The sequence below is a fragment of the Medicago sativa genome, chromosome 6, assembly GCF_051527215.1.
Source record: "Medicago sativa cultivar Bolivia chromosome 6, Bolivia_mono, whole genome shotgun sequence".
NCBI classification, from domain to species: domain Eukaryota; kingdom Viridiplantae; phylum Streptophyta; class Magnoliopsida; order Fabales; family Fabaceae; genus Medicago; species Medicago sativa.
Window position 1 is genome coordinate 3,589,862 of NC_140754.1, and position 72,089 is coordinate 3,661,950.

Here is a 72,089-nt window from a genome sequence, read left to right on the forward strand (position 1 = left end):
TGGTAAGTATTAAGAATTTCTTGAATGGTCTGAGAATCTTGAAAAGAATCCCTACAGAAAATGAGGCTATCATCTGCAAAAAATAAATGATTAATTTTTGGGGCTCCTCTAGCAATTTGAATTCCATGAAGGCCCTTTTCTGCTTGTGCCTTATTTAGAAGCCCGGAAAAAACCTCAGCACATAAGATAAATAGGTAAGGAGATAAAGGGTCCCCTTGACGGAGGCCTCGTTGAGGATAAAACTTCTGACAAAGACTTCCATTCAACAAAACAGAGAAAGAAACAGTGGAAATACAATTGAAAATCAAGTTCTGCCATTTCTGAGAAAAACCCATAGACTGAAGCACCTCAATCAAAAAATTCCACTCAATACGGTCATATGCTTTTGACATATCTAGCTTTAACGCCACACATCCCTTCTTACCTCTTCTTTTTTTCCTCATATAATGAAAAGATTCAAAAGCTAGTAAGGCATTATCAGTAATTAAACGTCCCGGCACAAAAGCACTTTGGAATTTTCCAATGATATCCGGAAGAATCAATTTCAACCTATTTGCAATTGTTTTCGTAATTATTTTAAAAATAACATTGCAAAGAGAAATAGGTCGAAAATCACCTGGCACCTTCGGCTTCTTCTTTTTTGGAATAAGACAAATGTATGTATAATTAATGTTGCTCGGATTTCCCCCACCATTGAGAATCTTCAAAGCAAAAGAAGTCACATCCTTGCCAACTATACTCCAAAATTGTTGATAAAATAATGCAGGCATTCCATCCGGTCCCGGAGCAGCATGAGGCTTTAAATTTTTAGCGGCTAAGGAAACCTCATTTTCTGTGAACTCAGCTTCTAATATGTTACGCATAGCATCCGACAATCTATCTTTGACCACTTCCACAGCTTTAGTAATTCTTTCTGGATGACTTGTAGAGAAAAGATCTTGAAAGAAATTATTAAAAACTCTGGCAATGTCTTCCTCATCATAAAATTTATCCCCATGATCGTCGCATATAGATTCCACCCAATTTCTAGATTTTCTCTGAGAAGCTTTTTGATGAAAAAAATTTGTATTTTTATCTCCATGCTTTAACCACAAAGCACGAGACCTCTGAGCCCACCAAATTTCTTCACTCTCAACCAAGTCATTCAATCTAGCCTCAACTCGTCTAATTTCTGACATCACCCCCTCATGTTGTGTTTGCTTATTAAGATCATCCAATTTCTTTTGAACATTTTTTATCTGATTGGGAACATCACCAAAGCGATCCTTACTCCAGTTAGAAAGATCATTCACACATAGATTAATTTTGTCAGACATAGAATCCCCTGCCACCTCCCAAGAACCTTTCACTACTTCCAAAATTCCACTATCACGTAGCCAACATTCTTCAAAACGTTGTAATTTAAGAACATTTTGTTTTTTCTTCGGCTTCCTAGTAGCAAGCCGCAACCACAAAGGTAGATGATCTGAAGCATATCTCGTTAAATGCACCACTGAAGCTGAAGGATAGAATGAGGACCAGGCTGGCGTCGCTACCATCCTATCAAGGCGTGCCTTGATATTAGACACACCATCTTGTCTATTATGCCAAGTAAATTTATCACCCTCGAATCCTAAGTCAGAAAGGTTGTAATTTTGAAGAGTGTCCCGAAACATTGAAATCATATGAGAGTTGCCGAAATTCCCACCTTCCTTCTCATCCTGTGAAAGAATCAGATTGAAATCCCCCATGAGGAGCCACTTATCTGTACTTTCCACCAATGCTAACTGATCAATTAACTCGCAGGTTTTATGCTTCATATGAGACTCCGGAAAACCATATACACCAGTAAGTCTCCATTTTTCATCTCCGTTCTCAATAGCAATCAAGACATCAATATGGTTAGAGGAAAGAGATAATACCTCTACTTCAACTCCTTCCTTCCAAAACATTGCAAGACCGCCAGCACGTCTATTACCTTCCCCTGAACAACTAACAGCAACAACACCAGATAAACCTTGAACATTTCGAAACTTATTCATCTCAAAATCTTTTTTCTTTGTTTCTGAGAGGAATACACATGTGGGATTTTTATCTCTTAAGAGCTTTTTGAACGCGCTAATTGCCCGTAGATTACCAAGGCCACGACAATTCCAAGCTATGAAACTCATTTTCTCCGATAAAACACAAAAACTCCTTATTGAAAGGGAATTCAATACTCCTTATTAAAAGGGAAAATCAATACTCCTTATTAAAAGGGAAAGCCAACATACTCCTTATTAAAAGGGAAAACCAACAATTCTTCATAAGCAATTCATCAAACACGTTAAAGGTATTCTTACTTGATATGAAGAGGGGACATGTTGAAACAATAGCAGCGTCGAAAGACAGATTAGATCGTATACGGAAACTGTAGAAGAGCAGCACCGTCTTATTATGGCATCACAAATTTCTTTAGAGCCTCGTAATCATGATTGAAAAAACTACCTTAAAGGCTAGTTGGTGTTGAAAGATTCAAAACCAATCGGTGCTTTGAAAGGCTTTTAATTTTGAATCGTAATCCTGCAACCGCTAATCGCTAATCGCCGCTCTCCCGATTGAATTCTGTGCAATCGCTAATCGCCGCTCTCAATCGCTAATCGCTCAAATTAATTATGTAAACTGATAATCGTGATTCGTCTTGATAAATGGTATGTACGTGTAATGTGATCAACGTCGGCTTTTATACTTTGGAAAAAAAAAGTCGGCTTTTATAGTTTTTTCAACAATATGATTTTATATTATATTTTCTTTATAATAATCGTGATTCGTCTTGATAAATGGTATGTAAGTGTAATGTGATCAACGTCGGCTTTTATACTTTGGAAAAAAAAAGTCGGCTTTTATAGTTTTTTCAAACCTTATGGCTTTAAAATAGTACTTTGACATATCCATAAGTTCTTGTTTTTTAATTTGTGGCTACACTTTTAAAGAAACAATATCAAGCATGGATAAAGTAGCATTTAAAAAATAAAAGAATGTAAAAATAATAAAAGAACAATATGTTTGGTGTACAATAGGACACATGAGATTTTACTTAGTACTGCTGCTATTTTTCTTTGTTTTTTCCAGCCATTAAACATCTGGTTTACATTTCACTTCCCACCTTTCAAACATTAAGAATTTAATCTAACACCTTTTAATCTCACATTACCATCTTCTCATCCTTCTAATCTCAATTATTTTATCCATCATCATAACTAGTAACAAATTTGCAATGTCTACTAGTAACAACCAAAAGAACAAACCTTTCCTATTCCCACAAACTAATTCCACTGTCTTCTCTGATCCTTTCCTAACTTCAACGCCTCTTTCCATCACCACTGTCCATGCCATTTACTAGTTTCTTCGAATAATTCTCTCAAAACGCAAACTTTTCAGTTTAACAATGGTCAAACTTGAATTTTGTATGCTTCATCAACTATTATGTTGAGTTACCTTCGTTCTGAGATCACTTCCAAAACATTTCCTGCCATACTTCGGATAGCTTTGCTGCTGGATTCCAGACCGAAAAATGAAGCTGTTCTTGACAGGTTTAGTTCTTGCTACCCTGCGTCAGCTATTGTCTAAGAATGATTGTAATGTAACCGTTTTGAGTGATTTTAGGTATAAAAGCATTGATGGAGTGCTTGTCGGTGTTGTTGGTGATTTCATGAAATTGAATCCTGAAACTCAATGTTGTTTTGCTTATTTAAATACAAAATGACTATGAGTTTCGAGTTTATTTAAAATATTTGTTTTTATTTCAATTTCAATAATAATCTAGTTGTTTTTAGGAATTTGTCCCTATTATTATATAAAGGACACAATAAAATTATGAACTTTTGAGGTCCCAAATTATTATTTTTTTGTTGAGGGAAGGTCGCAAAATATTGCGAAGCTTACTTTCCATTGCAACCAGTGATATTTTGACTTCCTTAAATTTGGGTCAAGATATAGACAACAAATTTAACAAGTGATATTTTTAGTTAGAACAATGACAACACGAGTACATGTAAATTAGAGTTATTATAAAATGAAGACAATTACTTATTTTAAAAGAGCCTCTCAAAAATAAATTACTTATTTAAAAGAGTTTGAGGATACTTATAAAATTAATTAATTTAATTTTTTAATGGTCATAAATACTTCTAAGGTGAATAATTGATGAATATATAATGCAATACCAACTGAGTTATGTTTACGTGATAAATTAATTTTATTAATATATACAATACACATAATAATTCATAGTTAATGTTCATAAAAAAAAAAAACCAAACTTAACATATACTATATTATTATAAATGTACTTGCAGGTGAGTACAATAGTATAATCTAGGGTTTAGACTGTTTATGAGATGCCTTGAGAATGATCCCAAGAGTGGTATTTATAGTCCCTTGTGGGCTTGTTTTAGTGTGACTTAAGCTCCAAGCAAGCTGAGCTTTAAGTCTTTTTATGCGGTTCTAGATACTTCTAGAAGCTGACTAAGACGGCGCCTTTGGAAGGGCATGCCTAGGCTTCAAGAGCCCTTTTGGAGGGCGCCTAAGTCTTTCCAAAGGGTTTTTAGGCCCTTAGGAATATGTTGACGATCCACAGCCTCCCAAGCACGAGCTTTGGGACAATGCGAAGTGGTGAATTTCTGAGGTTGATTAATCACATGAGTTTATTGTGTTTTCAGATGCTTGGCAGGGCGGGTGTCTCTTGGAGGGAAACACCCGAGCTTCAGGGGACATTTCTTGAGGGCACTTGTGTCTTTAGGAATGTAGATGATCCACAACCCCCCACGCACGAGTCTTGAGACAAGGCGAAGTGGTGATATCGTCTGGGCAAGCTGGGTTATACCGAAGATTGCTTAGGGCAAGTCGTTTGGTCTGGATATGATCGGATGACGTTTTAGTACTTCTAGGAAACTTGACCTTTGGTGAATGGCGCTTGTGGCGTTTCTTGTTTTTGGCCATATGGGCGTTCAAACATTTGTCGTATTTTTGACAGGCATCTTTAATGTTTTGTAATGTGGCGGGCTTTGTGAGGCGCCATTGTACTCTACTAATGCTTTGTCCTTTATATCTTTCAAGTTTCCTGATGTTGTTTATATGTTGGTGTTCATTTTGATTTCTATCGGTTGCTTTAGCCTTATCATGTTAAATTGTTTAAGGCTCATGGTGTCTAATCACTTCTTTTCTGGTGTAGAGTAGCTGAGTTGAAACCTTTTGTAGATTGATTTATACTTTTCTGTTGTTCTATTTTGCTAGACATTTCAAAGTCTCTTATTTTCTTGGTGTCAATTTGTTGATGATGCTTCATCGTTAGAGCCACACAAAGTGGTTGACGGCCTTTTCATTAATTTTGGCCACGTCAGAGCCACACGAAGTGGTTGACGGAGGGCGTTCATCGTCAGAGCCACATGAAGTGGTTGAATAGAAGATAATAATAAGTCCCAGATCGACAGCTTATAAAGCATTGAGAGGACACCTTAGCTATAAATAAGTAGTGGACTACACATTTCAAAACACAACCAAACATAGATGCAATGCTGTTAAATTGGAAAAATCATATATGTCAAATTTTTTTCCAAACTTAAAGTCATTTAGCTTTGTAAAAATGAGTTGACTGTAAGGTTGGAAATTATTTGAAATATTTGTTTTCATTTCAATCAGTTCTAGTTGATTTGAGTAATTTGTCTCTATTGTATTATGGGACACAATAAAGTTATGAAGTGTTAGGCCTCTAATAAAAGTTTTTCTGTTGTTGAAGGAAAGCCCCTAATAAAAGTTGTTTTGAGGAATTTGTCTTTAATAATTTGGAAACGGGTAGCCCTGATTTCTTGTAAAGAATAATAGCATAGCTAGCTTATATATTAGACACCATCCATGTGATATAATGTGTGAGCAATTGATATCACAATTTGGTGCTCTTTATGTCTCTTAAATTAGGTAATCAAACAACGACTAATAATTGTTTCACTAGACTTTAATTTAGACCCGTGCGACGCACGGTTTCTTTCAACTGTAATAGATATCAATAAGTTATATTATAATTATATATTTTCAATGATGTTAAATAAGTTACAGGAAAAAATAATAACAACAACAATAGTAATGATAATATAAAGGACCGTATACATTTTTCCAATAAACAAGTAGTGTAATGCATAAATAACAAAATACTTCTCTATAAAGTAAATAATAAAAATAGCATTCAGCTTACAAACCTAGATCATTCATATAAAACATACGAAATACTCCTATATAGACCACATTTGAAGTTACATTAGTATCTTCACAATTTTTAATCATAAATTAGAAAATATTTCTTTTTACTACACAATAAATAATCAAGATAGCATCCAGCTGCAAACCTACACTACTCTTCTTTGAATTTTGAATTATACATTTTGTTCAACCTTATAAGCAAGCAAATATCCTCTAACCCTTATAACACAACTTGTTACAACATCGATCAATAGATCTTCAACCTGCAAGAGATAATGGCCTGCACAATTTCTGATCACTGTAATTTTTATGCACTCGAAAATGATGACCAAATCCCTGTTACAACATGTTGTCAATCTTGACTTTCATACCTTCCTAACTTGCAGGAGGAAAGATTGAACATAAACCCACAATTGAACAAACAAAAATAAAAGCTACTTCTTATAGTACACCATAACCCCTTTAAATATAATCATAAAGGAATTAAAACAATAGAAAAATATTGTAAAACAAAGCTAAAGATCAGAAGAATCATACCAAGCTATAGTGAGATAAAGCAAAGAAATATTATGTAGTGAACTAAACACATATATGCAACACCAGTGTCCTGTTTTGGGGCAGTCTCTTGTTTGGCAGTGGTTATTTTATTAGTTTTGGTGCTGGCTTTTTGTGGGGCTTGCACGCCTTTTTTAGAGGGTGAGAGTTTTCTCCCTGCTAGTGTATTTATCTCGTATCCATCACAACTCGTGTCAATGTTGTTTAATAAATTTTGTTAAAGAAAAAAACAATATGGCAACAAAACAACTTAGGTCTTGACTCTAAATCAATTTCATAAAAGATCTGCAAAAAAAAATCAAGTCATCAATAGAATTTTTGATTAAGTGACTTAATAACTATACAACCGCAAGAATGTGATCATTAAAATTCAATGGTACCATGTTACAGCAAAAGAAACATACCTCCAAATAGTGGAGATTAAAATGAATTAGAGATGAAAAAAAAGGAAAAAAATTCAATGCTTAATGTAATGATACATAATGAATAATGGTTGAAACATAATTTTGAGTAAATAAAACCCAAAAATCACCCAACTCTTGTTGGCATCCACATATACGTAAGAACACATAAAATACATTATGTATCTTTAGGGTAAATCATGCGAACCTCTCAATGCATAGACTTCACCAAGCACTCCAGCTCGTTAATGATCTCAGTAGTGTCTTGGACAATAATAAGCTTTCCCTCAGGCCGATAATCCTATCAACCTCAACCACTACAACTTCATACTTGCACCTTTTCTTAAGCTTTGAAAACAGATGATCAGCAAAGTAAAATAAGAATACAGGTGTCTTTCACTATGCATCATGCTTTCTACAACACCTTTAGAGAAACTCCGCTACGCTGCAGCTGCAGTATCGAAACACTTTTTCTCGCAACAGCAGTCGACAGGCTGGAAACATGCCTCACTCTATACATGTATAATTTGAACGGGTATAATTTGTAGTTCCACGATCTGCAAGTATACAACAAAGTAAGTAAAGAGCTGAACTTATTAATTAGAGAAGTAATGACATAGAAAAAATTATTTGATCAGAGGAATCACTTTTTACAAAATAATGAAAAGAAATAGAAAGTCTTGGGGGAACATATTTTCTGAATTGGATCAATACTATAAAGTCATGATCACAATAGAGATCACATTTATCTATAGTTAGATGCGTAGTAGTCATCTTTAATATGTCAACTTATAAAAAATAAAGAATTGAATACAAAATGCATAAAAACTCGTATGGCCTCCCATTATGGATGTCACGGTAAAGAAACTTCTCATGCTTACAAACCAATATGCAAAATATATTATGAATATCAAATATTGAGTAGTAAACTTATAAAACAGAGTAACTTAAAGATTGAAAAATAAAATTGAATACATACATGAATAACCTAAAGATTGAAAAATAAAAAGAAAATTTGTTTTAAAATTGAGCAAATGATTTAATCTACATGACTATGTCTAGTGTAAATCTGGCTATGCAAAAAGAAGTAGCTTGATAGTTATGCACAGTAAGGTAAATTGTGATTCCTGAAATATGGTCAAAAAAACAATCAAAATCAAAATAAGTGATATTTGTGAAGTAACCCACATGCACAATCTCAGATACACAAATCAGTGACATTCAATTTTTGCATCAACACAAATGAATATGCAATCAAAGTCACAAATTATTTAGTGAAAGTAAGAAACAATAAAAAAAGTGAAATTTGAGAAATAAACCAACTCAGAGATAAACAATAAAAAAAGTGAAATTTGAGAAATAAACCAACTCAGAGATAAACAACAACAGAGAGGTATACCAATGTGAAACATACCATTATTGCAAGCTAATATAGGTGTAATCACCACTGCAAGAACTGTCCCCACCAGCTACCGCAACATTGAGCCAATTCAGAAAATAACTTTTGTGTAAGCTATCACAGCAAGCTTTCTGCCAACAAAATGGATATTTTAGAAACTTCATTTATAAAGGAAATAATGAAAACAAAAATAGATGGAACAAACAAAAAGGAAAGAGGAAAGAGTGAAATGATGGGAAAGAAACTTGTCAAAGGGTCACCTTCTCATCAAAGCCTCACTCTCCATCATCTTCAACATTTAAACCCAAACCTAGAAGCACCACCAACCATAAAATGCAGACAAAAAAATTAACAAAATTCATAAATGTAAAAGAGAAAACAAAAAGGATGAAAGAAATGACACATGATATTTTGGAGGAAAATGAGTAGAAGGAGGAGGAGGAAGAGGATAATAAAGAGAGAAAAAGGAGGAACAAAATTTAGATACTCCCTCCGGTCACATTTATAAGCAAAAAACACATTTTTAGGTACATTGAATAACTAATGTATCTAACATATAAATGTGACCGGATACATTAATTATTCAATGAACTTAAAAAGGTGTTTTTTGCTTATAAATGTGACCGGAGGGAGTATATGTTTGGTGCCGTGAGAGAGAGAGCAGGAAAGGATAAAATTTAAAATTCAAATTTTTTTTTAGCATCATGGAGCGAGAGAGTTAGATGAGGGAAAGAGGCTGAATTTAATTTCTATTGAATAGGGTGCATGCAGTATGATAAGTTCAACGCACATTGGTAAAAGACTAGACGGCCGACCCGTGCGATGCACGGGTCTTTTAGTAGTTTGAATATATTGATCGGGTTTAAACATAGAATCTCACAATTATGTGTAAGTTTTAAGTGGTGTTTGCATTTTTCGTCTATATATCTAACAAAAATGTTTAAAAATTCAAAAAAGAATAAATTTGCAATCATTGTCATAAGTACAAATGTCTTCCTCCTGGACTTGTACAATGCACTATATTTTTTTTTAATGAAAATAAGACATTAAAAAAAATTGGATAGGAATATTAAGAAAATTGAAAAAATGTATATCTCAAACTTCAAATAAAAGCATGCACGATTTTACCCATTAGAGAACTACAGATCTCTATCTTCGATTCATAAGTCATTCTCCGTTGATTTTAGAGATACTATATTTCATGTCTATTTCTAAAAGCTTGTTGGATTGAAGGCAAAAATAGAAATGTGAATAAAGTGTGACCGTTGAGGACAACCTTGAATTTAAGCAAGCTATCTTTAATGTTGCAACAAACTAATTATGATTTTTTTTTTCATAAAAAGGTGTAATAAGCCTCCTATGCTGAAACACAAACATCCTCTACATGAATATCAAAATCCTTGACCGAGATTTTTTTTTTGTTTGAACGAATAGGAACATGTTTTTAGCTCAATAAGGAAATAATTATTCACATCAGTTTCATAAATTTGCAACACATTGATTAAATAATCAAAACTATTAAATTTCAACGCGGAACAATACATCATATCTCAAGCAATATTGCCAAAACGAAGTTGGCTATAGGAAAAAGGGTATACAAAGTTTTGAAGTAAATAATTTTATCTTCTTTGTTCTCAGCAGTGTTGAAGTACCTAAGGTCATAGATATCTTAATCTTTGTCCGACGCAATTAGTCGGAGCCAGTTTCTTATGTAGTGTTTCATCAAGTACTTACCTGGCAAACATTTCAAATATCGTTTGGAAAAGTTAGTGTCACATGTAACAATGATCTTGGATATTTCTCTGTCACAGGTGACGATAACAAAATCACGAAGAGCACCCACCTTACCACATACCTTAATCATCTCCTGAAGAAACTTCTCAACAGAAATAATGTTACCATCAAATTGTATGGAATTGGAAATATAGTTTGTGAGATCTTGTAACCATCAAAAGTGTTGGATTTGTCACTGGTTTCACCTTCCATGGATATGATTTATCAAACAAATGATCTTTTGGAATCTTGAATGAAACTTTACTAACCAGCTATACACAAAGTTTTTCTTTATTTTTGATTCACAAAGATAGATAAAAGAAACCATTAGCCATATTTATGGAGTGAACAAATTTTTAACTCTATCAGAATACAACACCAAATAATACATCTTTGTATAGTCAGATAATTTTTGTTTTTAAATTATTCAAATCAGTATACTACAACCTATAGGTGTACTCAACAACACTTGATTTTTTCTCATGATTGCTCCCTCATATTACGGCCTCTATACTTGCATGACAGCTCCAATTATTTGTTTACCTTGGCTCATGCACAACGGTTCCTTCAAATTATTTATTTGTCATGACTTACTCATAATCGTTCCTTCAATTTATAGCCTCATACTTACCATAACAACCCCCCTCATTCTTACCTTGCAAAGCATGTACAGCTATAAAACCATGTACTCTTGATTCCAAAAGAAAAATAATATACATAAGCCTTTGTTTTCTATACAACCTAAAGAATATTATAATTTCTCCACTATAAGAAATAAACTAACCAAATGCAGTAAATACAAATCTGAACATATAATAGCTTCAAAATTAAAAAAGATAAATCAGTTACCTAAACATGATAAAATGAAATATTGAAGCATTTCATGAAGCACATTTATTGCATCAGCCTCTAACGTAGCTTTCATAATTTAAATCCTAAAAAATACAAATCAAAATGAAGTACCAATCTTCAAAATGAAGTACCACTCATATATTATGGTGGGTTCAAATAAATCTGAACAAAGACAATCAGTTTGAAGACAAAGTCATATATTTAATTAATGATCTTGCTTGTTTATCTGAACTTTAGTTATTACCTCAAAGACCTTCACTTATCTGAACTTCCTCTGCTGCATAATTTGTAGCCTTTTGTTTAATCCAGAGATTAGGATATAGTGCGGAAAAAAGAACGTAAAAGAACTGGCTACAATCTTTTTTGTTGTTATGCCACATCTTGTTTGTAATTTTACGGTAGTATCAGGAAAATATGAACCTTATAGCATTTGTCTAAGGAGGAAGGGGATCAATAATGTGTCTAATCACAAAATCTGCTATTAATCAAATTCAAATAAGGGGGATCAACAATAAAATAAATCTGCAAACAACGGGGGATAGACAATATAGAAATCCACAATAATTTTCTTCATCAACGTGAACAACAACAAAATTGCAATGAATATGAGAAGGCATTAATATAAAACTCAAACTCAAAATAAGTGATATTTGAGAAGTAATCCGCATACACAATCTCTGAGACGCAAATCAACAACATTCATTTTTTGCATCAACGAAAATGAACATGTAATCAGAGTCACAAATTAAATTCAGTGAAAGTAAGAAACAATTAGAAAAGTGAAATTTGAGAATTAAACCAACTTAGATAAAGAACGACAAAGAAAGAACTAAACCCAAAATTAAATAAAAAAATATTGGAAACAAATTGTAAGTTGTTGCTGCAAATCAAATTCTCTGGCGGATAGCACCTTCTTGCATGCCGTCTCTAGTTTCGTCGTTGTGTCTCTCTCGTTCAAAAAGGCCCCTAAATGAACTGCTAGAACTTTCCTTTTAGTTTTCATTTAATACATGAATGGTTGAATGTTTCTCTGGATGCTTCACCTTGGTCCTTGAGCAGTGTGTAACAAACAAATTTTTAGTTAGTTGTGATTTGGTTATTACCGAGATAGCATTGTAATTGGATGGTTTATTTTTTTTTGTTTTTTGGATGAGTGTTTTTTGGTAGATAGGTATTGGGATTGCATTGGTAAACCGCAAGATAATTAATGACTCATCTTTACAAACCAATTTTTCTTATGTATGGTATTAGGCGTAATTAGCATGCAAAGCGTGTACCTAGGTGGTTGGAAAACATAACGAAATAAATTATGAGTGAGAAGGCTAATAGTTTTGCCATTCCAAGGTACGTCGTTCAAAAAATAGAGGAGGGAAATTTCCATTTGAATTAAGAAAATTTTTTGGAGCCAAATTTTAGGATTAGGGTTTAGCAATTAGGGTAAACATGTTTGCTAGGATTAGATATAAAGGATTATCGATTTTAATATGCAATTAGAATAGCAAAAATATCACACTGTTATGTTTTAGTGTCTCGGTGAACAGTTAGAATTCCAATGACAATATCAGAATTCAAAGCTGTTAAATTTTTCTTTGAAAAATATCACATTAACAACATCCATTAGTAAATGCCAACAAAATTAGTAGTAGGTTTATTCCAATATAATAATTTGTAATTCAAACAGCCAAATACTTTGAAATTCAAACAGTGGAATTTTGAAGGGATTTTTTAGGGTTAGCACTAACAGCAATTAATGGCATGGATTTAGAGGGATAAAATTAGGTTAACTAATAGCATGACCTAATAAGCTTGAAGAGTAAGTGATGTTGCTTTATGTTTTTGTGGTTCTATTTTTTTTCCCATTGGTGGTGGCCGGGGTTTGAACCCCGGACCTTGCAGTGGTTCTATTTTTTTTCCCATTGGTGGTGGCCGGGGTTTGAACCCCGGACCTTGCATATATTATGCACTGTCGCTACCAACTGAGTTAAGATTACGAGGACCATTCTATTTGTTTATACTGATACAATGAAATTGGATTTTATACAACGTCAGATACAGTGTCCGATTTTTGTGTGTATACATAACACACCTCCTTAACAATATTTGAAATCTAACCATTATCGAGAAGGGTGACATATAAGAAAAAAATAGAACGTGAAGATCACAAAAATTAGGAGATTTTTCACTTTGCTGCATTTGACGGAGGATATGCATTGTGTACATTTTTACACTATCATGAGGAATACAATGTACACAAGCAACTGCAACATCTAGATTAGGACCAGTGAAGTATTTATGACCTTACCAAAATTAGAGAAACATAGTTAAATTAACAAATATGCAGCCGCAAAACAGTTAGAAAATGCTGCAGTTGCTTGTGAAATTGTTTCCAAGCACCATCATCAGGAAAAACAATTCATATCAAAGACAAGAAATCCATATTTTCATTGAATATGATATAATGTGAAAGCAATCATTCACATTAACTTTTTTCAATCAAAATCTATAAAATATAACCCTGTTACAGTTTAAGTTGAAACTCGAAACCATAGAAGAATCATCAAGAGAGTGGAGTGCCGACTAACCAGGAGGCTTGGTTTTGTTGATTAACTTAGATTTTGACTCCAAATCTCGGTTTGATTAGCAATGATAGAACATAGTTTTTGCGTTAGGATGAAAAATTTACAATAAGTTCTAAATCAATTTTACGAACACTATTTCATTCAAAATCACAGATGAAATGCAATTCTACAAATAGTACACTTGCAAGGCATGAATGTCGAATGTGACCAAATTTGTTGGTCCTCCTCTAGAAATTGGTATGTTTGACAAAAGCCACATGCTGGAGAACTGATTGGGAAAAACGAAAGCACGAGAGTAAATGAGGCATTGGTCTAACAAAAGAGACGGTAGTGGTCTATGGTTTGGTCCGGCTGAGTGGAAAGAATGATAGCTCGGCATTTAGCTCTTACCATTGCTTCCTATTTTTGAAGGTTTTGTTTTCTGATGTTAAGTATGTGAAGGGACTTATGGAGTGGACATTACCTCCTATATAAAGTGATAGTGTTGGAGAGCTAAATGGTTAAACGGTTTTAATCTATTTGGTGACTGATTTCACTAAGTGAGTGGTTTTTACAAAGGAATTGAGAACAATGAATCAATGATTTCAAGCATTTTCTATGAAAATAATGAAATTTACAACTGAAGTTTAGTCCAGCAACCTGATCTAATAATATCCAATAATCAGAAGTGGACCGAGGCGGATCTGGACTTTCAATACTAGTGTGACAATTTTTTTTTTCAAATAATTAAATAATATTAAATTTAATAAGAAGTTATATTAAAAATAGTTGTAGCAATTCTTAAAAAAAGAGTTGTAGCAACCAAAATTTTAAAGAAAATAATATATTTTTCATTTGTTGAAAATGAACTAAAATTATATCATTACTAATTGTCCTAAAATATCTCTTTCTATATAGGTTACAAGAGTTTTCAAATGCTCTAGCAGAATACCCGTGCATACGGACGGGTGAGCGCGTTGCGCTCTTTTTTCGAAAGAAAGTCGCAATTGCATATATATTATACAAAAAAAACTTTGTATTGATATATGAATAAAAATATAGACATATGTACAAATTGTAGAAAAAATTATTTCCGCATTAACTATGAGTAAAAATATAGACGCGTGTATATATTATAAAAAAAATATATCCTCATATTAATATGTAGAAAAAATTATTTCCGCATTAACTATGAGTAAAAATATAGACGCGTGTATATATTATAAAAAAAATATATCCTCATATTAATATATGAGTAAAAATATCGACGAATGTAAAAATATAAAAAAAATTAAATATTTGTATTAATATATGAGTAAAAATATACAGTAAATAAAAAAAAATATATAAAAAGAAAATCGGACCTGAACTTATGTGACACTTGCCACAGCATGCCTTGTTCAGGTCCGTCCCTGAGTGGATTGCATATGTTTTGAAGGGAACGTGTTTTGCAAGTCCAATTTACTTATCTATAAAAAAATATACAAAGTTGGATAGGGAGATAATAATAAGTCCCACATCGGCAACTTATAAAGCATTGAGAGGAAACCTTAGTTTATAAATAAGTGATGGACTGCACAACGATCAAATACAACCTTTGGAAAATCAAATGTTTGAAATAAGCCCTCCCTTCAAATTTTGTTTTGTTATATCATAAATGAAACGATGTTGAGGGGGGGATTGATTTCAAATATTTGTTCATTCCATTTGTCTCCTATGGGACATAATAAAACTGTGAATTTTTAGGTCCAATGTTACTTTCTATTGGAAGTTGGAACGCTTTACGAATGACTATATAATAGTTGTAGGACTCACTATATTTTTTTTCATATTTATCTCTCATCAAATGACATTATTCATTTACTTTTAGAAAATGGAGAAGATCTTAACTCATAAATTAGAGTTATTATAGCATGATAAAAATTACTTATTTGAAAAGAGCCTCTAAAAAATAAATTACTTATTTAAAAAGAGTTTGAGGCTAATTATAAAATTAAACAAACCTTTTTTTTAAGTAATTTAGTAATTAGAATTTCACTTTTAAGGTGAATAAGTAGAGAATTCAGAGTTCGAATGGCTTGAACCATGCTTCTATATATATATATATATATATATATATATATATATATATATATATATATATATATATAAAGTTATTTATATCTCTAAAAATTGAGATAGGTTCATGGAGACAAATTAATTAAGAAAAATGCTATTTGTCCCTACCAATTATTGCCCGAGATATAAAGTTATTTATATCTCTAAAAATTGAGATAGGTTCATGGAGACAAATTAATTAAGAAAAATGCTATTTGTCCCGACCAATTACTGCCTGAGAGTTTCTCGAATACCTGTATTTTTTTTTTTACAAAAATTTCCTGTTGAATTATTATAAAGCGGTTCCGTGTATTGTGGAAATTGAGATGGAACTTCCCACTACACACTACTAGCTTCCTTGAATTGTGGAAAGGCATGAGTTTTAATTGGTTAAACTCTCTCGGGATGATTTCGGGAAAGTATTTCTCGGGACAAATAGCATAACTGTTCAAACAAACACACACCTAGAAACAATTGTACAATGCAATTCTACCAAGTTGCAAGGCATGAATGTCGAATGCGACAAAACTTGTTGTTCCTCCAAAATTGTAGAAATTGGTATGTTTGACACGAGCCTGGCCAAAGTAGAAGCAGTGGCAATATCCCCTTTTTTCCAGCACAAGAGTATAATAATGTTTTGAAGTCCCACATCGGCAGCTTATATAGCATGGAGAGGACACCTTAGTTATAAACACGTAGTGGACTGCGAGTGTCTTAAATACAGCCAAATGCAAATTCAATTTCTCTAATTCAAACTGTGTTTCACTCTTTCATAAGTGAAACGATTTTGAATTGGAAGATTGTTTCAAATATTGATTTCATTCCATGACGGCTTCTTCCATGGACCACTATGGCCATATGTTCCACCATGGACCATGATGGAGTAGAAATTTTAGATGGTGATAGATCTATGTCTTACGGTAATATGGTAGACTATCTGTATCTAATTATTTCTCATCCCACTTTATCAAAAATTTTTACAATATTGTCAAACTTCAATTATTTAAAAATGTTTTGTATCTTATATAATTTAAAAATGTTTTGTATCTTATATAAATATGCTTAGCTTTTATCTCAAAAACAAAAAACGTTAACCTCAATCTAATTAAATTCAAAAAGAAAATTTTAATGTTCATCATGTTCATCAATCTTGTTCATTTTCATCTTCATATTCAACAAATCCAGTAGGAACCCACCATCTTGTCACGTAGGCTTATTTTGTAACTGACTTTTAAAAATGACTACCTTATACTCTATTTTTATTGGACATCGGTGTAAAACTAGTTTACAATGATGGTGCGTATCCCTTTTCCCATCATGTTATAATTCAACTTCGACACACCGTCAGTGTAAAACTCTTTACACTGTCAATCAATAATAAACTATCATTTATATGATTTTAAGGTAGAAACACAAATATAACTAGTAAATAACATGAGTTTGATTTATATGCAACGTCAGTGTAAAGAGTTTTACACCGTCAGTCCATCATAACCGATATATGCGTGACTTTAGCAGTAGTTAAGTAAAAGTCAAATGTTTCCATCATGACGGTTATGGTTAACTGACATTGTAAAATATTTTTACACTGTCAGTGCATATAAATATAATCCAAGTAACATATGCAACAAGAAATGCACAAAGCAATGATTAATGAGTAGTTACAATAGCACAGTTCTATAATTTATCGAAGCAAAATAACCTATGTAAGAAACAATTTAATTCATACTTAATCAATTCTTGCAATAAGCAACTGCATTCGTCAATTTAATTCATACTTAATCGAGTCTTGCAACAAGCAACTACTTCATCATCAATTCCATTCATATTTAATCCATTATTGCAATAAGCAGTTTATGTAAGACCATTGCAAAGCATCATAAGGAAAAAACTATGAATGACACTTGGAAAACTCAAAAACAGTAATAAAAAGCATGTCCCTCTTGGTTGGTTAGTGCAACTCACCTCTGCTGCATCAAAAACATAAAGCTTCTCCCCTGTTGGAATGTGCACAGTCTTGGGGCCAACTTCGCCGTTCAATAGCTTGTTTACAATTCTTATGTTGGCAAAAGTTCCCCTAGACATAACTTCATCATTGCCACGACGGCTTCCACAAGAGTTGAAGACCTTCTTTTCCACCCCACGCTGCATAAGAATTTTTTAACAAGGATGAATTAAATATGAATTTTTATGTTTCTGGCGCTTGGAAATTCATATTTAATTCATGTTTTGTTAAAAAAAATCTAAAATTCTTGGAAGATATTCTTATAGTATTCTAAACATTCCTAGAAGGAAAAAAAAATCATTAAAAAATATGAAGGATACACAGGAGCAAAAGTGGTGATAGGAAATATTTAGAGCAAAATTTGAAGAAAAAATTTAGAGGACTTAAAAGCGAAATTTGGAAATATTATAGGAACCAGACAGTTATTTAACGCGTAGAGAGCATTGGATTCAGCTCGAGTCCGATACATTGCATAGAATATGGAGCTGAACACATATAAAAGAAAAGGGTGGACATGAAATAACTAGCAGACAGTATCAATAAATGGTCATGACTCGGACATGCCCATGGATGTCCCTGTTTAGTTGTTACCTTAGTTTGGGAGATATAAGGTGGTTGAGGTAGTTGGAGTGGGGATGTTAAGAAGTGGAGTGATAAGGCTGTTGTGGGTTCAACCCCTACCCACAACAAAAAACTAACATAACATTTGCTATTAAAAAAAAAAAAAAAGACTATCAATTCTTGTGATTAGCCTCCAATAATTTCAACACTTGTCAGTTTTGTTTTGTCTGACCAAGTCCTTTACTCCTTGGCATTAATAATCTTTGAAGCATTAATAAAAATAAGACAACAAGAGAATTAAGCATTAATAATACACATTGTAAATGAATTAGGCATACATACCGTGCCAGCAAGAGCATAAGCAACAACCAAACCAAGGGAGGCAAGGCAAGATAGTTAGCGCATGTCAAGGGATGCACTCGGCCCTCAAAATTACGGTTCCCTGACAGCACAGCAGATGCTACTATGTCTGCACCAAACCATACAGGACTAAACTAAATCAACACAACATTTTAACGGAATATGATATACAACTTACAAACAAGAAAGAAAAGAAAAAAAAAGCAACAATGCATAAAAATCAGCTTTGGATATAGACATTGTATTTCATATGATCTTTCGGATGTCATTTCATATGATATTTCATATTATCGATTTCAATCTAATAAACAGTTTTCCAAATAAACTCCAGGCAGTAGGCATATTTCAAAAGTACCACTCAACAAAGAAAAGGGAAACTCAAAAGTAACTACAACTAGAGTGCCTAAATTATGCTTTTATTTTAAAATTGGATTAACAGGACTTGCAAGCTAAGAAACATGAAGCGAAGAGCCCAACAAAGCAAGTATAAATATCGCTTCTTTAGTGGTTTGAAGTTTACTTTGCTTTACATTTTTGACTGACAGTTCTTCTCGTCAGGGTCAGTTCATTGACTAAGCAAATCACCAAAGACTGATATAGCAAATCGCATAGCAAATCCAAAATCTACTATAAAGAATAATATATGTTAGTTTGGATAAACTCTTCAAGAAAATCACTGATATTATGAAGAAGCGTTTGTCAATCTCCATCTAGTAAAATGTTTTCCAAAGTGACTCTGGGCAGTAAGCATATTTCAAAAGTACCAATCAACTAAAACAAAGGAAAGTCAAAATTAACTACAATGAAAATGTCTAAACTGTGTAGCACAACTTGCAATAAACTAAAAGAATAATGTATGTTAGATTGGAATAACTACCTGCTCAAGCTTAAGAGCACCCGGATACTTTGTTGTGATGTCAACTTTTGCGGATGGTGAGTTTTGAAGCAAGAATTTAACTATTCCGTCCGGTATGGGAGGTGGTTCAGAACCTGCTTCAAATTCTATTTGTAACCCGTCAGCTTCTTCACGTGACTTTGGCAGCAGCTTTCTTTAACATGCGATTTTTCGCTATTTAGGGTAATAACCCTTGTGCTTGAGGTGGTGCCAATTTTATTTCCATCGACTTCAAGTAACACAAAGAACGGAGCTTAACCTCTAGTAAATCAGGAACTAAGGAAAGAATCTAAACAACGAAGGATGAAAGTGAAATAAGATCAGTTATGCATGTCAATTGATTTTAATTAAACAAATACATGAAATAACATACAAAATCTTAACAAGAAAGTAAAATTAAAGTCCCGGAACATGCCAATTTACCTGAAGAGTAGTTGAAGAGAATGTCAATGACTTTACTTTGGCAAGGCCTAGCAGCCAACTCAATAGAACCATTGGAGGCTCGTCCCAATGTAAATGAATGTCTGCAGCAATATTTACATGTTTCACAGAAGAAGAAAGACTGCTTCCACATATTTTCTGATCAGGAATACCGGTAAAAGTAATGGAACAAAAACTCGGACCAGATAACTCAATTTTGGCAAAGTCGGATGAATCATTATGCATAGCTAAAATGACAAGTGTCTCGCTTGATATGTTTAGGATCTATGTATCCTTAACCGTACAATTACGAATTGCCAAAACTATTCAACCTGCCAAAGGCCTAAAAGGGCTCTGCATAATCATTTCCATCACTGCTAAAGGCGAAACTCGTCAGATCCAAATTGGTCGTCGATACGGACAAATTCAATGATTTTGGAAATACCGTTTTTTCATCGTTTTAATAGGATGAAGTTCATATTAGATAAATGACTCTACATTTATAGAGCTATCGAGGGAGTCACATCGTCAGTTACAACCTTAGTTACATAGGAAATCACAAAATTATCCTTACAAAGATATGTATTTCAAGAATTTAAGTATGGTCTTTAAAAAAAGAGAGAATTTAAGTACGAGGTATATAAGAACTACAGTTATACAGTTATGGAGGGCGTCGTCCTTTTGAAGGACATTTTAAAGAATGGGCATCATCAACATGGGATACGATCAATGTCTAGGTATACCAAATACAAAGAACTTCAATGAAATTACATCAATTAAGGTATGCATTTTGATGAACAATAATGACCATCCAAAAGGGGCCAATAGCATTGTAAAGATTTTTCATCATGTAGTTAGTGGAAACACTTTCAGCATGTAGTTAACTAACACATATTGGTAAATTAGAGCTATCTGAAACAATAAACAGTACCTTATTATAATTTAGTTGAAACATTAACTCATGCTATCATAATTTGTAAATTAGAGTTAGCTGAAAGATCGATAATTATTACACAGAGTAGTAAAGTGTTCACACATAGAAACAAGTTGCAAAGACAAGGAGCATTAAAATCAAAGACTAGTCCAAAATAAAGTAATAAAAACCAAAATGAAAAGAAACTAAGTAGTACTATAGTCTTTAAGCAAGGCAACAAGTATAGTTGATCATGAATCAATAACTGCTGACATAATCCCAGCCTCTGACTGAAATCTGTGCATCTCAGTCAGTAGTTTCCTCCTTGTGCCTTGGGGCAAACCCCACTCAGTACCAATAATGACCATCCAAAAGGAGCCAATAGCATTGTAAAGATTTTTCATCACCTCTGGGGTGCAACAAGGCACGATCGGCATTGGGGTGTGATATCTTGGATGTTGAATTTTGTCACGTCGTCCCGACTTTATGATGCTAGCTATTAGTTCGTTCATAATTTTACCGTAGGATGGTGAATCCACATCTTCGGATATGTTGAAAGAGACTGGTGCACCTCCCTGAGTCACATACTGATCAAGCAAACTATGAAATTGTTCGTAGGATGAAACATCCACGGAAATCTGGCATAGGTCCCTACAAAAGTTATGAAAACAAGGGTTTGAGGAGTTGCAAAGACTTCTACAGTTTGAAAAGAAGAAGGCAATAATGGATGAATAGAGACACAAAATAAGGAAGGAAGGAAGTAAGAGAGGACTTACATTCTCTTCTTCTTCTTCTTCATCTTCTTGTTCATGTTAACAGGAAGAGAAGAAAGACCAGCGAACATGGTTCTATGAACTACCAATAATCAAAGGAAAAAATAAAATAAAAAATAAACAATGTTCTAAAACCCCAATCACTTGAAAAATGTATGTAAATATAGATAGATAGATGTACCTATTTTGGAGACTTTGCCTTTTTTGCTGGACAACAGAGAGAGAGAGAGAGAGAGAGAGAGAGAGAGAGAGAGAGAGAGAGAGAGAGAGAGAGAGAGCAAACAATTAACATTCAGAACAGAATAACACACCAACACAATACGAAATAATAAAGAAAGAATTTAAGGAATTACCTTCTGATCCTGGACGATTGAGCCAGAGCATTAACTGGAAAAAAATAGAGAAAGAAAACATATATGGTCACAACTACCACCAATAATCAAACGAAAAAAAATTAAAAACCAATCTTTTTGAACCCTAATATAGCTTTAAAATATACCTGGAGACGAGTCTGAGATGAGGTTTTGGTCCATTTGGAGGAGAAATTGAACGGAAGAATGAAGAAAAAAAAGGGGAAAAACTAGGGTTCGGTGAGAGAGACAGACAGAGGTATATATGTATAGCGTAACGTAATGCTTAATATCGCGAATAGATTTTTCGTGAAAATCTGCGAACGTGTATTTTGGTGAACAACAATTTCTAGTGTGAGCAATGCTATTTATCAAGAAAGATTTTATTAAGAAATTGTCCCGAAATTAATGTTAGTCAATCAAATCTCAGCCTGGCCGAAAATCATGGGGTGGTGGGTGTTATATATATTTTTTTTATGAAACTTTAATAAATAAGATTAAAATCTAAGGGTGATTATTCTGCCATGTCATTCTTGAATTCATCAAGAAAATTCATTTTTGATATCTAGCATTTTCCTTCTAGTGTCCAACACCTAAGGACATATTAGTTGGCGGTAATTATACAAGGATACTCTTTCTTTAACAAACTACTAGATTTTTGACCCGTGCTCCGTTCGGGTTTATTGTAAAGGGATTGACATACGAATAATAAAATGCAATATATAATAGGTAACGGTGAAAAAATAACACGTGATAATCCATAGCAGACAAAATAAAACACTTCATAAAATGTATGAAATCTGAAAATATTATGAAAGAAAATTCTGTAATCATGTCAATAATTCAGGTATATATAACCAAGTTTACATGAAAATATGCTCATAGTTTTTAGAACAAACGTGCAACATCAAATAAGTATAGAAAATATTTTCTTCACAAAAAAATAAGTATAGAAAATATTTTCTTCACAAAAAAAAAAGCCAAAAGGATAGGAATGAAATTGGTACGATGCATTTTTTTAGATGGAATTTGTTAGGTTAAATAATTGCAAACGTAACAAATTATTATTATAAGGATAATTTGTTAGGTTAAGTTGTTGCAGACGTAACAAAATTAATAAATAAGGAAAAATCCTTATTTATTAATTTTGTTACGTCTCCAGCAACTTAACCTAATTTTTTCCCGCTCATTTGCTTTATTTGGTTTGCAATTATTTAACCTAACAAATAACAAATTCCTTATTTATTAATTTTGTTACGTCTGCAGCAACTTAACCTAATTTTTTTCCCGCTCATTTGCTTTATTTGGTTTGCAATTATTTAACCTAACAAATTCCATCTAGAAAAATGCATTGCACACAAATTTCATTCCTATCCGCTTGCCTTTTTTTTTTTTGCAGAAAATATTTTCTACCATATCAATGATCACGATCCTTCTATTTTATACTCTTTTTTTTTTGTCAAGAATTTTACACTTTTTTTTTGGGATTTTTTTTTTAATTTCATGCCTTTTTTTTACATCCTTATCCTTATTTATTAATTTTCTTACGTCTGCAGCAACTTAACCTAATTTTTCCCGCTCATTTGCTTTATTAAGTTTGCAATTATTTAACCTAACAAATTCCATCTAAAAAATGCATTGCACACCAATTTCATTCCTATCTGCTTGCCTTTTTTTTTAAGAAAATATTTTCTATCATATCAATGATCTTACGGGTTAAAAATTATTTATTGGTCTCTATTATAGTCGAGAAAACCCGTGCGACGCACGGGTCAAAAGTCTAGTCCTTATTTATTAATTTTGTTACGTCTGCAGCAACTTAACCTAATTTTTTTCCCGCTCATTTGCTTTATTTGGTTTGCAATTATTTAACCTAACAAATTTCGTCTAAAAAAATGCATTGCACACCAATTTCATTCCTATCCGCTTGCCTTTTTTTTTTGAAGAAAATATTTTCTACCATATCAATGATCACGATCCTTCTATTTAATACTCTTTTTTTTTGTCAAGACTTTTAAACTTTTTTTTTTGGGATTTTTTTTTAATTTCATGCCTTTTTTTTTACATCCTTATTTATTAATTTTGTTACGTCTGCAGCAACTTAACCTAATTTTTCCCGCTCATTTGCTTTATTAGGTTTGCAATTATTTAACCTAACAAATTCCATCTAAAAAATGCATTGCACACCAATTTCATTCCTATCCGCTTACCTTTTTTTTTGAAGAAAATATTTTCTATCATATCAATGATCTTACGGGTTAAAAATTATTTATTGGTCTCTATTATAGTCGAGAAAACCCGTGCGACGCACGGGTCAAAAGTCTAGTTAGGTTAAATTGCCGCAGACGTAACAAAATTAATAAATAAGGATAAGTGTAGAAAATATTTTCTTCAAAAAAAAAAAGGCAAGAGGATAGAATGAAATTGGTGCAATGCATTTTTTTTAGATGGAATTTGTTAGGTTAAATAATTGCAAACCTAATAAAGCAAATGAGCGGGAAAAAATTAGGTTAAATTGCTGCAGACGTAACAAAATTAATAAATAAGGATTAGAATATGAAAGAAATAAGATAAAAGTTTGTCATTTATTTATTTATTTTTGGGTTAATTAAGTTTTTAGTCCTTATAAATATTTACACTTTTGTTTTTAGTCCCTACAAATTAAAATCACATTTTTTAGTCCTTGTGACATTTTCCTTGAACATTTTAGGGACCAAAAATGTTGATGGAAATTTTTAATAGAGACTAAAAATGCTGATGGAAAATTTTGTAGGGGCTAAAAAGTCCGTGTGGCGTTTTTTTGTGTGGTGGTCAGGGTTTGAACCCCGGACCTTACATATATTAATATGCATTGTCCCTACCAACTGAGTTAAGATTACAAGGACGGATCCATTTGTTTGATACTAGACACTACTGATACAATGAAATTGGATTTTTTATACAACGTCAGATACAGTGTCCGATTTTTGTGTGTGTACATAACACAGCTCCTTAACAATATATGAAATCTAACCATTAAACATAGAAGCACGTGTTTATCTAGAAGGGATGACATGACATATAAGAAAAAAAATAGAACGTGAAGATCACAAAAATTAGGAGATTTTTCACTTTGCTGCATTTGAGGGAGGATATGTATTGTGTACATTTTTACACTATCATCAGGAATACAATGTACACAAGCAATTGCAACATCTAGACTAGTACCAGTGAAGTATTTATGACCTTACCAAAATTAGAATTGTTAAATTAACAATATGCAGCCCCAAAACGGTTGGAAAATGCTGCAGTTGCTTGTGAAATTGTTTCCAAGTACCATCATCAGGAAAAACAATTCATATCCGAGATAAGAAATCCATAATTTTAATTGAATATGATATAATGTGAAAGCAATCATTCACATTAACTTTTTTCGACCAAAATCTATAAAATATAACCCTGTTACAGTTTAAGTCGAAACCATAGAAGAATCATCAAGAGAGTGGAGTGCCGACTAACCGGGAGGCTTGGTTTTGTTGAATAGCATTGATTTTGTCTCCAAATCTCAGTTTGATTAGCAATAATAAAACATAGTTTTTGCGTTAGGATGAAAAATTTACGCTAAGTCCTAAATCAATTTTACGAATACTATTTCATTCAAAATCACAAATGTAGAAAGCAATTCTACCAATGAATGTCGAATGTGACCAAATTTGTTGGTCCTCCTCTAGAAATTGGTATGTTTGACAAAAGCCACATGATGGAGAACTGATTGGGAAAAACGGAAGCACGAGAGTAAATGAGGCATTGGTCTGATAAGAAGTAGTTAATTCCATGTTACATTTAAGGCACTTTTGTTACTTGTCTTACAAGTTATTTAGGGAAAAGCCGATAAAAAGACGAACAATTGCCCTATCACGCTTTTTATATCTTACTCTATCCATTTGTGCAGGAATTGAATGTCAAGACACTAAGAAAGAAAGAAAAACAAGAATTCGTGAAAAAAAGTGATCTACTTGCCATGGCGAGTGAATTACTCGCGAGGCGAGCATGAAGACGAGTTCAAGGCGAGTAAGAGGCAGAGAGTACCAGAATCAACTCGCCACCAACCTGCCATGGCGAGTTCATGGCGAGTTAACTTGCCATGGCGAGCAAAATTACTCGTGAGGCGAGTTAAAGCGGACTAATCCTTCAAAGCTGACGTGGCAGAAACCCACTGGGAAAGAAAGCTCAACTCGCCATGGCTAGTAAATTACTTGTCATGGCGAGTTCAATCAGAACAGGCATAGTATAAAAGGGCATTCACTCATTTCAGAAGATAATACTATCATATCATATATATGCCATTGTAGGAGGAGAGAAAACAGGGGAAACACAGAGAGGCCCTAAAGGAGCAAGGAGCACAAGGATTGAAGGGATTCACAAGATCATTGAGACATCATGGCTTGCTTCCATTCCATCTCTTCTTTTCTCCTTGTAAGGTTACCATGACAATGAGTAGCTAGACTCTTTTTGTTGGGATTAAATGTAATCAACTCTACTAGTATGTACTCCCTTTGATTATGATGTTGTTTGATTTTAATTATCTTATGATGTTGAAGTTATTCTTGTTTTCCATTACAATCTTATGGGTTTGAATTGTTATTGAAAAATACCTTTTGAATCTAGGTTAGAATAATCTTCTATCAAAGCTTTTGTTCTAGACATGGAATTTAGGTTTTGATAATCACTTTGAATATTGGAACTTAAAGCTTTTGTATCATTTAATAGTTTGGGAAATCAACTATGCAATAATAAGATCGACTATTGGATCGTTTAATAGTTTGAGAAATCGACGACTAAACGACTCAATAGAAATCACGACATCATTTGGACACGAATGATATTGTTGAGCAATATGTGATAATATCGATTGATAATTAGAATCCGCAACACTAATCCGAGAATATGTATAAAACCTTTTATAATTTCGTAGTTTTATAGCTTATGAAACCAAACTTATTACCACTTCATTACTCAGAACGATATAGATTGTTGAACGGCCTAGAATATCGCACCAGTCCCTATGGAGACGATAACATAAATACTTACTTTTGATATTACATCATTGTCTAACAAAAGAGACGGTGGTCTATGGTTTGGTCCGGCTGAGTGGAATGAATGTCAGCTCGGCATTGAGCTCTTACCATTGCGTCCTATTTCTGAAGTTTTGTTTTCTGATGTTAAGTATGTGAAGGGACTTATGGAGTGGACATTACCTCCTTTAAAAAGTGATAGTGTTGGAGAGCTTGTAAATGGTTAAATGGTTTTGATGATGGAAACTCATTGACTAATCAATTATGATGGATTCATAGCAGAACTGATGATTTGATTGCCGAAGTCACAAAGTGAGTGTTTCTTTTACAAAGAAATTGAGAACAATGAATCAATGATATCAAGCATTTTCTATGAAAAGAATGAAATTTACAACTAAAGTTCAGTGTAGCAACCCGATCTAATAATATCCAATAATCAGAAGGATGCACACGACCAACTTTGTTTTACTTAAATTCTTGTCTTATGAACTTAAGTTGTTGAATAAAGTGATAGTAATAAGTCCCACATCGGCTGCTTATAAAGCATTGAGAGGAAACCTTAGTTATAAATAGGTAGTGGACTGCGAATGTATTAAATACAACCAAATGCAATTGCAATTCGTTTAATTTAAACTGGAAAAATCTAAAATTTGAAGCATTTTTTTTTCTGTTTAAAACTGTGTTTCACTCCTTTATAAGTGAAATGATTTTGAAACGAAAAACTGTTTTGAATATTTGATTTTATTCCATATGTCTCTATAATAATGGGAGACAGTAAAAATATTAAATTTTTAGGTACAAAAAATTGAGGCTTACTTTCTGTTGTAAGGTAATATTTTTTTATAATCTTCTGTAGTAAGGTTATTGATACTCCCTGTGCTGGTCACTATTAAGGACATATTAGATGGCGGTAATTATACAAGGATTCTCTTTCTTCAACAAACAATTCAAATATGAAAGAAATTAGATAAAAGTTTGTCTCACCATCTCACTCAAATTTTTGTGATTTTTGCTTTTTTCAATTTATTTATTTATTTATTTTCCAATTGCACAAAAAAAAAAAAAAAAACAAGAGAAATGAAGTAGATTCAAAGAATTTGTAAAAGAAAATTCTCATATCGATAGCATAGACAGACTTACATAACTCTTAATAATACACATGAAATCTCTAAGCTATGCTAGAAGAAATGACATGTAAGGAAAAAATAGAACGAAAATATCACAAAAGAAGACATTTGTCACTTTGATGCATCTCTTTCATGTGCCATACATTAGTATTGGATCCATAACTAAGTTTGCCTTTATTTATTTTGTTTAATAGTTCAAATGAATAGTTTTTTTTTTTTTTGGTGATTTATACATTGAATTGATCAATTTTGTAATTGGATTGAATCTCTTGGAAGAAAGAAATAAAGAGTAGGGTCGAACCGATGTTCAACATAGCTATAAAAGATCGAGAATCGACGACCATAGTTGAACCAATTGGCAGATTGGTCAGTTTCTGGTTCAACTGTTGAACCGGTGGATTTAATCTAATTCTCTAAAAGCATACCATTCGGCTTAACAATGGTCAAACTTGGATTTTGTATGCTTCTTCGCCTATAAGGTTTAGCCACTGTTGTTCTGAAATCACTTCTGAAGTATTTTCTGGCATTTTCCAAACTTAAAAATGAAGCTGTTCTTGACAGGTTTAGTTCTTGTTACACTGTGTCAGTTGTTGCTATGTTTACAGAACCATTTTGTGTTGAGTATAACTTTGAGAAGCAAGGTTCAGGTGTTTTAATAATGTTAGGGCATCCTCTTCTTCTTCTTCATCTTCAGCTTTTGTCTAAGAAAGATTGTAATTTAGTGTTTTGAGTGATTTCAAGTATAAAAGCATTGATCGAGAGCCTGTCGGCGTTGTTGGCATTCATGGTTTTTAAAAACCGATCCTGTTTCTATAACTTGGCATTCAAGCAAATGTGTAAAAGAAGAATCTCATGATGAAATTGTTTCAGCTCTCTTGAAAAATGTTGAAGAATTGAACTCATTTGGAATAACATCAAATTTTTCGTACTTTTATGGTAAATTGATAGCTGAAGAGATTTGTTTCCTTGATACATGTGATTCCAAATGTTAGAAAGTACTCCCTCCAGTCCTATTTACAAGAGACAATTTACTTTTTTGATACATTAAATAATTTATGTATTTGGTTTAGGTTCTTGATTAAATACATATACTATTCAATGTATCTAAAAAATCAACTTTCTCTTGTAAATGGGACCGGAGGGAGTATTTGAAAGAAACCATTGAGCATTGGCATAATGGAACTTTTCTCATAGAAATTGAATTTTCAATGATAAGAAATGGGGAGCTATTATAACCAAACAAGGGTCTAATAATACCGTTGCTGATTTCGGGTTCGGAATTTATAAAGACCATCATTATCATTTAGGATACTTTCTCTATTGAATTGCGGTGCTTGCAAAGATTGATCCAATTTGGGCTAGAAAGTATAGGCCTCAAGCCTATTCACTCTTGGCAGATTTTATGACCTTGAGTAGAAACTCTAACTCTAATTACACGCGTCTACGGTGTTTCGGTCTTTATGAGTTACACCTTTGAGCGAGTTCTTTGGTCTAATAAACGAGACAGTTGTCTATGGTTTAATTTGGTCCTGCTGAGTGGAAAGAATTGTTGGGATCAGAGTGCGCAATGCGGAATATGTGGAAGCTTAAATTATCTCAATGCTTTACCAACCAATGAGTACGAGTAATGGATATGTTTGTTTCTTGCAACATTGATACCCTCCCAAGTCATTATTATAATATACATCAGTAAATCAATTATTCAATAAACTTAATTATAATATTGGCCAGAATGAGTATGTAAACTAGAGTTATTATAGCCTGAAAAAAATGTTTTACGAAGATACTGAACTCGCAGCCGTTGCATCAACACTTACTTCATTGGAAATTCTTGCAGCTAAAATGTGATGTGATGGCATGTGAAAGAGAGGGAAATATGTCTGAGAAAGTGTTTACTAAAAATAATAAGGTTATTAGTGCTCTTTGGGCTAACAAAAGAAAGTGTTCACTAAAAGTAAAAAGGTTATTAGTGCTCTTTGGTCTAACAAAAGGGACAATTGTCTATGGTTTAATTTGGCCCTGTTGAGTTGAAAGAATGTCGGCTCGGTATTCAGCTCTTACCATTGCTTCCTGATGATTTGGTGACTGATTTCACCAAGTGAGTGATTTTTTTACAAACGAATTTGTTTATCAATTCCTTAAAAAAAAGATTTTGTTTATCATTGTTAGTTTCATCTATTCATTCTCATCTTTGGGTCTAGATTGCAGCGCCGTCTTAAATAATTTAAAGACTCATCTTAAGTAATTTGAATACTTTAATCTTAAAAATTGGACCCTAAATGAAAAGAAGCACAAAAAACTCAAAACTCAAAAAAAAAAAAAATCATTTTTTAACTTTTAAATAACATCAAAAAGGCAAAATTACACTTTTAGTCCCTTAACTTAATTTCATGTAACAGTTTGGTCCTTTATCTTTTTTTCATTTCAATTTGGTCCTTTTTGTCCATTTTCATATACATTTTCAAGCTTCAAATCTAATATTCTTATGCAAACATAGACGGGGATCATAGATTTGAAGATTGAAAGACCATAAGAAAATAAAATCATGAATTTTAAACTTAAAAATTCATATGAAAATGGACAAAAAGGACCAAATTGAAATGAAAAAAAGATAAAGGACCAAACTGTTACCTGAAATTAAGTTAAGGGACTAAAAGTGTAATTTTGCCCATCAAAAACTGAATGCTTGTTCCAATACTAGTCCTGTAGTCCATATAGCTCGTATGAAAAGAATGAGTTTTACAACTAAAATTTAGAACTTTGGTAACACGACCTCATAGACTTATGAATGCAATTGACTAAATGGATGAAGTCCTTATGAACTTATCGTACTAGATTGACTCAAATATAATTCTTATTTGCATATAGTGTTCTAGACCCCTTAGTAATAATAATACATATAAATGAAATTCTTGTATAATATGTTTTGTACTGAAACGTGTTTTGCAATTCCAAAAATGTACCAAGTTGAATAAAAAGATTGTAATAAGACCCACATCGGCAGCTTATATAGCATTTGAGAGGAAACCTTAGCTATAAATAGGTAGGGGACTGTACACAATTCAAATACTATCAAATGCAAATTCAATGTTTTTAAATTGGATTGGATAAAACAAATATTTGAGGTGATATGCCTTTTTGAACGTTAGTATTGTTTTTTCATAAACGAAAAGATGTGATGTTCAAAAGGGGATTTTTCCTTCAATTATTTGTCTTTATTCGTGCTTGGTCTCTATTATGGGACACAATAAAATTATGAAATTTTGAGGCCCTACATCTCTAGCAATTCCTTTATGTTATTGGTATTTATTTGATTTGCATTAGTTTTTGGTTATACTCCGTCCGTTTTTATGGGGTAGATAGATGAAATGGCAAATCATGAAGTTCATCATCACCATGATGAAAACCAAAGAAAATGCAGAAGCTTATAGAAGAAGAAATCTCAGAAAATTAAATCAAAATGTTTATCGAATTGTGTTGGGTTTGTTACGGAAATTTTTTTTTATTGCCCCTATGACCAAAAAAATTGATATATCTGCCCCTAGTTGAAAATTAATGTTGTAAATGCCCTTGTTCTTCTTTTCATTTGGCGAACATGACATTTTTTTCAACCATCTTCTGCAAGCTTGCAGGTTTTGCAGGTTTTGCAGCATGGTCTAGTGAGCTCTACATTTAATTTGGCGAGCAACATTTTTTTAAGTTTTTTTTCATGTTTGTAAATTCAAATGGCGAGCATGCCATTTTATATTACAAAAGAAAGCAAAATTTATATTACAAACATGCCATTTGGTGAAGTAAATAAAGCAAAAGAAAGTCAATGCTCGCCAATTTATATTACAAACATGAAAAAAAACTTAAAAAAATGTTGCTCGCCAAATTAAATGTAGAGCTCACTAGACCATGCTGCAAAACCTGCAAGCTTGCAGAAGATGGTTGAAAAAAATGACATGTTCGCCAAATGAAAAGAAGAACAAGGGCATTTACAACAATAATTTTCAACTAGGGGCAGATATATCAATTTTTTTGGTCATAGGGGCAGTAAAAAAAAATCTCGTTTGTTACAGTTGAACTATATATAGAACCTATAGTTCTAACTAACTACTAGATCTTCCAACCAATTAACATCTGACACTAACCAACTTCTATATGGCTAAACTTCTCTATGTACCATACACTACAGCAATAGTGTAGCTAAATGGAAAACAAGCTTGTGACTCAAGTTAACTGATACCGAGTAACAGTTTTACAAGTTTAATAAAAAATACTCACTGAAACTCATACACATAAGGGGGAGGGGGAGGGTTTCAAACCCCGGTCACGACGCTCAGTCTAACAATTTCGGCATTTTTTCAGTTGAGATAGGACTTGCGGACACGAATTTGTAGTATTAATAAGGGATATATATTTGGAAAAAGAAATAATAAATGCATTTAAAAATGGTTAGTCTTATATACTAAGTTTTTTGCATGTGCAGTTTACTAAGTTTTTTCTGTCAAAAATATACTTAGTTAAATAAAGAGAATAGTTTTGGCCTCACTTTTTTACTTCCAATTATACTCTTAAACAAATTTGCTGTAAGAATGTTATATTGTTGGTGTCATTCAAAAAAGATAGAAATTTATATGATATTTACTATATTGTTGGTGTCATTAAAAAAACCATTATACTAAATAATAGGTGCAATAATAATGAATGGCAAAATATTTTTCTTTTACTGATTAATTTTTCTCTTACAAGACTTTCATGAGACCATTCATAAGTCTCACTTTGTTTATCCAGAAGAGATGACATAAAAGAAGAAGTAGAAAGTGAAGATCTTAAAAAAAGAGGAGATTTCTCATTTTGCTGCATTTGATGGAACACTCTTTCATGGTCCATCTGTCCACACAACGATCGATAACTAAGTTTGTCTTTATTTATTTTGTTTGTAAGTTCACATTTACTATCTGAGACTAATAATAATTAGAATGGCTTAACTCAAATAGTTAGACATCAAATGAAATAAATCAATTAATTTTTTTGTTATTTATGTATTGAATTGACCAATTTTCTTGTCAGGTTGAATCTCATTCTCATCAAAATAAAAAACTGAGAATCGACCATAGTTGAACCAATGGGTAGATTGGCGTTTTTGAATGTTAAAATGTATTCAGATCTTGTTGTAAATTTTGATTATATTTCAAAAGTTTCAAATATTTTGTATCCCATATTTTCAATTGAGAAATATAGAAAAATATTTTAATAGAAAACTATTTATGATATTATAATTAATTATAAGGTTTGACTTGGTTTTGAGACATGTTTTTAATTCCAAAGTTTTGTAACCCCTTTTGCTTTGATATCTCATGAATGTGGAAATAATATTGCTTTTTCTTAACTATTTTGTCTGAGCACTTATTAGCCAAGGCAATGCATAACGTTCATTTTATTGGCTCATTATAAGGCATTATTCTTGCTTGACTCAACAGAAAAATGCTGCCTATAAAATGAATACTCACGTACTGGATTAGTATGCATTTTTCACTTGGCTTTGAGTAGTATCAAAACAAGAAACATGTCCCTCATTTTCAATGGTTTTTTGGGTTACATCTTCCTGAAAATATTTTCTTGTCAGTTCTGTTTCCTCGAATTTACATCGAGAAGGGTCTGTTAAATCCTGGGGGGTTAGCGTATAATTACGCGGAAAATCCTTAAGGACAGTGCGATCAGCACGTCTCAGACTTTTCATCGTTTGTTCGTTTTTGTAGTCTTTGCGGTTGATTCTACGACGAGTTTGATTCAAGTTGTCTCAAGACGGTGATATAATTCTACACCAAAATCAAGACAGATAAGTTTTCTTGACACCTCTCTTGATTTTTCTCATTATATTTAATTGATTCTTATATTTATATATTGATTATTATTTATAGAGATAATGTATGCCTAAATTTACAACAATCTTAAGGATTTTCCTAATTTAAGAATTATCTCTATCAAACTTTTCTAAACACTAGGCCTTTTGATTCACATTCAAAATTGATTCCGAATGTTTTCCTAACCTCACGAATTGCTATCCAATTTCCATTTCCATTAATAACTATTATATGTGTAATTTGATTTGGATCATTGGACACTAGATTGCGCATAAAAATGAGGTACGTATGTTTACCATCTATCTTGGTAGATTTGTATTGAGATACATATCATTGAATCATGTGATCAAAATGTGAACTTTCTTGTGATGCTAATGTTTTTGGTAGATGTATGGTTATCAATTTTTATTGGCTTTTATGTTTGGCCTTAATATGTTTGATATTTATGAAAAAGTGAGCTCACGTCAGTTATATTTGAAAAATGTTTATTTAAATGAATAAATTGTTGTTTGAACGAACTGCTGTAGTCTTTGTCCTCACTTTGTAGATTAATTGATCATTTTTGGTGTTCGATATATGTGTGTGTAGTCATTGAAATGTTTGTACCATATATGTGAATTTGAATGGTAGGAAGCAACAAGTATGTGTTCCTTTAAAAATACTTACTTTGTTATAACTGTGCATTTATGTTTTTTGTGATTTGGTGAATGATGTAAATTGTTATTGCACGATTTAGAACTGGTTAAGGTGATCAGCCCCTTGCTTATGGAGGAGATATAAAACTCAATTCTAATTAGTTGCATGTGCTTTAAGGATCACTTTATTTGACAGATTTTCTTGGGCAAAATATCAATATCTTATAATTAATTTGAACGTATATAAAGTACTGCTTGAGTTTTAAAGTATGTATAATATAGTATTTCTGTGGTGTTCTATGTTTACGAGGACTTACTACGTTTTGTAGTGATCTAAGTCAATTGATAGTGTAGAGAATCATAAATTGTGAAGTTTGTTTATAATTAAATATTCTTTTGATTTGCCTTTGTCCACTTATTTTTGTTAAGTTCTTAAAAAAAAAATATTGAGATTTTTTTTTTGTGTGAGTATGTACGAGCATCCTCATAATTTTCAGTATGAAATACCATACTCATTTTTTGGGAGTGTGCTAACACGAGTCATTATTGAGAAATTCTTCAAATATTAATATGATTTGCATTTCATTTAGCTTTTGAGACTGTTGCATTTTGGTTGTGATAATTTAGTTCTCTTATCTATGTACTATGATACTAAATTGCTAACACTTTCTCAAAGAAGATATAGGCATCTGATCAAAGTTGATCAAAATTGCCGAAATATGTTAATGATGAATTGATGAAAAATATACTATGAGTTATCCATTGTATTAGAATAATACAATGATGTTTAATGAAATTTGTTTATGAGAAACTATATATTTATGGGATTTACTTTTCATTGTGGAAATGTTGTCACTTGAAAATTATTCAAGTAGACTTGTTAAATAAATCTATACATAGAATTATATTTTCTCAATGTGGGGGTTTGTCGCTTAGACTTTATCTAAGTAGACCTGATGAAGTATATCAAAGAAGTCAATTTGACAATATATGAAATATTATTTAGAGTTGGTGAACCATTGTATCAAAATAATGCAATGATGATTGAAATTCAAATCCAATGAGAATAAATCAAAATGTACAATTACTTTACTTATTGTGGGGATGTTGTCACTTGAAGTCATTCAAGCAGACCTGTATAAATATAATTATAGAGATCAAGTTTATTGTTATAGACTTTGATAAATATATGAGGTTGATTGACTTAGAGACGTCTTAGTCAATCTTATATGATGAAAGAAAATTGTCTTCATCATTTTTGTATAAAGTAGCTACTAAACAAAGCCCCTTGGGATGAAATAAATTTGTGTACATCGAGGGGATTGGGACTTAAGCCATTCGAAATTAATAAGTGATGGGAACCCAACCTTTGTGATTGGAGATCCTATGAATAAGGTTCATATGGGTAAGAACAAGTCACTTATTAGTTCTGCTAGCACCAAAAATTAGTTAATTAATTTTTGTTTTCGTCCCTTTCCTATGGTGTGTGTGAGAAGTGCTAGACACTGCATTATTGAGAGGATAAGCCTATAAAGCTTTTAATGAATTTCATATCCCTTATGGGTGGTGTATGATTTGCAGCATACACTTGACGAAATCACCTATGTGAGTGTCAAGTGGGGCCGCTTGTATGAGATCTTGGCGAAATCTCTGGAGCACTCATGAAATAATCCAGGCACGCGCACGGCCTATTCGCGCACCACAGCGCCAACGGCAAGAATTGTGGGGGTGTGATGCGAATGGTATACCGCTAACATACACCAAGTGATTTTGGTTCATATAGCTTGCTACACCAACTTTACTGTGTGTTAAGTATTATCATTCTAGGGCTGGTTCATATAGCTTGCTACACCAGTTTGATGCATCACATCTAGGATGTTAACCCAGGAAGTCCTTTTTCAAACTTATTTTAAACTTTTGAAATATGTGGGGGATTGTTGTAAATTTTGATTATATTTCAAAAGTTTCAAATATTTTGTATCCCATATTTTCAATTGAGAAATATAGAAAAATATTTTAATAGAAAACTATTTATGATATTATAATTAATTATAAGGTTTGACTTGGTTTTGAGACATGTTTTTAATTCCAAAGTTTTGTAACCCCTTTTGCTTTGATATCTCATGAATGTGGAAATAATATTGCTTTTTCTTAACTATTTTGTCTGAGCACTTATTAGCCAAGGCAATGCATAACGTTCATTTTATTGGCTCATTATAAGGCATTATTCTTGCTTGACTCAACAGAAAAATGCTGCCTATAAAATGAATACTCACGTACTGGATTAGTATGCATTTTTCACTTGGCTTTGAGTAGTATCAAAACAAGAAACATGTCCCTCATTTTCAATGGTTTTTTGGGTTACATCTTCCTGAAAATATTTTCTTGTCAGTTCTGTTTCCTCGAATTTACATCGAGAAGGGTCTGTTAAATCCTGGGGGGTTAGCGTATAATTACGCGGAAAATCCTTAAGGACAGTGCGATCAGCACGTCTCAGACTTTTCATCGTTTGTTCGTTTTTGTAGTCTTTGCGGTTGATTCTACGACGAGTTTGATTCAAGTTGTCTCAAGACGGTGATATAATTCTACACCAAAATCAAGACAGATAAGTTTTCTTGACACCTCTCTTGATTTTTCTCATTATATTTAATTGATTCTTATATTTATATATTGATTATTATTTATAGAGATAATGTATGCCTAAATTTACAACAGATCTCACTCTCAAAATTTCACTCGAGTCAAAACTAAGAAACATTGACAATGTGTATTAAAATACAACTTCAACATCCATACTACATCTGCGTGGATCTGAGTCTAATTCTCACATGTCATATAAAATACGGCTCTCGCTCTCAAAGTTATCATAATAAAATAGATTGCACAACTGAAATACAAAGTTATATATATCATTCAATGTCTCTCACTATATATTAGTTCTAAACTGTCTCCTCTGCCTTCTTCCAAAACCTGTATCACATTTACTTTGTATCCCCTTGATCCTTACTTGTTTTTCTTTCTAAAAAGGGTCTAATAATACTGCTGCTGATTTTGGGTTTGGAATTTATGAAGACCATCATTATCATTTAGGATACTTTCTCTATGAAAGCCTCAAGCCTATTCACTCTTGGCGGATTTTGTGACCTAGAAATTAAAACTTTAATTACACGTGTCTAAGTGTTTTGATCATTATAAATTACACTCTTGGGCATGAGGGCTAACTGAGTTTAATGATGGAAGAAATCAAGAAAACACTAGTGAAGCAGTGAATGCATACTATTCCGCAGCCTTGATTGGTGTGGAATATGAAGATGCTGAACTCGCAGCCGTTGGATCAACACTTACATTACTGGAAACTCTCACTGCTAAAATGCTGAACAAGATTATTACTGTACTATGATCTAACAAAAGAGACAGTGGTCTCTGGTTAGCATAGATTGCCTCAAATATAATTCTTAATTGCATATATAGTGTTCTAAGCTTTTAAATAAAAGAAGTAATAATGCATAGAAATCAAATCAAATATACTAAAAAGAGAAACTTATTGAGGCTAAATCATGAAGTCCTTGCATAATATGTTTTGAACTGAATGTGTTTTGCAAGTCCAATTGTCTAAGTTTCTGTCAAAAATATACAAAGTTGAATAGAGAGACAATATTAAGTCCCACATCGACAACTTATAAAGCATTAAGAGGACACCTTAGCTATAAATATGTGGTGGACTGCACATTTCAAAATACAACCAGATGCATATAAGTTGGTGAAATCAAATATTTGAACTGTGTCTCCATTTCAACATTGTTTTGCTTTTTTCTTTTTTCAAAAAAGAAATAGCGTTGACTTGGATAGCAGTTTCTGAAATTTGTTTTTGCTCTGGTTCTAGGTGCCATAAAGAATTTGTCTCTATTAGACCCACATGACTATTTAGAGAAAGAGTAGTGTTAACACTTCTTTAAGGCACATGTTAAGAAACATAAAAGAAGAAATATTTTATAAAATTTTGTGCATTCAACTCATTAAAAAGCTAAAAAATTTCTGACCAAAAAAATAAATAAATAAAGATTAAATGTAATTCACATATTTCAATGAGCTATTTCTATATTTGTTTCATTAACTTGTGCCTCAAGGGTACAAGTTAAAATTTCCCTTAGAGAAATGCTAAGGATTATCCTCCAGGCTGCCTCTTTAGGGACCGGACCTTTAATAATAAGTTCTTACGAAAATTCATGTATTCAATGCATTGAAAATTTGTAATATTTGACTTCTTGAAAAATTAATTTATAAATTTAGGATCTTTAAATAGTATTATGAGGGAACTCGTTAAGAAGACTTTTTTTATTTTAAAAAAAAAACTAACAACACCTTTGTTTTATGGTTACTAGTTTAGAGACTCGGCGTTGCCCGGATTAGATATTAAATAAGGTTTATAAGTTTGTGAACCACTATCCACAAAGGACACACATCCTACTGAGGCCAATCCAATTTCTAGCTAGTATCATTGCATACTTGTCTACAAGATCATCAATTCTGATTTTAATAGATGTTACTGATGTGCCTGGTGAATCTGTTTTCCCACACATTGAGGAAGTAGAAAATGTTGATCGGTATGAAGAACCTCTAAGTATCATGCTATGGGATATCAATCTCAGTGGTGTATTAAACTTGCACATAACCAGCTTGATACAACAATACATGCAGGAGCTAGCTCACCTTATTGAAAATAATGATGATGATACTTTTGCTTTGCTTGAGTTTGTACATATATGATATACTACAACTGCTTAATATGGCACTTGAAGCATATCAGGTTCACGTTTTGAGCTACATGAATGATCCTTCTAATGAAAATGCTTTGAAAATTGTGGGATTAATCTCTTTTTCTACTACAGTTGTTGTTCATGTTCCTGAAGGTCATTCTTTGGTTATGCCATTAAGCCTTGCATTTTCCACAAAAAGTATGAGGCATGATATTTCAATTTTTCATCATTTGGCTGCTTGTGAGATGGGCCCTGCCACTACTATATTCAGTGACATGACTGTCATACTCGGTACTACCCACATGATCATTGCACTAGCTTGCAAGGGTGGGAAAATTGAAGAGTATATTTTTCATTATGAGGGTACAAATGTTTATCTACCTACTTTGCTCATTGAAAAGGTTCAATTGCTTTGGAAATAACTTGGGTAGATACTACTATTCATCAACAACATTGTCTTTGCTTCAACCTTGATGACAAGATTGATTTTAATGGGGGAGTAATGTTATGATTCAATATAACATTTGAGGAAATACACTTGGCATAATATTATTGGTTGAGATATGGACATGTGGTAGTGATTGTGCATAAATAGGGAAAGAATGATGACTAAAGGGTATGAAGAAAAATGATGAAAGCCTCTCCTCTCTCCCTTTGGTACTCTCTAGTAGAGTAATTTCTTCTATCTTTTCATTTCTCCTTTATGTACTAAGAACATCAATTTTAATTGAGTTCTAATCTATCAATTTTACATTTGAATTAATAATCAATTGCAATTATCCATTTTATTTCACTCTCAATTTTGAGAACCATTACATTTGATATATCTTTTTTAGGCTTAATATTTCAGTCCTTATAATATCCACTTTTTCTTTTCGGGAAAAAAAAGGTTTCTAGTACCTATGTAAAATCTTGTTGATTTCATACTCTAAAATATATTTCATCTATATGAAATTAGTTCCTTTAATATATAGATTGTATCTTAGAAAACAACATGAACTTCATCTCAAATGTTACAATGACTAAATCCAAATAACAAGGACGAAATAATCTCTTACGTATTTTAGTGACTAAATTGACAATAAATTTGTATAGGATTAGGGGGGTTAAAACAAAAAAGTTGGATAATAAATTTGTAGATGTGATTCCAAAAGTTAGAAAGTATTTGAAGGAAACAATTGAGCCTTGGCTGAATGGAAATTTTCATAGAAATGGATTTCTCTATGATAAGAAATGGGGAGCTATTATAACCAAACTCATTGGAGAGGGTCGGAAGGGGTTTGTATATGTTTTACAAGGCAACTGCAGAAAATAAGAAAGTTAAAGGGTTTTGATAATGAAAACTCATTGAATAATCTATTGATAGCAGAACTGATGAATTGGTGACTGAACTCACTAAGTGAGTGTTTTTCACAAACACAATGAGAACAATGAATCATAACTTTGGTAACATGCCTTAATATATACTTAGACCATTGAAATCCATTGACTAAATGGATGCACATGACTAACCATGTTTTACTTAAAATATTGTCTTATGAACTTATAATTCTGAATTGTATATATAGTGTTCTAAGCTTTTAAATAAAAAGAAGTAATAATGTATAGAATAATAGAAAACAAAACTTCTCATTCACTTTTGTCAAAAAAAAACTTCTCATTCACTATTCCATATTTCCACATGAGTAGAAAATAAATTAAAAAGAGAACCTTATTGAGCCTAAACTATGAACGTGTTTTGCATGTCCAATTTACCAAGTTTTGTCAAAAATATACCAACTTGGATAGAAAGATGGGTCCATTTAGCTTGCACCACTTTGAGTTTTGGTTCAACTTGGACCACTTAAATGACCTAGTATTGGAGGTTACAACCAGTAATTTTTATTAATTTTTTTAAAGGAATATGTGTAGGAGAACAACACACTATCCCATCTCTTTCTCTTCCTCTCTCCCTGTCACTCTTTCCTCCCACTTCTCTGCTTCCAAACCTTCATTATCATCTTCCTTTCCTTTACATTAATTTCTCTTCTTTTTCTTTCACTCACATAAACCCTCTCTTGAATTATCTTTATAATCTCTTCACCACTATCACAACCTACATCTTAGCATAATCATTTACTTTTTCACCTTTCTTTTATCAAATCATTACAATTTATTCTAAGAAACAAAAGATCTAGAATTGGAGAATAATAACAATAATTGTCAAAATTTGTTTAAATTGATACAACTGAATCTCTAATTGATGGGTTGGTAAAAAGCAATATTGTTGTGTGTCACTTTTTTTAACAAGCATCTCATGTATTCTACACACAAAAAAAAATTCTCCTATGTATTCTACCAAAATAAATTAATAGTACATTTTTTCTCAGGTTCCATTAAGAGAAAGATGGTGTGTCTGAAAAATATTGTAAGAGAGACTATTCCTTTCCCATTATCCCCATAGATATGAAGATGGAAATTTTAATTTTTTTTAATTAATAAATCATTTCTTCATCAGATGAATCAGTTGCAATGAACCTTTTAGAGAGGGAGTTTGTGGTGGACCGGTTAAAAATAAAACTGAAATTGCAACTTGCAACCCAACGTGAGAGAGAAGTTGGAGGAGAGAGGGTGGACCTTGAGTCAAGCGAGGAGCTATTTCACAAACTGACAAAAACAATCCAGTGCAATTAAACTTACATAAGTCTTTGCATAACCACAACTTAGACATCAAGTTCCAAAATTCCAATCTCAACCATCAATTTAAAATTTTACTACATCAATGGTCTATATTCAATTGGTCCAAGTTGGACCCAAACTCAAGGTGGTCCAAATTAAAAGAAACCTAGAAAGATAACTATAAATCCCATATCGACAGCTTGTATGGCATTGAGAGGAAACCTCAGCTTTAAATAGGTAGTGGACTGCACCAGTTTCAAATACAATTAAATGCACATGCAATCTTTTAAAAATGGGGAAATCAAATAATGCAATTTCTTTGATAATGTCAACATCATTTTCTTTTTCATATTTGAAATAAGTTGACATGTTCAAAGATTTTTCATTATTTGTTTTCGTTCCCACAAAACAGTTATGAAATTTTGATGGCCTAAAAAAATTTTAATGCCTTTTTTACTCTTTTAATTCTTTCATCTTATTTCTTTTTTTTTTGGTACAATTATTTCTTTAATGTTATTGATATATTTTGTTTGATTTACATACATTCCCTTTTGGTTATACTCCCTGCCTCTTAATAGACAAATTTCAAAATTAATAAATTTTTTTAAAATATTTGTCATTATTACTAAGACCATCCTAAACTAAAAAAGTCTTTAAAATGATCTTATATGTACATATTATATATTTATAATTTTTAAGTAAAAGTACCTATTAAAAACTTAAATAACTCCAATGATATTAAATTAAAAAGAGTTTTTAAATAGGTTCACTAATATATACAACACTTTAATATGTGCATTTAAAAAATAAATAAAAATAAATAGAAAAGAAGAATCACATAAACTTGAGAGGGTGAGACAATGTATAATCACCATCGTTATCATTTAGGATACTTTCTTTATGGAATTGCAGTACTTGCAAACATTGATCAAATTTGTGGTGGAAAGTATAAGCCTAAGCCTATTCACTCATGTCATGGAAGAAATCAAGAGAGCACTAGTGAAGCATTGAATGCATACTATTCTGCAGACGTTGCATCAACACTTACATCATTGGAAATTCTTGCTGCTAAAATGTGGAGGAAATATGTATGAGAAAGAGTTCACTAATAACAAGGTTACTAGTGTTAGTGTACTTTGGCCTTTTCACTCATTGATTCTCTGATGTCAAGTTTGTGAAGGGACTTGTGGAGTGAACATTAGCTCCTTTAAAATGGAATGGTGATGGAGAGGGTTGGAAGGGGTTTGTATATGCATTACAAGGAATTTATGATAAGGAAAATGCATTGCAGAAGAGAAGAAAGTTGAATGGTTTTGTTGATGGAAGCTCAATGACTAATCAATTATGGTGGATTCATAGCAGAGCTTATGATTTGGTGGTTTGTTTCACTAAGTGATTGATTTTTTACAAAGGAGTTGAGAACAATGAATCAATGATATCAAACATTTTCTCTTACATATCCATTATGTGATTGGTATCTGTTGGATTTGCAATCCTTTTTGGTTATATTGCACATGTTGTTACTTGCTAGTATAGAAATATGCTGGCATTAATATTGAGTTATTAGTGCGTGTCACTTTTTCATGAATTTCAAGTATTGATGACGCAAATTTGTTTATCAGTTTCATGGCAATCAAGTGATGACAAGAAAGTAAAGTGAATGCGTTTCAAATGTATATCCATTCATTCATGGTGGATTTTATTTTGGCTATTGCTTCCTATTTCTGAAGTTTTCTTCTCTGATGTGAAGGGACATGTGGAGTGGACATTACCTGCTTTAAAAAGTGATGATGTTAGTCTGTTGGAGAGGGTTGGAAGGGGTTTGTATATGTCTTACAAGGCAACTGAAGAAGATAAGAAAGGTAAATGGTTTTGGTGATGGAAACTCAATCACTAATCTATTATGGCTGAACTCACTAAGTGAGTGTCTTTTACAAAGACAGCTAGAGCAATGAATCAATGATATCAAGCATTTGCTCTTTCATGGTAGTCAAGTGATGACAAGAAAGTGAATGTGTTTCAAATGCATCAATAAAGGAAGTAAGTCCCACATCGGCAGCTTATAAAGCATTGAGAGGACACCTTAGCTATAAATAAGTAGCGGACCACAAATCCAATTATTCAACGAAATGCACGTGCAAAGCTTGTATAATGGGAAAATCAAATATTTGAAATAAATTTTCTAGCTGAATGTCGGTTTGCTTAATGGATATTTAACTGGGAAATTATTTTAAATATTTGTTTTTATTCCATTTTTGTCTCTAAAATAATGGGACAAAATAAAATTATGACATTTTGTTGGTACAGTTAAGATCAACTCTAATGAGAGGGTTTTAAACTTAAGATTTTGTACCTAATAGGTATCCCTATTGGGTAGAATTTTTTTGGGTTTTTACAAGACTTGGGGTTTCACTTAAGGCTTTCAAATTTCAATCTTAAGTGGGATTTAGATTTTTTCCAAGTGTGGCATACATTATTTTGGTTATGCTTTTACTTGATGCTTCTAATTTACCAGGGTTTCAAACCTCTTATATACTTTCTCTTGTCACTATTATAAGTAAAAGTTCATTTTTTAGATTCATTTAATAATTTATGTATGTAGTCTATATATTGATCACATACATTATTTATTGAATAAATCTAATAGTGGCCAGAGGGAGTATGTTCCTATCAATTGAAAATTTCCACAATTAATTTGTTGGAATATGTAAACCATCAAATTAGTATTTAATTTTGTAGGCACTTTTAAATAATAATATTTCAAATATGTCCTCTACTCTATTGAAGTGTCAAATTGGTCCCTATATTAAACAACTTAATATCAAATAAGTCCTTATATTTTAGCAACTTATGATCAATTTAGTCCATAAGTTTATGCTTTACTCTATCAATTTAGTCCCAAACATATTCTTTAAAGGACTAGACTATTATAAAATATTCATAAAGTTAGGAACCTATTTGTAAACGTCCTACAAAGCAAGGGATTAATTTGGTGGATTACTCTTGCTGAAACCTTTCGGATTAAATTACATGTACATATAATATATCGATATTAACTTATGACAATGAAACTGAAATGGCTCTACCAAGTAGATTAAACTTTTTATTACGAAGATGTAAGGATGCAAGTGTTGCAGGATTTTATCATTCAAGTTATGATCAGAGTATTTAAATGGTCAAGAAATGGTGTGTACATAACCAGTTAGGTAGTAGAAAACTTAAGTATTTCACCTTTTTATCATCCATCATGATGAATTGTGATCAATTTGGACTATCATTGTAACTTTTTTTGACGAGTATCATTGTAACTTGGAATGCACTCATAACAAGTAAAATTGTTATATCAATTAATTGTCAATTTTCTCGTTGAATCGGTTAAATCATCCAAATATAGTGTCTATATTAACATCGAAACACCGTTAATTGACAATATGCAACAGCAAAACAGTTGGAAAAGGCTGCAGTTTGCTCGTGAAATTGTTTTCAAGCACCATCATCAGGAAAAACAATTGATATCTGAAACGAGAAATTCATAATATTCATTGTATATGATATAGTGTGAAAGCAATCATTCACATTAACTTTTTCGGTTTGAATAACAACTATATAACATAGTTTTTGCGTTAGGAGGAAAAGTTTACAGTTCTAAATCAATTTTACGAAAACTATTTCATTCAAAATCACAAATGACAAGCATTCACCCAAACACAAACCTAGAAATAATTGTAGAGCAATTCTACCAATAGTACACTTGCAACAGGCATGAATGTCGAATGTGACAAAACTTGGTGGTCTTCCTCTAGATGTTCCGATTGGGAAAAACAGAAGCACAAGAGTAAATGAGGCAACAAACAGTTTTGGCAAGGCATGAATGACAGGTATCTGCTCAAAAGTCAATGCTGGAGAACTTAATGAGGCCAGAAAAGCCACATGTTGCCCACGAATTCCCTCAGCATTCGGAATGAAAATGTTCAGGACGCCATCAAGGAGCTTGCTGAAATTTTCAATTCCATAGAGCATTCCAGTGAAACCGCCAGCTTATGACATATCCATAAGCTATAACCTCTCCACTATAGTTTATGAAAACCACGGGTAGCTTATATGAAAATATTTTGACTTGTTTTATCATTTTTTGTCGAAATAGGTTGTACATAAGCACTTGCATGATGAATGTAAATGTTTATGATAATTTGATCACAGTTCATGATAGTCTAAATTGAACAAGGTTGTTAGTGTACTTTGGTCTAACAACAAAGACAGTGGTCTATGATTTGGTCCAGCTGAGTGAAGCCATCAGGTAGCTTGCTGAAGTTTTCAATTCCATCGAGCATTCTAGTGAAACCAACTTATGACATATATCCATAAGCTATAACCTCTATACTATAGTTTATGAAAACAACTTGTAGCTTATATGAAAATATTTTGACTTTGTTTTATCATTTTTTTTGTCGAAATAGGTTGTACATAAGCACTTACAGGATAAATGTAAATGTTTATGATTAATTGACTTTGTCCCTTACAGAAATTCTCGCTGCTAAAATGATGAACAAGGTTATTGGTGTACGTTGGTCTAACAAAAGAGACTGTGGTTATGTTTTGGTCTGGCTGAGTGGAAAGAATGTCGGCTCGGCTTTCAACTCTTACCAATTGCTTCATGTTTCGTATATGCCTTATAAGGCAACTGCAGAAAATAAGAAAGTTAAACGGTTTTGATGGTGAAAACTCATTGAATAATCAATTGATAGCAGAACTGATGAATTGGTGGCTGAACTTACCAAGTGAGTGTTTTTCACAAAGACAATGAGAACAATGAATCAATGATACGACTAAATGAGAACAATATATCCTCATATTAATATATGAGTAAAAATATCGACGAATGTAAAAACATAAAAAAAAAAATAGATGTTTGTATTAATATATGAGTAAAAATATACAGTGAATAAAAAAAAATTATATAAAAAGAAAATCGGATCTGATGTGACACTTGCCACACCATGCCTTGTTCAGGTCTGAGTGGACTGCACATGTTTTGAAGTGAACGTGTTTTGCAAGTCCAATTTACTTATCTATAAAAAAATATACAAAGTTGGATAGGGAGATAATAATAAGTCCCACATCGGCAACTTATAAAGCATTGAGAGGAAACCTTAGTTTATAAATAGGTGATGGACTGCACAACGATCAAATACAACCTTTGAAAAATCAAATGTTTGAAATAAGCCCTCCCTTCAAATTTTGTTTCGCTATATCATAATAAATGAAACAATGTTGAAGGGGGAATTGATTTCAAATATTTGTTTTCATTCCATTTGTCTCCTATGGGACATCATAAAACTGTGAATTTTTAGGTCCCATGTTACTTTCTATTGGAAGTTGGAACGCTTTACGAATGACTATATAATAGTAGTAGGACTCACTACATATTTTTTCGTATTTATCTCTCTCACTAAATGACATTATTTATTTACTTTTAGAAAATGGAGATCATCTTAACTCATAAATTAGAGTTATTATAGCATGAAAACAATTACTTATTTGAAAAGAGCCTCTCAAAAATAAATTACTTATTTAAAGAGTTTGAGGCTAATTATAAAATTAAACCTTTTTTTTAAGTAATTTAGTAATTAGAATTTCACTTTTAAGGTGAATAAGTTGAGAATTCAGAGTTCGAATAGCTTGAACCATCGCTTCTGTATATATAATGTTATATCTCTAACAATTGAGATATGTTCATGGAGACAAATTAATGAAATATATAACATTTAAAATAATATATATGTTAAATTTGGTCTTTTATATATTTTTTTTTTTGATAAAGGTAAATGAAATATAAAGTCAAGAGAGGCTTGAACCAAGTACAAAATCAATACATATGAGTACGAGAGAAAGGTAAACCTAAACTGTCCCTAAACGTTACTAAATTTGGTCTTTTATATATGAAGGGACAAATTAATTAAATATATAACATTTAAAATAGTATATATGTTAAATTTGTTCTTTCATGAACATTAAATATGAATTATTATGTGTGTAGTCTATATATATGAAATCAGTGGCGGAGGCTTTAAAGGGTTAAGGTGGGCCACGGCCCACCCCAAAAAAAATATTTTTTTATAGGGAAATTACACAAATATCCTCAGATTATATTATTTTTTCTAAGTGGTCCACCCAGCATTTTCCCCTTCCTCTATTACGTTAAACACAACTTCTCAGTTCTCTCTCTTTGAAAACGCGACTTACCTAACTACTTTGTGCTCAACGTTTATTACAAGTGAAAAATTTATGTTTATATATTAGAGTATATTTTGCTGGCCCACCCTCAATATTTTTTCTAGCTCCGCCACTGTATGAAATATATATCTCATACACAAATATAATTTCTCTGTATACAATGTCGGTCACAATATCTGATTTTGTGTGTATAGATAACACACGTCCTTAACAATACACGAAATCTAACCATTAACCAAAGAAGCATGTACTGTTTGTCTAGAAGAGCTAACATATAAGAAAACAGAATGTTATATTAATTATCAATTTTCTTCTTTTTGAATTGGTTAAATCATACAAATATAACGTCTGTATTAACATTGAAACACTCTTAAATTAGCCAAATGCAGCAGCAAAACAGTTAGAAAATGCTGCAGTTGTTCGTGAAATTGTTTCCAAGCACCATCATCAGCAAAAACAATTGATATATGAAACAAGAAATTCATAATTTTCATTGAATATGATAAAGTGTGAAAGCAATCATTCACATTAACTTTTTTCGGTTTGATTAGCGACCATATAACATAGTTTTTGCGTTAGGATGAAAAGTTTACACTAAGTTCTAAATCAATTTTACGAAAACTATTTCGTTCAAAATCACAAATTAATGACAAGCATTCACACAAACACACACCTAGAAACGATTTAATTTAATAATATGTTTTGAAGTCCCACATCGGCAGCTTATATAGCATTGAGAGGACACCTTAGCTATTAATACGTAGCATGTTTCAAGTATAACATTTAATTTAAACTGGAAAAATCTAAAATTTGAAGCATTTCTCTAATTCAAACTTTGTGTTTCACTTTTTATAAGTGAAACGATTTTTAATTGGTAGATATGTTTCAAATATTTGATTTCATTCCATAATCCATGTCTCTAATAATGAGAGACAATAAAAATTTTAAATTTTGAGGTACAAAACATTTTGAGGCTTACTTTCTGTAGTAAGGCTATTGATACTCCCTCTGGTGGTCTCACCATTTCACTCAAATTTTTGTGATTTTTGCTTTTTTTTCAATTTTTTTATTTATTTTCTAATTGCATATATTAAAGTATATATTAATTGAACTATTTAATGACTCTTTTTAGTTTCTTTAAATTCATTGAATCCTTTTAAAGATCCTTTTTAGTTTATTATGAAAACAATTGCTTGTTTAAAAAGAGCCTCGATTAAAAATTAAAGTTAAAATTTTGCATCCTTGAATGAGGGATCCGCCACTTATACAATTCAACTAACTAAATTTTTTTGGAAAACCATAAATAATTTTGTTTAAAAATGTGAAGAACACAATGAGGCCTTCAAGTAAATAAATCATTCAAAGTGATGATACACGAAAAAGACTTCTTCAAGTATAGCATAACCTAAACGTTACTAAGTGGAGTAAAAAGATAAGGCAAGTTTGTATTTTGACCACCAAGACATAATAAAACAAAAACAAAAGAAATGAAAAGTAGATTCAAAGAATTTGTAAAAGAAAATTCTCATATCGATAGCATAGACTTACATAACTCTTAATAATACGCATGAAATCTCTAAGCTATGCTAGAAGAAATGACATGTAAGGAAAAAATAGAGCGAGAAGATCACAAAAGAAGAGATTTGTCACTTTGATGCATTTGATTGAACACTCTTTCATGTGCCATTGGGCCATACATTAGTATTGGATCCATAACTAGGTTTGCCTTTATTTATTTTGTTTAATAGTTCAAATGAAGATTTTTTTTTTTTGTTGATTTATACATTGAATTGACTAATTTTGTTTATGACTTTCTTTCTGGTAATTCTTTCAGTCAAAGGATCAACTAATTCTTCATCAATACGTACATGATCTACTTTAACCGTTCCTCTTGAGAGTAGCTAGCTCTCTAATCCTTTATGTGTTTGTGCCTTAATTATCGTCACTTTCCATTGTAGTAGCGATTCTCAATTTTTGTAATAGTTACAGTACTATCACAATGAATTAACACTTCTGCGGTTTCACCCACTAAGGGTTATCAACTAGCAAACATCTTATCAACTTGCTTCTTCACTAGTTTTCTCTAGTATTCTCATTTCATATACATCCATAATGCTATTCACTCATGGTGGGTTTTATTTCGGCTCTTGCCATTGCTTCCTATTTCTGAAGTTTTGTTCTCTGATGTGAAGGGTCTTGTGGAGTGGAGATTACCTGCCTTAAAAAGGATGATGTTGGAGAGGGTTGGAGAGGGTTGGAAGGGTCTTGTGTATTGCAATCCTTTTTCATTATACTATTGCACATGTTGCTACTTCCTAATATAGAAATATGTTGGCATTAATGTTTTGAACTATTGACGCATTTCACTTTTTCATGAATTTCAAGGTATTGATGATGCAAATTTGTTTATCAGTTTCATGGTAGTCAAGTGATGACAAGAAAGTGAATGTGTTTCAAATGCATGAATAAAGGAAGTAAATGTTAGTCCCACATCGGCAGCTTATAAAGCATTGAGAGGACACCTTAGCTATAAATAGGCAGTGGACTACACATTTTAAGTCACAACCAAATGCAGATTCAATGCCCGTTTTTTGGATAAATCAAATCTTTGAATTGCTTTGTATTCATGTCATTTTGCTTATTTAAAAGTTATTTGGCTATGAGATAAAGAACATTTCAAATATTTGTTTTCATTTCAATCGGTTTAGTTGTTTTGAGAAAGTTGTCCGTGTTATATATAATGGGGCACAGTAAAATTATGAAGTTTTAACGTCCCTAAAAATTGTGGCTTATTTTCTATTGCAACCATTTACCAATGCGTAAATGTAATTGTTAACTATTATAATTACTATATTATAATATATACAACGAATATTAATTTTTTGGGTCAAGATTTAGACAACAAATTTAACAAGCGATTTTTTAGTTAGAATAATGACAACAAGGAGTACATCTAGGGGTGGAAACATATCGGGGGCCGCTACAGGAACCTATATGGTTTAGTATATTTAAAGTCTAATATGACCAAACCTGTTTAATAAGAATGCTAGACTAAAATTTTTTATAAAGTCTATTTAATTAAATTTTAATTAAATAGTTTAGACTAAGACTTACAAAAAAAAACCTTTTAAGTCCGTTAGAAAGGCCTATTAAGCCTAATATATATAATAGTAGTATATTTTCATTATTGATATTATTGAAGTTTTTTTAAATTCAAGCCTTCATATGATTTGGTTATTTAGTAGTAAGTATATTGTTGTGATTAGACATTCAAATAAAAATCAATCCAAAAAACACAATATAGACAACGAATCTAATAAATAAATTTTTACCGGTGAGCAAGAAGAGATGACTTTTAAGAACATGTTTAGCTAGAAGAGATGACTTTTAAGAACGAGAAGATCACAAAAGAAGAGATTTGTCACTTTGATGCATTTGATTGAACATTCTTTCATGAGCCTTCGGGCCATACTAAGTTTGCCTTTAATTAAATATCGAAGATTTCTTTTCTAACATATGAAGTTTCTTAGAAATACATAAAAACAACCAAAAAACTCGGCGGTAGTTAACTACAATCGATTTTCTCTTTTGAAGTCAACTATAGTTAACTATTGTTGATTTTTTGTTTGGTTATTTCCATGTGTTTTTAAACAAGTTTTTATGTGAGAACAACAACTTTCATAAATATTTTGTTTGATAGTTCATATTTCTCTAACCTCTCACTAGCTTTCACAAACCGCCTTTCCTTTTTTTTCTTCTTCTTTCCTTCTCCCTCACTGATCCAAATCAGCGCTATTGAGATGTAGCTTCTTCTCTCAGTGGTACGACAAGTGATTTCCTCCTCCGCACCACTGTGTTACCTCCGTTCCGGCAGTCTTTCTTCCTAAACTCCCGTCACTCTTCTCCGCCGTTGTTGGGTTGATGTTTCCTGTTCGACGACGTTCTCCTTCGCCAGCGTTTCATGAAGGCCCGGTGTCTGGCGGTTGTTGGTTTGATGGGTTTTGCGGTTGTTTCAGTTCCTTTTCTTTGAGGTGGTGGGTTTTGCTCCTTGGCCGGCTGGGTTAAGGTTGTTATTGTTCTCTACTGTGTCGGAAGGGTTGGCGTTGTTTGTCTTCTTTCCGGTTTTTTGGCTTTTATGTTCGTAGTTGGTGTTATGGGTCGCTGGTGATGTGCTTGTTTCAGCTGTTCTTCGCTGCTGTTCTTCAAGGGCTAAGGTAGTTTGGTTTGTGTTTTTTTTCTACTGTTTTATTTCGGAGATGGGGTAGCTGATGATTATGACTTGTGGTGGTTAAGTTTCAAAAACCTAAAAGGTCTGTTTTGTTAACCCGTCAGGGTCTGTGGTTCAATTAACCCGAAAGGGTTTGAATATTAACGTATTGGACTCATCCCTCGATTTGAGTTCTTACGCGTCTGTTGAAAACCGTTGTGTTTGGTGGTCTATCATTTGATTCTCTGATGTTTCCAGGACTGTTGAGTTCTGCAGGTTTCAAGGAATTATGGCTGCCTATACTTTGGTACTTGCTTGAAAGAGCTTTCACGCTTGCTGCTTGTTCAGGGAGCTGTTGGCACTTGGATTCGGTACCGTGCTGGCGGTCGATCCATTCACCATTTTTAAATCGTAACTTTTTTTTTTGCAGAAGTTTACTTTTCATATTTTTTTTGTAGCTTGGTTTCGTGCCCATACGCGGGTTCGCTGGGCTGCGCCTGTGATTAATGAATATTTGTTAGAATAGATTAGGACGGGTCCATTTGATATGGTTTATCACACTGTATTCTCATATAGATTATACCTGGGTCAGGTCTCATTCCCCAGTCTTTGTATCCTTCTTTTTATTTTAATTTAATTTTCATTTTGCTTTAAAAAAAATTATAAAATTTTGAGGTCTTTTTTTCTTCTTCTAGCATTTCTTTATGTTATTGATACTTGATTGATTTGCATTCCTTTTTGGTTATACTATCTCGTCCCACAAAAGTGAAAACTAATCTTAGAGTAATAAATTTGTTTAAATTAACTACTTTTGTATAAGTTAATTAATGTTTTTTTTTTTTTACAAATTGAATTTAAAGTTGATTTTCCATATTCCATGATAAATTGGTCATTGACTCGATAAGGAGCTCTACCTTTTATGTATAGCTCCTCAATGACTGTTGTTGCACCTCTAGACAAATAACCGCTAGTTTGTAGATAATATGTACATTAATCAGTAAATTTCAATGTTCTTTTCACCTCAAAAATATTGGAAGTAAATTTGAATGTCAACAAATGTTCTTTCCACCCAACACATTAGATAATAACTTGTTAGTATTGTTCGCTTATTTGTTTCATCTTCCTCACTTTTATATTTATTCACAGTCACCTCAATACACTTTACATTTTAGTTTAGAAATCAAAATATGTTGTCAAGAAACAAGGACGTCTGTACCATCTTCTAACTTTTAAAATAAGCCACAATTCTCATTGCTCAAAAGATGGTAAATGAGAATGTTTGTGGCAAAAGAGATTTGTTGAAGTTGCGGTTAAGTTGGGTTCTATGAATATTCTTACTTAATTATGGTTAAAAGAGGAAGACGGTCCACTAATTAATTAAGGAAATGTGTGTTCTTCATTGACATAGTGTGAAATAATAATGATCAATTAGTACAGATTTGATTTTGCTTTTGCATTTTATACCTTAAAATTCCCTTTATTGACATAGAAAATTCGTTATGTCAAAATACATCTCCCTCATTTAAATAAAATAATAAAATAATTAAGAGTATTTTGATAGAGATGTTCTCGTGAGCTTAGCTCAGTTGCTATAAACAAATTCATAATATATAAAAGGTCCGGAGTTTCAAACCCAAACGATCACACAAAAAAAAAAAGTTAAAAAATCATTATACTTATTTGTAGGTGCAATAATAATGAATGATCACAGGTAAAAGAGCAAGAGAAAAATATTTTCTTTTTTAGATATATTTTTCTCTTACTCCTCTCATGTTACCATTCATTGTAATTACTACACAACTTTGATAGTGATGACCGATGAGTATTCAAGTCCATATTCCAAAGTTTTATAATAGATGTTTCTACTACTTGTCATGATTTTGAACGGTGTGGGACATTATTCCCTTCCTAAGGCACTAGTAAGTTAGCCATCAAATCTATCTATTATATGGTGGAACTCGTAAACCATTAAATTAAATTAGTTTCTAATTTTGTAGAGCACTCACAAATAGGTCATTGAGATTATGAATATTTCAAAAATGTCTTTTACTCTATTGACGTGTCAAATTGATCTCTATATTAAACCACTTAATTTCAATTAGGTTTCTATATTTTAACAATTTACAATTAATTTGGTCCATAAGTTTATCCACTTACTATCAATTTAGTCCTTAAAAAAAATTTTAAAGGACTAATATAGGTAAAATTTGATAGAGTCGATGACCATTTTAAAATATTCATAACGTTAGGAATCTATCTGTAAACATCCTACAAAGTCGGGGATTAATTTGGTGGAATACTCTTGCTAGAACCTTGCGGAATTGAAGTGGCTCAACCAAGTAGATTAAACTTGTTATCATGAAGATGTAAAGAAGCAAGTGCTACAAGATTTTTTCATTAAAGTTATGATCAGAGTATTTAAATGGTCACAAAATATGGTGTGTACATTACTAGTTAGTAGTAAACTTTAGTATTTCTCACCTTTTTGTTATCCATCATGATTTGGACTATCATTGTAATTTGGAATGCACTTCTAACAAATAAAACTGTTATATTAATTATCAATTTTCTTCTTGTTGAATTGGTTAAATCATCCAAATATAGTGTCTATGTTAACAATGAAACTTAAAAGGGGTTTTGTATCTTAGCCAAAGAAACCAGATCATAAGTCTTTCATTGAATTGATTTCTCACATATCCTCCACCATTGATCTACTTTGTCCAAATGTACATGAGAGTGGAGTGCCGACTAACGGGGACTTTTGTTTTTATTGAATAAAATTGATATTGATTCCAAATCTCGGTTTGATTAGCTACGATAGAACATAGTTTTTGCGTGATATACACAAATGACAAGCATTCAACCAAACACACACCTAGAAACAATTGTAGAAAGCAATTCTACCAATAGTACACTTGCAAGGCATGAATGTCGAATGTGACCAAACTTGTTGGTCCTCGTCTAGAAGTTCCGATTGGGAAAAACGGAAGCACAAGAGTAAATGTGGCAACAAACAATTTTGGCAAGGCATGAATGACAGGCATCTGCTCAAAAGTCACTGCTGGAGAACTTAATGAGGCCAGAAAAGCCATCAGGGAGGGAGCTTTCCGAAGTTTTCAATTCCATAGAGCATTCCAGTGAAACCAGCTTATGACATATCCATAAGTTATAACCTCTCCACTATAGTTTATGAAAACAACTTGTAGCTTATATGAAAATATTTTGACTTTAATTTATAGTTTTTTGTCGAAATAGTTTGTACATAAGCACTTACATGGTTATGATTAAATTGATCACAGTTCATGATATTGATAGTACAAATTGAACAAGGTTATTAGTGTACTTTAGTCTAACCAAAGAGACAGTGGTCTATGATTTGGTCCGGCTGAGTGGATAGAATGTCGGCTCGACATTAAGCTCTTACTATTGCTTCGTAATTCTGAAGGAACTTGTGAGGTGGACATTTCCTGCTTTAAAATGGGATGGTGTTGGAAGGGATTTGTATATGCCTTGCAAGGAATTTATGATAACGAAAGTTAACTGGTTTTGATGATGGAAACTCAATGATCTAATATCCAATAATCAGAACTTTGGTAACATTGAAGTTCAATTGACTAAGTTTCTGTCAAAAATATACCAAGTTGAATAGAGAGACGGTATTCAGTCCCACATGGGCAGCTTATAAAGCACTGAAAGGACATCTTAGCTATAAAGACATAGATACGTATTGGACTGCACATGTATCAATTACAATCAAATGCAAATGCAATGCTTTCAAAATGGGAAATCCAAATATTTGGGTTGATTATTATTTCTCCCTCATTTTGCTTATTTATTAAAAGTAAAATGATGGAAAATCATAATTAACTTACTTATTTGTTATATGTCTCTATTATATGGGACACAATAAAGTTATGAAATATTGAGTCTTGTAGTAAACTTTTAGTAAATTTTTATGTGTGAATATTACTCCCTTTGTCTTGTAACAAGTGTTTTCAGGGAGAAGCTTAGAGATCCTGACTAGGCTGGCACACTTAAAAAACCTCATCCTCTACCACTCACTCATATAAATATTATTAGCAAAAAAAATGGAAAATTTGTACAAGAGAAGGGGACCAAACCAAAACCTTCTAAAAAACAACATGATGAAAATAAACAAAATTTTGGAAAACGATAATTTGACATGCCATATCTGACCCTAAAGAAATCTTCCCACCAAAAATATGAGAAGAAAGAACTTGAAGATCCAAAGTGAAACAATTATGCCATCTATTTCGTCAGATACAAGGCACCAATTCAGGTTTCTTAAACACAAGAAGGACGCTAGAAGAATCTCCCTTAATCCAAAGCGACCCTAGTGATTACATGCAACAAATTCCCTAGCAATAATGAATCCAAGCAATTCAGCATCAAAAATAGATGTCCCCCAAATTAGAAGAGAATATGCCAAAATAAATGAGGAACTCATTCCACGAATGTTCCAAAAGAAGATCTTCATTGAGAACCCGGAGTTGGAGGACACTGGTCCCTGAGACTGGGTTTTAATTACTGAGCGACTTGCCTTCTTTTTTTGCGACTTCGATAAATACGTAATGAAGGGTGCTTATGTGTTGCTGTTGGTGTCTGTTAGAGTTTGCTGAATTATTTCTAAGTCATTTTATCATATCAATACAGCATTTATTATTCTTTTCTACTAACATACCCTTGTTTATTACATTTCAATCATCTATAACTACTCCATTAAGTAAATGACACATATTTTACCATTGAAATTAACATTATTAATTATTGTCTTAATACCTGTGTAAAACTCAAATGGGACATCTATTATGAGACGGAGGGATACTTAGTCCGTCCTAAGTTATTGGACCTAAATTATTAGAGGTTTGACAAAAAATTTAGTTCCAAATTATAGTAAGTTTGTTACATTAATGTTATTTTTTCGATTATACCATTAATTATTAATTATTTTTTTTCTTTGAAAATTTTAATTTATCTATTCCATACTATTTCAGTTACAGCTTTTAGTCCAACATCATTTGACACATTCACACCAGCCGACGGATTTTTAGCCATGGGAATCGCAGAATTTCTTAGAGTACTAGTCTAGGATTTTTTAGCAAATATTTAAACTTGAAATCTTTGAAACAATTCGCTCTTAACTCAAACTTATTAATCATTTGTTTGTGAATATAGTTCAACTAACTAAAGAATTTTGGAAAACAGTAATGAAGCCTTCAAATAAAGAAATTATTTAAAGTGATGATACACGAAAGAGGAGATAGTTTCTCACTTTGCTGCGTTTGATGGAACACTCTCTCATGATCCATCGAGCTACACAATATTCACTAGTTTTGGATCCATAATTAAAAAAAAAAAAAAGAGGAATTGGGTTGAAGCAATGTTTAAAAGACTTAGAACCAACCACTATTGAACGAATGAGTAGATTGGTGAGTTTTGAATGTTAAATGGATTTATATCTTACTCTCATAATTGACTAAAAACAATAAGGATATTAGTGTTCTTTGGCCTAATTAACAAAAAAGACAGTGGTCCATGGTTTGGTCCTGTTTAGTGGCATTAGGCAGGAGCACTTTCAAATAGTTAATTAGACATCAAATGAAATAAATCAATTTTTTTTTTTGTGATTTATGTATTAATTGATCAATTTTCTTGTCAGGTTGAATCTCTTGAAAATAAAAAACTGAGAATCGACCAAAGTTGAACCAATCGGTAGATTGCCATTCTTGAATATTAGTTATAAACCGTCTACCCCGCCTTCTTCCAAAACCTGCCAACATCCAGACTAACGTCTGCTGATTTCATGTAAAGAAGAATAGTTAGCTTATATTAGAAAGCATCCATATACTATAATGTGTAAGCGTTTCATTTCATAAATTGGTGATCTTTTAAGTCTCTTAACTTCCGAAAACAATGACACAGAAATGTTTCATGTTGCTTTTTGCTTTTATTGTTCTACTTGGTTTGTTATCTCCAACTTCAGCTACACCACCATATGCAAGTGAGTACAATTTACAAACAACCTCTAAACTCTTATGAATGTTATTTATTTTTCATATTATATATACTTATATGTGACATGCAGAAATTGTAACTGGAGTTGTTTCTTCTCTTCTTAAAGGGATATGGTCACTAAAATCCAAACCAAAAGTTAAAGTACCAGGTAAATATCTCACTAAATGGATATGATCAGAGTATTTAAATGGTCACGAAATGGTGTGTACGTGCTAATAGTACACTTGCAAGGCATGAATGTCGAATGTGACGTCCAAACTTGTTGATCCTCCTCTAGATGTTCCGATTGGGAAAAACGGAAGCACATGTATCTGCTCAAAAGTCAATGCTGGAGAACTTGCAAGGCCTGAACTTGTATAATATGTTTTGAAGTGAAACCTTAGCTATAAATAAATATGTTGTAGTGGACTGCAATCAATTTCGATTATTGACCAGTAAATTTCCAAGTTCTTTTCACCCAAAAATGATTGAAGTTTTCAATGTCAAAAATATTGGAAATACATTTCGTTAGGATATAATTAAGTCACATTGTTCACACATTTGTAGCATCTTCCCCACTTTTATATTTTGTCACAGTCACCTCAATACACTTTACATTGTAGTTTAGAAATCAAAATATGTTGTCAAGAAACAGGACGTTTGTACCATCCTATAACTTCTATAATAAGTCACAATTCTCATTGCTCAAAAGATGGTAAATAAGAATGTTTGTGGCAAAAGAGGTTTTGTTGAGATTATGGTTAAGTCGGGTTCCTTGAATATTCTTACTCAAAATTATGGTGAAGTGGGAAAGTTTTGTTTGTTCACTTTCAATGCACATATTACACAAACTTTTATAAAAAGTTACCATTTAAGATTCTTAACTAGTGTCCCGGGGCACTAGTTAACATTTCCTATTAATTAAAGGGTTTTGTTAACCAGTGCCCTAAGGGCAATGATTAAGGAATCTATTAGTAGAAATTATGTCTTTGAAATGCAAGCGTTTACTTTTGTCTTAGAAATGATTACACAACTTTTTATTACAAAATTACTTATTTTAGTACTCTAACCAATGCCCGACACTCCTTAACATTATTTTTTTTTATGATAGTTGAGATAATAATGATCTATGATTACATAATTTTTCTTATTAACATAAAAAATTTGTTCACGTGAAAACACATCTCAGCCCATTGGGAAATATGAAAAAGTTGTATATTTAATTTTTTAATAATAAAATTTTTTTTACCTCAAAAACAAAAAATTGTTGTTTTAGAAAGAAAAAAATGTATTTTTAATTTTCTAGCATGATCTTTTATTTAAATATAAATATTTTGGAGTATTTAGATAGAGATGTATAAAAAAAAAAAAATTATACTTACTTATGGGTGAAATAATAATGAAAGGTTCACAAGGGCAACTGTGACAAAAACATTTTTCTTTTCAAGACATACTTTTCTCAAAGAAGCCTTCATGAAACCATTCATTGCACAACATTGTTGGCAATGGTGATGACTAATGAGTATTGAGGTTCATATTCCCAAAGTTTTATAGCAAATGTCTCAACTTCTTGTCATGATTTTGAACGGTGTGGGACTATATTCCCTTCCTACAACACTACTAGTAAGTTGGCTATCAAATCTATTGAAATATGTAAACCATTAAATTATGTTTTTAATTTTGTAGGCACTTTTAAATAGTAATCTTTCAAAAATGTCTTCTACTCTATTAAAGTGTCAAATTGGTCCCTGTATTAAACAACTTAATATCAAATAAGTCCTTATATTTTAACAACTTACTATCAATTTGGTCCCTAAGTTTATGCTTTACTATCAATTTAGTCCCAAACATATTCTTTAAAGGACTAACCTGATTAAAATTTGACAGAGTCAGAGATCATTATAAAATATTCATAAAGTTAGGAACCTATTTGTAAATGTCCTACAAAGCTAAGGACTAATTTGGTGGATTACTCTTGCGGGAACCTTACAGATTATATTACATGTGCATATAATATATCGACATTAACTTATAACAATGAAACTAAGTGGCTCAACTAAGTAGATTAAACTAAGCAAGCGTTGCAGGATTTTATCATTAAAGTTATGATCATAGTATTTAAATGGTCAAGAAATGGTGTGTACATAACCAGTTAGGTAGTAGAAAACTTTAGTATTTCACCTTTTTATCATCCATCATGAACTGTGATCAATTTGGGCTATCATTGTAACTTGGAATGCACTCATAACAAGTAAAATTGTTATATCAATTAATTGTCAATTTTCTTCTCGTTGAATTGGTTAAATCAACCAAATATAGTGTCTATATTAACATCGAAATACTGTTAAATTAACAATATGCAGCAGCAAAACAGTTGGAAAAGGCTGCAGTTGCTCGTGAAATTGTTTCCAAGCACCATCATCAAGAAAAACAATTGATATCTGAAACAAGAAATTCATAATATTCATTGTATATGATATGGTGTGAAAGCAATCATTCACATTATCTTTTTTCGGTTTGATTAGCAACGATATAACATAGTTTTTGTGTTAGGATGAAAAATTTACACTAAGTTGTAAATCAATTTTATGAAAACTATTTCGTTCAAAATCACAAATGACAAGCATTCACCCAAACACAAACCTAGAAACAATTGTAGAAAGCAATTCTACCAATAGTACACTTGCGGCATGAATTTTGAATGCGACCAAACTTATTGTTCAATCTCTAGAAATTGGTATGTTTGAAAAAAGCCTGGCATGAATGAGGTAACAACCAGTATTGAAAGGCATGAATGACAGTTATCTGCTCAAAAGTCACCGCTAGCTGGAGATAATTGTAAATGTAAAACTCACTGAGTGATTGTTTTTTACAAAGAAATTGAGAACAATGAATCAATTATATCAAGCATTTTCACATCTTGGTTATATTGCACATGTTGCTACTTCCTGATGTAGAAATATGTTGGCATAAATTTTTTGAATTATTGTTGCATTTCAGTTTTTTATGAATTTCAAGGTTTTGATGATGCAAATTTGTTTATCAGTTTCATGGCAGACAAAAAGAGACATCTTTTAGTCTAGAAACCATTGATGATATAATATCCAATAATCAGAACTTTGGTAACATGACCTAATATACATATGCAGGCCATTGAAATCCATTGACTAAAAAGAGAAGCTTTTGAGCCTAAGTTTCTGTCAAAAATATACGAAGTTGAATAGAGAGACAGTATTTAGTTCCACACCTAAGCTATAAATACGTAGTGGACTGCACATGTATCAAATACAATCAAATGCAAATAAAAAACCGAGAATAGACCATATAAGTTGAACCAATCGATAGATTGGCGTACCAGAATGTTAAAATGTATATATTTAGATCTTGCTCTCAAAATTTAACTCGAGTCAAAACTCAAAACTCAATAACCAAGACAATGTAGACTCGAATACAACTTTAACATTCACCCTAACCTTTTGCATTTGCTCTCAAAATTTAACTTGAGTCAAAACTCAAAACTCAAGAACCAAGACAATGTAGACTCGAATACAACTTTAACATTCACCCTAACCTTTTTGCATGGGTCTGAATATAATTCTTAATATCGTACTATATAACAGTAAACTATATATCATTCAATGTCTCTCAGTATATATCAGTTCTAAACCGTTTCACATGCCCTAGTCCAAAACCTGTATCACATTTATTTTGTATCCCCTTGATCCTTACTTTTATGACCTCAAGTAGAAATTCGAACTCTAATTACACGCGTCAAAGCTGTTTAGATCTTTATAAGTTAGACTCTTGGGCTGGAGGGCTAACTGATGGAAGGAATCAAGAGAGCCCTAGTGAAGTAGTGAATGCATACTATTCTGCAGACAGGTATGTATATATGAAGCTGCTGAACTTGCAGCCGTTGCATCAACACTTACACCATTGGAAACTCTTGCAGCTAAAATGTGGTGGCATGCGAAAGAAGGAGGAAATATGTATGAGAAAGTGTTTACTAAAAATAATATGGTTATTTGATGTTCTTTGGTCTAACAAAAGAGACAGTGGTCTATGGTATGGTCTTGCTGAGTTGAAAGAATGTCGGCTCGGCGTTCAGCTCTTATCATTTACTTCCTGATGACTTGGTGACTGATTTCGCCAAGTGAGTGATTTTTTATACAAACGAATTTGTTTATCAATTCCTTGAAAAAAAATTGTTTATCAATGTTAGTTTCATCTATTCATTCTCAACTTTAGGTCTATATTGTAGGGTCGTCTTAAATATTTTAGAGACTCGTCTTAAATAATTTGGAGACTTTGTTCTAATCTTCAAATTTAGACCCTCAATAAAAAGAAGCACAAAAAACTCAAAAAAAAAAACATCATTTATTTTTAACTTTTAAATAACATTAAAAACTCAAAATGCTTGTTCCTATACTAGTCCATTGAGCTCCTATGAAAAGAATGAGTTTTACAACTAAAATTTAGTCTAGAAACCATTGATGATCTAATATCCAATAATCAGAATTTTCGTAACACAAGTACACAACCTCGTATACTTATGCAGACCATGTTGATGTGTAATTCTATGTTGGTTAGTTGTTTAGTTAGTTAGTTTTAACTAGAGTTACTTGCTATGCAAGTAACAACTGTATATTTTGTCAAGTTGTGACAACTGCTATATAAAGCAGATTATGCATTGTATCTCACAATCAATTCAATGAATAAAACTTGATACTTTCAACATATAGTGTATTCTCTCCTTTCTCCCAAAATCTTCTTCAAAAACACAAACTTGTTCTGTTCCAACAAACCATTGAAATCGTTTGACTAAATGGATGCACACGACTTAAAGTCATGTCTTATGAACTTATGACACTAGATGTTCTCAAATATAATTCTTATTTGCATATAGTGTTCTAGACCCCTTAGTAATAATACATATAATGAAGTCCTTGTAAACTATGTTTTGCACTGAACGTGTTTTACAATTCTAAAAATATAAGAAGTTGAATAGAAAGATTGTTATAAGACCCACATCGGCAGCTTATAATGCATTGAGAGAAAACCTTACCTATAAATAGGTAGTGGACTGCGCAATCTTCATAATCAAATGCAAATGCAATGTTCTTAAATTGGATCGGATAAATCAAATATTTGAGATAGTATCCCTTTTTGAACATCCTATTATGTTTTCATAAACGCCGTGATGTTCGAGGGGGGGTTTATCTCTATTATTTGTTTTTATTCCTGTTTGGTCTCTATTAAGGGACACAATGAAATTATCAAATTTTTAGGCCCTATATGTCTTGCAATTCCTTTATGTTATTGGTATTTGTTTGATTTGCATTAGTTTTTGGTTATACTTTGTCTAGAAAAGTTGTTTTACCTTTTATGTATAAATGCATTTAATATTGATTTTTGTTGCTTTTCTTTTTGGTAGATAGACGAAATAAGAAAGCATGAAGTTGTGATTAAAACTAAAGAAAATGTAGACGCTTAGAGAAGAAGAAAGAAGAAATCTCTGAAAATGAAAATTGTTTATTGAATTGTGTTATAGTTATAACTAACTCTTAGATCTTCCAACCAATTAACAGCTGACACTAATTAACTTCTATATACCATACACTATAGTAATAGTGTAGCTAAATGGAAAAGAAAATTGTGACTCAAGTTAACTTGTTGCACAAGTTAAACGAACACTAAGTTACATATTTATAAATTTAATAACAAATAACCATTGCAACCCATATACACAAGTGAAGAGTCAATTTTTGAACCCCGATCACGACGTTCAGCCTTCCAATTTCAACAATTTACTAGTTGAGCTAGGACTTGTTGACACAAATTTGCAGTATTATTGGTAAAGGATATATTTAGAAAAACAATTATAAATGCATTTAGAAGTTGTAGAGTCATATATTTTGGGACAAAGAAAATTTTGTAAATGGTATTATTATTAGAAACCAAACATGTTTTGCAATGAGGCCTTGAAGTAAATAAATCATTCAAAGTGATGGATGATACACAAAAGAATTCTGCTCTTCACCCTGCACATTTTGCTCGTGCCCTGCAAGCCTTCCAAATATACCCTTGCGTTAGTTAAGTCACGCTGCGTGACTTAACTAACGCACGTTGTAATCAATGCGTGACTTAAGTCACGCACGTTGGCCGGTGGTCTGAGCTCATGAACAAACGTTTTTTGGACGGTGGTCAGGTTTTCAACCTTCAATCCACACGTTTTTAATAAACTTTACACGTTTTTTTTGACCACATTTATGGTGGTTATAGCCTACACTACCATTCCCACCTATAAATACCCCTACATATTTCCCTATTTCCTCACACCATCTCACGTTCTCCCCCTCCTCACTCTCTCCCTCTATTTCTCTTCTTTCTTCTTTTTTTTTCTTCAATATTCTCTTTCGGGTAAAAAGTGATCAAACTTCGTCGGGGTAAAATAGTGAGTATCCGACTTGGGGAAGTGATCGACCCTTGGGATGAGTTTAAATCTGCTTTTTTTAACCGCAGAAACTTTTTACAGTGGGTAAAAAGAACTTCTTGGGGTAAAAAAAAAAACCAGATTTAAATTTAGCCTAAGGGTTGATGATGTATTTTCCCCAAGAAGGCTGCTCACTATTTTACCCCACGAAGATTGATTACTTTTTACCCCAAGGAGAAAATAAGTAGATTTAGTGAATAAGTTCAAAATTATTGTATGAATTATTGTAATGTATGAATTATTAATAAAATGAGATATTGTTATATGCCTCAATTTTGTTCATTTATTTTATATTTGCTTTTAGTTTCTAATGTTGTATTTACTTTTATTTATATTTGTATTTATTTAAAGAATAATATCGAATCAATAATTTAGATTAATGTAAACAAAATAATTTCAGAATAATGTTAATAAAATAATTTAGAATAAAGTTAAGAAAATAAGTTAGATTAATGTAAACAAAATAATTTAGAATAAAGTTAAGAAAATAATTTAGAATAAGGTTAAGAAAATAATTTAGATTAATGGAAACAAAATAATTTCAAAATAAAGTTAATAAAATAATTTAGAATAAAGTTAATAAAGTTAAGAAAATAATTTAGAATAAAGTTAAGAAAATAATTTAGATTAATATAAACAAAATAATTTAGAATAAAGTTAATAAATTAATTTAGAATAAAGTTAATAACATAATTTGAAAATAGTAAATAAATTAAAAAAAAAGTAGTCTTGCGTCACTTAACTTGCGCCACGTAATTTAACTTGCGCATTAATTTACACTTACGCAAGTTAACTAGCGCGGGGGCATTTTGGGCATGGCTGCAGAGCGCGAGCAAAATGTGCTGGGTGAAGAGCAAGATTTTACACAAAAAAGCTTCAAGTATAGCGAGCGTAACCCAGACCGTTACGAATTGGACTAAAAAGATAAGGCAAGTTCGTATTTTGACCACCAAATACATAATAAAACACAAATGAACGAAAATTAGATTCGAAAAATTTGTAAAAGAAAATTAGATTCGTATTTCTCGTACACAAAATCTGACAGCAACACATCATGTATATATTGATTCCATTCTATCTTCTTTTTTTTTTTTTGTCAAGTAACCTAGTGGCTAGAGCTCACACAATTTAATTGTGGAGAAATGGGGTGTCCGGGGTTCGAACCGTGACCCCTGCATATAATATGCAATATCCCTGCCAACTGAGTTAAGCTCACGGGGATTGATTCCATTCTATCTATTATATTATATTTATTAAATTAGATTCTCGGACTATTTCATTGACACTTTATCAATTATATTCCACCTAATCCAATTTTTGCCATGTCAATTATATATCTAGGTGGAACCTCTCAAAACACACATTTCATCTACTCGAGGTTATTGAGTACCTCATATATGTCCTTACATTTATATAAGAGTCATGCTAATCAATGCTCTTGAGATACTAATTAAGAAAGTAAAAAATAAAAAATCATTATTATCATTAGGAGTATTTTGATAGAGATGTAAAGAAAAAAATCATTATACTTATAGGTGCAGTAATAATAAATGGCCACCAAAAAAAGACAGAGAGAAAAATATTTTTCTTTTAGATATATATTTTTCTCATGAGACCATTCATTGCAGTTACTACACAACATTGTTGGTGATGACCATTTTATGTTAATTGTTATGATCTTTTTAATGGTTACCGATCTTAAGTCTCTTAACTTAGGAAAACAGTGACTAAGAAATGTATCATGTAATAATCACATGTTGCTAATACATACGTATGCTGCCATAAATATTTTAAATTATCGGTGCATTTCACTTTTTCATGAAATGTTGTGAACTGAACGTGTTTTTCAACTACATTCACAACTTTTCTGAATAGAATTGAGTACTAAGTTGAATAGAGAGATAGTAATAAATCCCACATTGGCAGCTTATAAAGCATTGAGAGGAAACCTTAGTTATAAATAGGTAGTGGACTGCACATCTTTCAAATACAATTAAATGTAGATGCAGTGCTTTTAAATTGGATAAATCAAATGTTTGATGATATGCCATTTTGAATGTCAGTATTGTTCTTTCATAAACGAAACAACGTGACGTTTGAATGGGTATTTACTTCAATTATTTGTCTTTATTCGTGTTTGGTCTCTATTATGGGACACAATAAAATTATTAAATTTTGAGGCCCTATATCTCTAGCAATTCCTTTTATGTGTTATTGGTATTTTGCTTGATTTGCATTCCTTTTTCGTTATACTCTCCTGTCCTACGAACTACTTTTCTTAAAAGTAGTTGAAATAGTAAACTTGTCTAATTTATAAATGCATGTAATATTGATTTTATATATTTCAAGACAATCTTCTTCAAAAAAATATATATTTCAAGACAAATTTACAATATTGATAAGGAAAATTCTATGGTGAAGTCATAAGAATGACTTTTTTGGTGAAGTTAACACTATAACATCAAAAACGTAATGAGTAACACCCCACTATTTGTACAATGACATCAAAAGTTCAGTCCTTATAGTATCATCAATTCATCAGATTAACAAAACTACACTTAATCTAATTTTATCCTACCTTGTTATAAGCGTAATACCCCACAAAGTGTAACACTTACGACTATCACATAATATCATCAACTTTGTTTGCATGTTAAAGATTCTAACGATAAAATAGTACCTGTAAGTCCAAAATGTTGCAAGCATTACCAGATGAATTACTATTGATCATTAATCAGTAATCAACAATTTAAAAATGAATCAAACATTAAAATCAAAATTAACTTTTTCAAAAAAGTCAGTTTCCTGACTTCACCGTAGAAGCTCCCGATTGATAAGAGATATATTTGAAAAAAGAATAATAAATATATCTAAAAATTGTAGATTTTGGGACAAAGAAATTTTTATATATGGTATTTTTGTAAATGGTATTATGATTAGGAATAGAATAAGTAATTCATTGCCATGGCATATGGTGCTCTATTTCGCTAAATATATTTTGATCGTGAATCCCCAATCTCGTACTTGAAATTGTAACGATCTTTGAAATTGAATATTGTCAATCAAACGGTTTTTCCATTGCAAGTATGAGGTTGCACATTAACCGCATATGTGACACTCATATGAATATCACATCAACGTCTTTTGTGATTCAAACAAAAAAAAAAACTACTTTAGGTGTTTGTCTTATCTTTCACTTAATTATTTTATTCCATTTCGTTGATTTTTTTTTTTTTTGATACAACTCCTCTCGTTGAACACTATTTAGGCGACTATTGGTTCTTCCTAGTGAATGACAAATATGATGAATGATTGTAGTATGAATCGTTGGACTTGATACCATATTAAATTTATCTGTATGATAATCCTGATTCATCTTGACTAAAGTGGTTTGTAGGTGATCAATGCCACTTTTTATAATGTCTTCTTAAACGTTGTCACATTTTAAAATAGTACCTAGAATTTTTTTCACAATAATCTTCGACAACATGATGAACTCTAAGAATCCAGGGAAAGAAAGAATGTTTAAGAACACAACAACAAAAATAAAGAATGGGTGTCTTAAGATTTTGGATAAAAATATTATCATCATCATGGACATAGACACCTGCCCATGACATTTTCATCGTGGATAATGGCAATATTTCTTGGAGTGTTGGTCAAGAATTGTTCCAGCCAATCTTTAAACTCAAATTCCTCGAAATGATTCATACTTAAGTCAAAATTATTAACCACTTGTTTGTGAAAATAATTTAACTAACTACATAATTTTGGAAACATCAACCTAAACAATTTTATTTAAAATATGAAGGAAAACAAGTAACGGAACCTTCAAGTAAATAAATAAATTAAGAGAAATGTGAACAAGTACCCTTGTTAATAAATCTATACAGAAATTTTGTATTAAAAATAGTGTATTCAACACATTAAAATTTTAAAAAAAAAATCTATAAAAAACTTAACATCAATTATTTTCATTTTTTATACACGTAAAAGGGTAAAGGGCTTCACCACATTCCACTTGATTGGTAAGTATAATGTACTAATGTTGCAAGTATAGACTAAAAAGAAAAAGAAGAGGCTAATTTACATTTTGAACTCCAAAGACATAACAAAAAGAAAAGGAATGAAAATTAGATTCGAAGAGTTTGTAAAAGAAACTTCTCATAGTGACAGCAAAGACACATATAAACTCTAACAATACATACATGAAATCTCTAAGCACATGTTAAGAAAAAAAATAGAACGAAAAGATCACAAAAGAAGAGATTTGTCACTTTGATGCATTTGATTGAACACTCTTTCATGTGTCATCGGGCCATACAATTGTATTGGATCCATAACTAAGTTTGCCTTTATTTATTGAGTATTACTTTTCCCACCCTATATGATTCTCGCACGCCCTGCGTTTTTCCCAAAAATGCCCTTGAGGTTTTCGGATTTCATAATCCGGAATGGTGTTTCCTTTGTTATAGGGTGAAAAATTGAGTTACGGATTTTTCCGGATTTTGTAATCCGAAAACTTCAAAAATAGGGCGCGTTACATGATGTTTCTGGATTACATAATCCGGAAACCCATTAAACACCCTTTTTCAAGGTAAAACAGTTCGGATTATATAATCCGAACTGTATCAGCACAAATCCTAAACATATTTGTAACATGTATAGTCATTTTTAGGGACAATATTAATCTTCCTAACTCTTATCATTCTGTTTTGGGTCATTGTTACCTGTTCTTAGTCAAAGATCGGGTTTTCAGACTACTTGATTGGATTGCTCCGAAACTTCCCCAAAAAATCAGAAAAAATCCATGGACCATGACTCCCGTAGAAGGAACTTCTTACGGGATTCCGCCCCTCAAAATCCAAAATTCCATCGTTTAGACCCATTTTTTATTTTTTTTAATTTTTCATATTCTCAGAAAAATCCGAAAAAATTTGCAATAGTTTTATTTGATTTTTAGAATTTTTTTGGTGGTATTTTTATATTTTTATGATTTTATTTGACAGGTTTTTAGCATTTTTTTACTTAGTTTTTTTTGTTGTTTTTAAAAGCAAAACTCAAAACTGCTGAAATGTGAGAGTCTAATGACTGATTATACATAAGAATTGTCCGGATTATAAAATCCGAAATAGTAAACATGAATCCGGATTTTAAAATCCGGACTGTACAAGGACATTTTTGGAGAAAACGCAGGGCCCGCGAGAAACCTATAGGGTGGGAAAAGTAATACTCTTATTTATTTTGTTTAATAGTTCACTAAGTTATTTTTCTTTCTAAAAAGGTAATGCTGATTTCATGTAAAGAAGAATAGTTAGCTTATATTAGACACCATCCATGTAGTATAATGTGTGAGCATTTTGTTTCATAATTTTGTGATCTTTAAGTCTCTTAACTTAGGAAAAGAAACAATGACTAGGAAATGTTTCATGTTGTTTTTTGCTTTTATTGTTCTACTTGGTTTGTTATCTCCAACTTCAGCTACACCACCACCTGCAAGTAAGTGAAACAACCTCTAAACTCTTATGAATATTTTTATTTTTATATTTTATTATATAGTATTAATTAAATTCATATGTGACATGCAGAAATTGTTACTGGAGTTGTTTCAAATGTTGTTTCTTCTCTTCTTAAATGGATATGGTCACTTAAATCCAAACCAAAAGTTAAAGTACCAGGTAGAGATTTACTAGTAGAAAAATCAAAATCAATAACAAAAAAATATTGTTAGAATTCCCCGTCACAAAATTTAGCGAGGGAACCAGTGACAGATTTCACTAAATTTTCGTCACTAATTTTTATTTCTAGTATCTTCCATTGAGTTTATAATTTTCTCGTTACTATATTAATGTGCTAACATTGATCTAATTTCATGACAATTTAATTTATCAGTGCAACATAGTCGATCCATGGTGAAATTTGAGAGTGGTTACAATGTGGAAACAATATTTGATGGACGTAAGCTTGGAATTGAGCCACACTCAATTGAAATATCTCCAGATGGTGAATATTTGGTTTTGGATTCTGAGAGCAGTAACATCTACAAGATCTCAAGTCCAATGTCAAGATGTAAATTTCCTTTGCTCAAATTTTCTAAGTTTGATATATCTTTTTTAGGCTTAATATTTTTCAGTCCTTATAATATATACATTCTTTTATCACTATATAAAATCTTGCATATTAATCTCATATGGATAAAATAATGATCTCTTATGCATTTTAGGGACTAAAGTGACGATAAATTTTAATAGGGGGGGTTAAAACAAAAAAAAAGTATATCACCAAGACTAAAAATTTATTTAACCCTACCTTTTATTCAAATTTCCATTCTCTTGTTGTTGCTATTTGTTGGCATATTGATTTTAATTTAAGATTATCGTCAAATTCTTTAGTATTAATTGTGGCTTTATTACTTTGCTTCACTATGCAAATATACCAGATTCAAAATTCAAGTGTGTCCTTTAAGAATGTTTGATGTTTCAGTTATACCTTGTACATATGACTTTGCTTCGTGCCCGGGAAATCTTTTGATTCTACTAAGCTTGTTGCATTAAACTTTTGTTAAGCTCAAGGTTCCACTTTATAAGTTACAACATTCCTTTAGTCACAAATTAAAAAATATATAAAGTATAACATGGAATATCTACATGGTATTTTTTTCTTTTTTGCAATCATTAGAGGAACATTAAAGTACTTATCAAAAGAAAAATAAAGAAAGGAATATCTAGAGACAATTAGTTTAAACACTAGTTTGACTTCTTTACCCCACTATGATCCCTTTTACTTTTCTTTTTGGTACTTCTTGCTACATGGTATAAATTTCACGTACATAATCATATTGTAATTATTATTTATCTTTGAGTTTCTTAAGGAAATTAGGAAATATCACATGGAGATTGGAATATAACTAACAATCATAGAGTGAAGACAAA

General features: G+C 31.9%; 2 protein-coding genes, 1 long non-coding RNA gene and 1 pseudogene across 4 annotated transcripts in view; 2 read left to right on the forward strand and 2 right to left on the reverse strand.

The window, feature by feature from the left end:
- Positions 1-3,235: 3,235 nt before the first annotated feature.
- Positions 3,236-29,298, forward strand: LOC146912110 (glucan endo-1,3-beta-D-glucosidase-like; annotated as a pseudogene).
- On the reverse strand, positions 7,033-9,034 carry LOC146912111 (uncharacterized). Its single transcript, XR_015015614.1, has 3 exons — positions 8,829-9,034; positions 8,584-8,699; positions 7,033-7,726 (listed from the first exon to the last, which is right to left on the reverse strand). It is a non-coding gene; the product is annotated as an uncharacterized LOC146912111 (long non-coding RNA).
- On the reverse strand, positions 21,077-22,460 carry LOC146912112 (uncharacterized). Of its 2 annotated transcripts, XM_085719257.1 has the most exons (5): positions 22,275-22,460; positions 22,129-22,162; positions 21,957-21,982; positions 21,779-21,857; positions 21,077-21,653 (listed from the first exon to the last, which is right to left on the reverse strand). In XM_085719257.1, exons 1-5 carry the CDS (start codon positions 22,306-22,308, stop codon positions 21,254-21,256), a joined length of 573 nt encoding a protein of 190 aa, XP_085575383.1. In that variant the 5' UTR covers positions 22,309-22,460; the 3' UTR covers positions 21,077-21,253. The 2 variants fall into 2 exon arrangements, with proteins under 2 accessions (XP_085575383.1, XP_085575384.1); XM_085719258.1 differs by lacking the exon at positions 21,957-21,982 and having other exon boundaries at positions 22,275-22,459.
- Positions 29,299-70,508: 41,210 nt separating the features above from the next.
- LOC146912113 (uncharacterized) overlaps positions 70,509-72,089 on the forward strand; it is a 4,405-nt gene continuing 2,824 nt past the window's right edge. Inside the window, exons 1-3 of the mRNA XM_085719241.1 lie at positions 70,509-70,656; positions 70,746-70,835; positions 71,050-71,226. Of these exons, the coding sequence (XP_085575367.1) occupies positions 70,569-70,656; positions 70,746-70,835; positions 71,050-71,226 (355 nt within the window). The 5' untranslated portion in view covers positions 70,509-70,568. The remainder of the gene's footprint in view (positions 70,657-70,745; positions 70,836-71,049; positions 71,227-72,089) is intronic.

Bases quoted from the DNA above. Each gene is read 5' to 3' on its own strand.
- LOC146912112 (XM_085719257.1), bottom strand. From the start codon at position 22,308: ATGGACCAAAACCTCATCTCAGACTCGTCTCCAG. The intron at 22,163-22,274 runs GTATATTTTAAA...ATTTTTTTCCAG, and splicing joins CATCTCAGACTCGTCTCCAG to TTAATGCTCTGGCTCAATCG. The intron at 21,983-22,128 runs GTAATTCCTTAA...TCTGTTGTCCAG, and splicing joins CAATCGTCCAGGATCAGAAG to CAAAAAAGGCAAAGTCTCCA.